Here is a 71,768-nt window from a genome sequence, read left to right as displayed (position 1 = left end):
ATATTTGGATGCTGTCACTTTAAGGTCAGCTGCATGGATCCAGTATACTGTTAACACATGCGTTTTCTTTCTGAACTGTTTACATTCACTTAAGACATAAATGACTGTGTTTACTTGTAAAGATGGTCATTTTGGCACATTAGTGTGTGTATATTCATTCAAGCCCAATTAGGCAGCAAAAAAAATCAGTTCAGTACTCACATGCACTATGAGCAGCTCCTTCATGTGCTTGTGTCTCTCTGATAGCATGCCGGTGTTAATTTTGTTGATGAATAATTTTCATCATTATTTTCATCATCAACATTTTTTCACAAATGAAAAGGAGATGATAACAAAATAAAAAGCAAAGAAAGCTAGCCTAGACAGTGCACGAGTACTGAATTAAGCTCTCTTTTGCGTCTGAATGGACAAATACACACAGCAATGTCAAAATGTCCGTTATGGAGAGAATTCACGGTCGGTTATGTCGTAACCAGTTGTGAGAATATCAGATGTGCGTCAGTGTATTTAGCGTTAATAAGCATTAATTATATATATATAATTTATACAAATATGTCTGCTTGAAAGAATAAGAATAAAGTATTCACATTCATATAAAGAATGCATATATCATTCATTGAGACAATATGTTCTTTAGGAAAGTGGTTTTATTTAATTTCATAAATAATGTTTTATGTCACAGCAGTTAAATCTGTGTTCAAACTTTAATATTATTCATATTATCAGGTTAATATGTTTTCTCCAGGAGTATATATAGAGTTTGGAAATTTTTGAGAAATTCTTAATTAATGCATTACAATTTATCTAAACCCATTTGATTTTAGTCGATTAAAATATGACTAAAACGAAATTTTAGTCTAAAGACAACAACTAAAACTAAATCAAAATTTGCTGTCAAAATTTGCTGTCAAAAAACAGTTATTTTAAAATGTTATAATATTTCACAGTATTACTGTTTTTACTGTATTTTTTATTTAATAAATGCAGACTTGGTGAGCTAAGAGATTTCTTTAAAAATATTTATATACCTTACCAACCCAAACTTTAGAAGAGTAGTATATAGTAGTTCAATAATTGTTGTTAGTAGTTCAATAATTGTTATTCTGTCGTTCAATTTGGTCTAGATTTGCCCGGAGAACAGGTTTATGATTCAGACCATGAGTCCTGTGCTTCTGGACATGAGGATGAGGAAGTGACTGACTCCGGCCAGTGTCACAAAACCTCCCCAACATCCTCCATCTCAGCTGATGATGTCTCTGAAGGAGATGAACATGTTACTGGCCAGGATCACGTCCCCAAGTCTGAGCTCCCAGAGACCTCTTGGGAAAGTCCAGTAACACTTGAGCTGCAGGCTGATGACTTTCTGTTGGACACAGGATGTGAGGTCGTTCCAGAGGAGCAGGGGTCATTGCTGGAGGAAGTGTTGAGCTCCCTAAAGAGCCCTCTTGCGTCAGGACTAGCACTGGAGCATGAGAATATGGTTCTTCAGAGTGAGGTACAGCACATTCAGTAACATTTTCAATATGATTGTAACAATGAAATATCCCATGATAAATCTGCAGCTTAGTTGGCAAAATCTATTTAAATCACGTGCAAAGTTCCTAGAAATGTACTCTTTGTATTCATGTTGAATTTGGTTATGGTTTTGAAAAAAATAAATAAAAAATACTATTTTCAACAAACATTGAAATGTATCGCTGTAAAATTGTAATAAAGTTAAAATTGTAAATTCCCTTTCGAGGGAACTTGCACTGCGTCGTAACGACACCTTGCGTAGTGTGTCTGAAGCATGAATTAAACTATTTCAATCCTGATTGGTGTTGCATCATGATGTAACATGTGATGGCATACACAGAAGCTACAAAGGGACGACAGATCAGATCCGAGGACTGGTTTGTCCAATAGATCTTAAAGACGCATACTTCCATGTTTCCATAATTCCTTCTCACAGGAAGTTCCTGAGGTTCGCTTTTGGGACGAAGCATTCCAGTATAGGGTTCTTCCGTTTGGCCTAGCTCTCTCCACTCGCACTTTCAGCAAGTGCATGGACGAAGCTCTAGCACCACTGAGGCTTCAGGGCATCCCTGTGCTGAATTATATCGACGACTGGCTTATACCCACTCTTGAGAGATGGCAGTTCGGCATCGAGATGTCATCTTTGCCATATTCAAAGCTTGGGGTTGAGACTCAATACGAAAAAGAGTGTGTTGTCTCCTGTCCAGAGAACCACGTTCCTGGGGGTGGTATGGGACTCGACAACGATGCGGGTACAATTGTCTTCCGCTCGTATCGAGTCCATCCTGGCAATGGTTTCCAGGATAAAAGCTAGGACACCCTATCACTGTAAAGCAGTTACAGAGACTGCTGGGGCTCATGGCAGCTGCGTCCAATGTAATACCTTTTGGCCTTCTGTACATGAGACCCCTACAGTGGTGGTTGAAAACCAAGGGGTTTTCCTCGAGAGGGAATCCATTCCGTATGATCAGGGTCATGCACCTATGCCTTCGTGCCCTGTCCATATAGAAGAAACCTTGGTTTTTGTCCCAAGGCCCAGTATTGGAAGCGCAATGTCGCTGAAAAGTCGTTTTGACAGATGTATCCCTTACAGGTTGGGGCGCTTTCATGGACAGCCGCTTTGCGAGAGGTCTGTAGAAGGCTCTGAGGAGCTTTCTCCCGGATCTCAGCAGTCACCATGTCCTAATACGAGCAGACAATATGTCGGTGGTCTCGTATTTAAACCATCTGGGGTGTCTGAGGTCTCGCCCTCTGTGCAGACTGGCGCATCAGATCCTCCTGTGGTCCCAAGGGAAACTGTCGCCTCTCAGAGCAATGTATGTCCCCGGGGACCAGAATCAGGGAGCAAACGTCCTGTCGATGCAGGAGTTGAGGCCTGGGGAATGGAGACTTCACCCCGAGGTGGTGAAGTCGATATGCGAGAGGTTCTTCCCAGTGGAAGTGGATTTGTTTGCATCTTGAGAGACGACCCACTGTCCACTGTGGTTTTCTTCTTATCCAACCCCAGGGGGGCTGGATGCCATGGTACAGACTTGGCCGAGGCTACGCATGTACGCTTTTCCCCTGATCACTCTGCTCCCGGGAGTTCTGGAGAGGGTCCGGAAAGAAGGGGTCAGTCTATTGCTGGTAGCCCCATTCTGGCTGGTCCTAGTATGGTTCTCAGACATCATGTGTCAGGCAGCCGTGGCAAATCCCTCTGAGGAGGGACCTGCTGTCTCAGGCAGGGGGCACGATATTTCACCCTCGGTCAGAACTGTGGAAACTGTGGGTCTGGCCCCTGCAGGGGCTCAGTAACTAGAGGCTGGCTTGTCAGCTGGAGTAGTCAAGACCATACTAAGTTCCAGGGCTCCTTCTACGAAGAGATTGTATGGCCTAAAGTGGAATGCGTTTTCCACTTGGTGTTGAGAGCATGGGTTGGACCCAGTTAACTGCCCGGTGGCTTCAGTGCTGGAGTTCCTCCAAGATCGCTTCTCTGCAGGTCTTACCCCGTCCACACTAAAGGTGTACGTGGCTGCCATTGCGGCTTTCCACACTCCTTTAAATGATGGGCCTCTGGGGAGGCACCAGCTGGTCGGACGTTTCCTCCATGGTACATGGAGGATGAGGCCTGCGACTCTTTCTAGAGTCCTAACTTGGGATCAGGTGGTGGTTCTTGAAGGGCTGTTACTTGCCCCCTTCGAACCTCTTGAGTCGGCTACAGCAAAGAACCTGACCTTTAAGATGGTCTTTCTCCTAGCAATTACTTCCCTCAAGAGAGTGAGGGATCTCCAGGCCTTGGCTATCTCGCCGACTTGCCTGGAGTTTGCCCCTGGGGGAGTTGAAGCCATTTTATGCCCTAGGCCTGGCTATGTGCCCAAGGTGCCATCTAATGTGGCACGTCCGGTGGTTCTCCAGGCCTTCCATCCTCCACCCCATGTGTCAGTGGAAGAAGAGAGGCTTCATCTGTTCTGCTCTGTCAGAGCATTGAACATTTTTATTCAGTACTCTCATTGGAGGTCGGAACAGCTGTTGGTGTGTTTTGGATCACCCAAGAAGGGACTTCTTGCCTACAAGCAGACAATTAGTAATTGGATCATATCATCACTTGTGGCATAGTGGGTATCCGTTCCCCAAGGTTTTGTTACCGACGCAGTGCAAGTTCCCTCGAAAGGGAACGTCTTGGGTTACGACTGTAACCCTTGTTTCCTGAGAAAGGGAACGAGACACTGAGTCTCTTTGCCACACCTCCTCATGCCTGGGAGCGGCTTGCTTTATCGCAAAAGCTAACTGTGTTCTGTGCCGGCTTCCCATTGTAGCTTCTGTGTATGCCGTCACGTTATGTCATGACGCAACACCAATCAGGATTGGAATGGTTTCATTCATGCTTTAGACACGTTACACTCTGAGGGGGATTCCCAAGGTGTCTTTATCGACGCAGTGTCTCGTTCCCTTTCTCAGGGAACAAGGGTTAGAGTCATAACCCGAGATGTTTCCTAACATCCTAAGTACATTTTCAAAAAATATTTTGCAAGGTAAATGTTTTTTTTTTTTTTGTTTTTTTTTGTGCATGTTTTCACGTTCATTGGACCACATCACTTTGATTTGTCTGACAAATGCTTTTCAAATGTTATTTTAACTCACTGTTCTAAGAAGTTTTATTTCTTAATAAAATAATGTTTATTATAAATTTTAATTTAATATTATTAATAATATAGTATAATATATTCTATAAAATAATATTGTATTTTTAATTATAAAGGATTATGCCAGACTGCGCAATAAAAATATCATATTTTTATTCAGGCAGTTGCAGGGTTATCCTTAACTAAATATGTTTTAAAAAAATGTAAAACATTTCTGTTGAATTAAGCTGAAATAAAATAAAATCTAAATATTAGTTAAAAAACTAAACAAAAGTTGGAAATGTTGCCTTGGCAATAAACTGAAGTAAGTTTAAGTTCAAGCATTTAACTGGAAAATAATAAAAACTAAAATAAAATTGAACTAATAAAATGACAAAAGCACAAAATCACTAAAAATGTATATCATATATTAATATATTATACAGTTTATATATATATATATATATATATATATATATATATATATATATATATATATATATATATATATATATATATATATATATATATATATATATTATACTGTGTGTGTGTGTGTGTGTGTGTGTGTGTGTGTGTGTGTGTGTGTGTGTGTGTGTGTGTGTGTGTGTGTGTGAGTATATATGTGTATATATAATAGTATATATAATGTGTGTGTATATATATAAGCTAATTCAAAATATTAATTAAACAATGCTAAACTAAAATAAACACTAAAATATCACTGGGCATTTTCTTTGTTTCACCCCAAAATTTGAAAGTTGAATGAATATTAATTTATAAATCCACTTTATGTATGAATTGTGTTTTTTGTGTATTTTTAAAGCTTAAAAAAAGGTATCTCGTCAATCACCAACACATTAATTTGATTTTAACTCTTGTGCTTGTTTTTTTTTTTTTGCAGGTGAAAGACCTAAACAGTGGGAGCGTGGTTGATCAGCTCGAGGAGGAAGACAACAATGATCTTCTCGATCTCTCAAACCCTATAGTTACCACAGAGGAACAGGCTCCTCTGCCTGATTCGCTTTCAGAATCATCTGTTGATTCAGAAGAGATCTCAGAGGAGACGACAGAAGAAGAGGAGCTGCTAGAGCTGCCAGAATTTGCTGGTGAAGAGACTACTGATGGAAGTCGCCAAGTGCCTGAAACTGATGTTGAGAAACAAGTAGACAAGGCTGAGAGTGCCAAAGATGACAAAGAGCTGTTTGAATTGCCAAAAGCTTTTACAGTAAATGTGAAAGAAAGAGATGAAGATGTTATTGAAGAAGAAGCTAAAATAGAGAGAGAAATCAAAGATGGTGGAGATGATGTTGAGAAAGATGATGAATTGACTGTGGTAGAAGCTGAGAAAACTGAGAACTCTACAAATGATGTTGAACTTCAAGAGGCTGAAGGTCACGCAGGTTCTCTAGAGCCTGAGAAAGATGAGGCTTCAGGTGACGAAAGAGAATCAGTGGAAATCAATGTTGAGAGCATTCCTGAATCTGATCAGACAGTCAGAGATGATGTCTGGAGCTCAACAGAGACTGCAGATGCCTCTGAACCCCTACCGGAGACGCCTGTTGAGGTCCTTCTTTCTACGGTGTCTCCTGGGCTCGAGAGTCCAGTTCTCCATTGTCAATTCTCCAATGCATCAATGTATCCTCTAGAGCAGGAAGAGGAAGCTGAGCCAGATGTGTCTAGTGAGCCTGAGGAAGTGTCTTCAGAAAAGCTTGAGGTTGTTTCTGAGCAGCAAGATCAGCCAGTTGTTGAGTCACCAACAAGAGAATCCACAAGCAATGCTGAGGTTCGACCTCGTTTCACCATCGCTCCTGCGTGGCAAAGGTCATTGGCCTCTGGAGGCACCCAAGAGCAGTCCCAGACCATCTCGCTGCTGCTGCCAGAGGCTGTAGAGACTAATGCTTCATCTCCCCAAACAACTGAACTCTTTACTCCCATAAAAGAAGAACGACCCAAACCAGCTCAAGTTCAGAGTTCCCCAACACTTCCCATGCAGAAAGAGACGATCCATGTTCAAGAAGAGATGACCCCGGAGAACCCGTTTGGCGTGCGCTTGAGAAAGACTCCTGTTCTGCACCGTTATGGTTTAGATGGAGAATCACCTTGGAACCAGACACAAACAGAGTCTTCAGGGGCGCAGGAGACACCAGATCATGACCAGAATGACAGGAAGCCCGTCTTGCCAAAGAAGCCTGATCTGCTAGTTGACACTGTGATGTCTTCCAGGAAAATCCCAGGTACCTCCATTCTTAAAAAACAGTATTTCGCCTTGTTTTCCAGTAAAGATATTTAAATATCCAAAATAAGATCAATTTAGTTGCAAAATTAAATTAAATAATTATTCTCATAATTTATAAGAAAGTTTTGTTAAATCTAAAGTCATTAAAAATCACTTAAAATGTTGTTTTTACTTTTTTTTTAATGTAATTTTTTTTTTAAATCTTTGTTTAATTAATTTAATTTTGTAACTAAAGTAAATTTATCTGGTTTTCCAGTAAAAATAACTAAAATAAATAAGAAAAGTTTACTTTTAGTTTCAAAATTTTTTCATAATTTAGAAGAAATTCTAAATTTTGTTAAATCTAGTCATTAAAAAATCATTTTAAAATGTATTGTTACTTTTTTACTGTAAATTAAAATTATTTAAAAAATGATTTATTTTAATTTAATTTTGCAACTGAAGTAAATATTTAAAATAAAATGTAATAATTTGTTCTCATACTTTAGAAGAAATTATAAATGTTGTTCAATCTAAAGTCTTTTAAAAAATTAAAATCTTATTGTTACTTTTTTTGCTGTAAATTAAATATTTAAAAATATTTAATTTAATTTGCAACTAAAGTCAATTAATTTTGTTTTCCAGTAAAAATATCTAAACATGCATATTTTTTAATATTTTAATAATAAAAAAGTAATTATAAAAATTATTACATTTAATTATTATTTAGTATTTAATAATGATATATTTAAATAATCGGTATTTCATGTATAAAGATGACTTAAAACGGCATTTGCAATACATTTAACTTTCATAACTTGACATAAACAAAGATTATGGATTATAAAGAATATAGAATATTGGAAATAATACAGGGCAGGACTTTATTATATTGATCAGGATTTAATTTGATCTTTAAAAAAATTTGGGGTTTCATATTATTGTTTAGCATGATTTTTCTCTTCCATTTTATGTCAGCAAGAAAGCATCATAAAAATAATGATGATGCACATTTTATATTCTTTTCAGATACTGTGGGAAGAACATCTGTCGGTAGCTCGGAGTCTCCGAGCTGGATCTCTGTGGCCAGACAGAAGCAGAAGAACTTCATAGAACAGTCACCAGAGAGCTCACCAGAGAAACTGCCCTCACAGGTGTGTGCTGAGGCTTCATATAATCAACAAATATGTCATGTACAATCTTGCCCTGGTGTTTGAAAACTGTCTTAGCATCATGAAGCAACAGGACACATTCACATATACATCCTACTTAGTCATTTTTGCATGTTGCAGCTTGGGAAAATACAGTGTTCTGTGACATTTTGATAAAGTGAAACTAATCAAACACTAACTTTTTTTATTTCAGTTAGGATGCTGACTCTTTTTCTGTGGTAATTAATATTTTCAGATACAAATGTAATCGATAGAGCTTGTATTGAACATGCCTTTCACAGTTTCAAAAATTTTCCATCATAGGTGTTTTGTTCATCTCTCAAATACTGTTTATTTTCATTCATATTTAATAAATATCCAATTGTTTTTAGGGGGATGTGAAAAGAGAGGATCCGCTGCCCAGTTTATCAAATCCAGTCACCAAAGAGCAGCTAGCACAGCCATGTTCACCTTTACAAGGTAATAATCTCTTCATTAGTATCAGTCGCTCTTATGGCCTTACATAGCAAAGCTTTTATGGAATTAGGTTTGTTCTGTTGGGCCTGAAAAGTGCAATGACCTGCAAAGTCACAAAATATGGTTTTAATCTCTTAACAGCAATGAGGTTGTGTTTTAAGTTTAGGGTGAAAAGGAAAATTATATTGATAAATGTCTGCCCCCTAGTGGATATATATTGTAACTGTCTAAATTTCCCATATAAATTAACTCCGTAAAAGCCTGACAAATAGTAGTGCTGAATTTTTTTGAAATGTGATTGAACCTTTAGACAAAACATTTTTTATTTAACATTTTTATGAGTATCATAATTTATACATCAGAACTTTTACTCATATGATAGATACAGTGAGAATAAGGAGCTCATATTTGAGGAGAAAACACCTCAGTTTTATTTCCTTATTTATGTATAATTGTATTCTTTTCACATTTATTTATTTATGCATTTATTTATTTTCACTTTTAATTATTTCTACATATAGATATTTGTCTACATTTATTTATTTCTATATATATATATTCTACATTAATTTATTTATATTTATTTATTTCTACATTAAATTTATTTATATTTATTTATTTCTACATTCATTTATTTCCACACTAATTTATTTCTACATTTATTTATTTCCACATTAATTTATTTATATGTATTTATTTCCACATTAATTAATTTATAGTTATTTATTTCCACATTAATTTATGTGTGTGTGTGTGTGTGTGTGTGTGTGTGTGTGTGTGTGTGTGTGTGTGTGTGTGTGTGTGTGTGTGTGTGTGTGTGTGTGTCTATATATATATATATATATATATATATATATATATATATATATATATAAATCTACATTATTTATTTCTACATTTATTTATTTCCACATTGATTTATTTATATTTATTTATTTCTACATTTATTTATTTCCACATTTTATATATATATATATATATATATATATATATATATATATATATATATATATATATATATATATATATATATATATATATATATATATATTTATTTCCTTATTTTTATTTCCTTATTTTTTATTTCCACATTTATTTATTTCTGCATTTCTTTGTCTGTATGCTAATGAGGAGAATAAAAGTGTAAAAATAAATAAGTGGAAATAAATAGATGCATAAATAAATAAATGAAAAAATAAAAAGTAATAAATGTGGGAATAGATACAATTATACACAAGGAAATAAAAGTATAAATACTCATTTATTTTTGTTTTTTACATTTCCTTGTATATTTACGTATGTATGTATGTATTTATTTATTTATTTTACATTTCTTTGTATATTTATTTTTTTGCAGGTTTTGTCCTCCATAGTTTTTCAGCAAAGTTTTGATATCATGTTTATAATTTCAAGGCCTTAGAAATTTGCGTAATAAATATGACACCGTAGGCTTTAGGATTAATATAAATACTGCACACACACACACACATATACAGTACTTATTCTTATGTATCAGAGCTATCTAAATGCATGAATGCATTATTTCAAATCAAGTCATCTTTTTTATATAGTTTATCCAATACAGATTGTTTTAAAGCAGTTTTACAGTGATAAACAGGAAAATAACAATCAGTGATGCAAACAGAGTTCAACTGTGCTTTAATTCAAGTCTAAAAAGACGATAGTAAACAGTCATGATTCAGTTGAAATCAGTTCAGTGTTTGGTTCAATAACTGTAAAGTTCATCAATTATGAAATGAGTTCAATTCATCTATAAAGCAACTTTGGTGAAAACCGTGAGGTATAATAAATGATAAATAAAGTATAAAGGAAGATGCTTAAATGATCTGTTTTCCATTGTTTTTGAATGAACAGTGTTCTGCTCCCTTGAGCTCTCCAACACGTCCATGCTAGAGAAGGAAAGTAAGAGAAGCACGAACCCCTCCGCTGCACCTCTGGCCCAGGATGAGCCTCCCTGGCTGGCTCTCGCCAAGAAGAAGGCCAAAGCCTGGAGTGAAATGCCACAGATTGTTCAGTGAAAGGCCCAGCTGGCATATGGAACTCATAAGGAAACCCTTCGTAAGAACAGGATGTCACTTCTCTGACTTTCTCATCTATGTACATACACATGTGAACAGTAATAGGAAACATATACACCATAAGTTTGATTAATCAGCCCGGTTTTGGTTGTGTTTTTTTGACATCATAAAGGATATGGATGCACAGTAGACTGGGGCTTATGGGTAATACATTGTATTTGTATTATGATTTGGTTTGCAACAAAACGCATCCACATATTATAAACAGACTGTTGCATCACAGGTCTGAGTTAGCAAATCAGATGGAGCGCTTCAAACTAAGGAAATGAGTTTTGTATCCCAAAAAAAAGTTTTTATTTAGGATTTTTTGAATACCTTCACCGCTCTTTACTAAGTAACTTTGCTATGTTATGCTGTACCCTTTAAAGTTAGTAACACAGTTATCATGAATGGAGCTGAAGGTGTCTTTGTATTTATTTATCTCACTCTTGTATGTATGTTTTATGTATTTTTGTATTTACGTGCACAGTTTTGTGACTTGTACATAAAATGTGAACTACAAAAATATCCAGAAAAATAATAAAATGGAGTCATGTTTATTTGATTAATCCAATGACAAAGATGTCAGATTTCCTTTCTCTCAGCTGTACTTTTTTCTCTACAACTTTCTATTCATTTCAGTTTCTTCTGGATTGTTGTATCGATTATTACCAAATATTTTAGATAGATAGATAGATAGATATCTACTTGATAATAATAGTTATCAAGTTAATATTAGTTATTAAGTTACAGTTAGTACTATGTTAGGGGTTACTTTTAATAATAATTTTATAACAATTTATAAAAAATAATTTGTGGGTGTTTTGCCTATGCATATTTATAGATTATCTATCTGTCTGTCTATTTATTTGTAACAATCAGCCAAATTGGTTGAGTCACAAGATTTAAAATTGGGATTTTACTGTGTGAGTTTGTTAGTGGTTAAAAGAAAGACATAAAACAGTGGTAAAGTTAAATAAGAATTGTGTATTTACAACATTCACATGAAACTTTAAAACAACACAATAAAACCAGGAAAACTCAGTCTGTTAAAAGCATACAGTCCAAGAATCCTAGTGTGCTGATAAAGTCTCGATGTGAGTGTCCACCAGTGTATATACAAATGTCCAAGGTAGTGATAATCCAAAGGTTTGTAAGGTTGTGACTGGATAGGTAAGTCCTCAAAATGGAAACTCCACAATCCAGGTAAGTTGACTGTTAATGAGACCTTGTTTGTTTCCATCGCTGCTCTCTTTATACAGATGTATTTCCTGCTTCCTGTCATGTGACTGGTCACATGACAGGCCAACCATTTATTTCTTAAAGACATACTTAAAATGTTGAGAGGAATAAAATGGACTAAAAAACATGTAGACCAATTAAAACTATTATACAAATTGGTAAAACATGTATTTTATGTGACAGTGTCACATAGTCCCCCCCCCTTAGCCTACGTCAACACGGGGAAGAAACTAGTCTCTTAAGAGTACTCTCAACCATTGTCCATAAAATGGGCATCCTCTTTAAAGTGTGACTTAAAATGTCTTTGAAATAAATTAGCTAAAACTAGGCTCTAGGTAAATCACACATGCTTTATTTTTAATCTTGCACCTCTCTCAACATCACAACAGTGTCATGAATGGGCTAATGAAACAGGCTAAAGTGCGATTTGTTTTGCGCCATTCAAGTAGCCTACCATCGGCACCTAAATAGCCTATGGAACCTGATAACTATATGCAAATAGACATATTAATGAAAAAAATGAACAAGAAAAAATACAACATGAGCCTGTCGCTCACAAACAATAGCCTATAGGCTTATGCCTATGCATTTACTTTTCCTTAAGGTTACTGTGCAGGAAAAGGATATTGTCCACAGTCCCAGGTTTAAGTTGCATTCTCTGTTCTTGAATTGCAAATCCAGCTGTGGAAAGGATCCCCCTTGGGTGGCTTGAACTCAATGTATGCAGAGACCTCATCATCGGGCAGCACAGTGTCATCGCTGGAGTCCTCTACGTCTGACTCAACTGTTGAAACCAAACGAACTCTCTTCGTAGCTGGGGCTGCCAACAACAAATGTCATATAGTTGTTGCGTATGTGTAAACCCGCGGGTACCCGACCCGTTGCAGGACTCTACTCACCACTGTGTGTCTGCCCAGTTAGACCACCACAGCGTGCTGCATCAGTCATCTATGATCACTAAAACATCCACAGATTTGTTGTTTCTATCTTCAGCAGACCAGAAGTCAATGCAAACAAGCTCCAGTGGCACTGTGGTTTTAATACTCTCCAAAGTGGCTATTGTTGCAAGCTTTGGAGTTTTGCTGAGGACACACCTGCAACATTTCTTCACATAATCCTGCACATCATGCTCCATATCAAGCCAGAAAAACCTCTGATGGGCCAAAGACAAAGTATGAGGCTGCCCTTGATGACTAGATGACATTTTAAGGATTCAGGTAAAACAAGTTGGAATTTCTTGAATTCCAATCTGTGTGCAGGATATCTGCAAGGTTGGGACAAGGCCATGTTTAACACTGTATGGCATCCCCTCTTCTTTTTATAACAGTCTGCAAACGTCTGGGGACTGAGGAGACAAGTTGCTCAAGTTTAGGAATAGGAATGTTGTCCCATTCTTGTCTATTACAGGCTTCTAGTTCCTCAACTGTTTTAGGTCTTCTTTGTCGCATCTTCCTCTTTATGATGCGGCAAATGTTTTCTATGGGTGAAAGATCTGGACTGCAGGCTGGCCATTTCTGGACTGCAGTATGTGGTCTGGCATTGTCATGTTGGAAAATGCAAGGTCTTCCCTAAAAGAGACAACATCTGGATGGGAGCATATGTTCTAGAACTTGAATATACCTTTCAGCATTGATGGTGCCTTTCCAGATGTGTAAGCTGCCCATGCCACACGCACTCATGCAACCCCATACCATCAGAGATGCAGGCTTCTGAACTGAGTGCTGATAACATCTTGGGTTGTCCTTGTCCTCTTTAGTCCGGATGACATGACGTCCCAGTTTTCCAAAAAGAACTTCAAATTTTGATTCGTCTGACCACAAAACAGTTTTCCACTTTGCCACAGTCCATTTTAAATGAGCCTTGGCCCAGAGAAAACACCTGCGCTTCTGGATCATGTTTAGATATGGCTTCTTTTTTGACTTATAGAGTTTTACCCGGCAACGGTGAATGGCACGGTGGATTGTGTTCACTGACAATGTTTTCTGGAAGTATTCCTGAGCCCATGTTGTGATTTCCATTACAGTAGCATTCCTGTATATGATGCAGTGCCGTCTAAGGCCCGAAGATCACGGGCATCCAGTATGGTTTTCCGGCCTTGACCCTTACGCACAGAGATTGTTCCAGATTCTCTGAATCTTTGGATGATATTATGCACTGTAGATGATGATAATTTAAAACTCTTTGCAATTTCCGCAGCATTGGGGAATTGGTGATCCTCTGCCCATCTTGACTTCTGAGAGACACTGCCACTCTAAGAGGCTCTTTTTATATCCAATCATGTTGCCAATTGACCTAATAAGTTGCAAATTGGTCCTCCAGCTGTTCCTTATATGTACATTTAACTTTTCCGGCCTCTTATTGCCACCTGTCCCATCTTTTTTGGAATGTGTAGCTCTCATGAAATCCAAAATGAGCCAATATTTGGCATGACTTTCAAAATGTCTTACTTTCAACATTTGATATGTTATCTATATTCTATTGTGAATAAAATATAAGTTTATGAGATTTGTAAATTATTGCATTCCTTTTTTATTCACAATTTGTACAGTGTCCCAACTTTTTTGGAATCAGATTTGTAGTTTGGCTGTGGTTCTAAGCCTTGCTAGCAAACACTTTTGGTCTTGTCTTGTCTTCCCCTGCAGGGATCTGAGAGAGTACTGCACCTAAGCCGTCTAATGAAGCATTAGAACAGAGCAGGAAAGGCAGCACCACACTGTAAACTGTCAACTTTTTAACTCTTTAAAGGCCACATCACAGTCTGGGGTCCAATCCTGGGGCGTCAACTCCCGAAAAGTGCCCACTCTCTTGTGACCACCAGCAGCTTTCAAAGAGCGTTTCTAGCCAGCTGTTAAGTTGAATAAGGGCCTGGCAATATGTGAACAGCTTGGAATAAAGGCTTGGTAGTACAGGACCATTCCAAGAAATGATCAGATTTTTTTATGAAGGTGTGGTTCCATTTTCCTACATTAAGTCCTCCTTCTGAAAAGCAGAGACGACTTTCAATTTCTCCTTATCAACTGAAACACCAGTACTATCTGTCGCTGGCCCAGGTTGCTTGTTCTTAGTCGAGAAAACACAGTCTCCAAATGCTTCAATGCCTCCTCTTCAGAAGGTGCAAAGTCCAAAATGTCATCAAGATAGCAGAGAAGAGTGGAAAAGTTAAGATCACTGAAAAGGCTGAGCATCATGTGCATGAAAGACGTGGGACTAATGCAAAGACCTTGAGGAAGACAATTATGCTCATACAAGCCCATTGTTGTTGTGAAGGCAGTGTATTGTTGGTCAGACACATGGAGCAGAATGTTGTAAAATCCCTAAGTTAAGTCCAAGGTGCTGAAAAGGGCATTACCTCCCAAGGCTGTGAGACAGTCAGCTTGAGGGATGCGTCGATAGGGCAGACAGAATGGCCTCCATCATAAAGATGGATCCTGTGCACAAAATCCTTTGCCTCTCCACAATCCAGCTTATACTTGGAGAAAACATGATGGTAGGAAACAAGAAGAGCTGCCACTTTCCTCTTCCATGCCGCAGAAACTTCACATCCATCAATGTTATTTGAATCAGGAACGTGACAATGGGTTCTACTTAAACCCTGCATGACAGTAAGATCTTCCACAGCTAGTCAAGAAGAAAAATCAGCCAGTTTAGTGTTACTACAGTTTAGTGATATTGGATTAGGGTTAAGTATCTTCATTGGTACCCATCGATTGCCCCACATTGGTGTAACTACTCATCCAACAAGGATGTTTCTAAGGGCTGAACATGATAGTGTTACGCTGAACATTGGCTCAACAATTATAGTGCTTCCTGGAGAAACAGACACATTAGCTGTCAATTTGCCCCGAACCAGATACTCACATTTGGGAAGCAGAGAGATTGCCAGTACTACCAAAATCCAGTAACCCCTTGAATGTGTTACGGTTACAAACTGTCACAGGAGCATAAAACAACTCATTTGCCCCATCATATAACACATATAACACAGTTTTGTTTTCTGGCAAAATGTTTACAAAAACATTTTGCACACCTGAGGCAGAAGGAGGAAGCTTAACTCAAAGGCTGTGCGCATTAACCTCTCACTAATAGATTGGACGGACAGATGCCAGAAAGCATGTGACACTTTGAAGGAGGACCTTCTCACAAGCATAACGCTAGTACACCCAGACTTCGAGCATGACTTCATACTGTGGATGCCTCATTTGGATTGGGTGCTGTTCTTTCCCATGTTCTCAGGTGAATTACCTGGCTCACAGGCTAGAATTCCTTGCACTGAAGTGGACGATATGCAACAAGTTGGACTGCTTGGACAGATAATGATCCCCTCACCTACATACTCACTAAGCCAAGACTCAATGCTTGTGAGCAATGCTAGGTTGCTATTCTAGCTGAAAAGCTTTGATCTAAATATGTTTCTGGTTACAAAAACACACCACTTCACTTCAGAAGGCCCCTGGAGCTGTATGGATTACTTTTATGATGGATGGATGCACCAGTTTTTTGGGCTTCAAAATCTCAGGTACCAATCACCCCCATTATATAGCTTGGAAGAGCCAGGACATTTTTTTTATAACTATGATTGTGTTTGGCTGAAATAAGAAAGTCATATACACCTAAGATAGCTTGAGGGTGAGTATTATGGGATAATTTTAATTTTTAAATAATATTCACATCTGAGGGTTTGTGGGAGTGACTGTTTAAATGGAACAGGAACAAATGTGTTGGAATGCAGTCAGTCAGGCAAGTTAGCTTCAAATCGAAACTTCACATTTTCCTTCCTTTCATCGACTCTGTACTTCTTTTTTGTGTGGAGTCGCCGTGAGTTGAACCATGAAATCAGCTTTTATTGATTCATTCACAGATAAAGCTAGCAGGATAGCATGATATGTGAATGCAGATGCAGGACATAAAGTGCGTAATTGTCGGGGATGGGGCTGTGGGAAAAACATGCCTTCTGGTCAGCTATACCACCAGTGCTTTTCCAGCGGAGTGTGTCCCCACTGTATTTGACAATTATTCTGCCACTGTGACTGTCGATGGGAATCCAGTGAAACTGGCACTGTGGGATACATCAGGATTGGAGGGATATGACAGGTTTCGCCCACTTTCCTACCCTCAGACGGATGTGGTTTTGATCTGTTTCTCTCTTGTGAAACCAGCCTCGTTTGAGAACATCCGTCAAAAATGGTTTCCAGAGGTCAGGCATTTTTGCCCCAACACTCTGATAATACTCGTTGGGACTATGCTTGATCTGAGAGATGACAAGGACATCATTGAAGAGCTGAAAAAGATAAACCTGACCCCCATCACTTACGCTGAAGGCCTGGCTATGACCAAAGAAATAGGGGCTGTGAAGTACCTGGAGTGCTCAGCCTTAACACAGAATGGCCTTAAGACAGTGTTTGATGAAGTCTTTCATGCGGTTCTACACCAGCCCCCAGTGAAGAAAAGAAAGTGTTCAATCCTCTGAACTGACTGAACACATGCCAGCTATAATCTGAGCTCACCTGAGAAGCAGAGATGATAGGAAGAAGAAACTATGAGAGGCTGTTCAGGAAACAAAACATGTATGTACTGTGTGAATATGGTTGAATGTGTGCTTTAATAACAAATCTTCTGGTTTCATTGGTTTGATCAAATACACATTGGATTGTTCATTTATATATTGGTTGCACGTTGTTTGTTTAAATATGTAATGGTAAGGATACATTCGTTTGCCTAAGAGTTAATGCTTTTTAGTCTTTTAAAAATTCTTTTACATGAAAATAAGGGGTTGAACTTAAAGACATGCAAGATATGCAAAATAAATGAATTAAATATACACTCTTTAATCTTAAAGACTGGGTTCATTGCTAAGAAATGAACTACACAAACACACACACGCACACAGAAGAAGAAATAGGGGTTAGTTTTTTTAATTGCTTTGGTGCAATTTTCACATGAAAAACTCTAATACTAATATCACAACATATCATCAAAAGTGCACTTTTTTTCAAACATGTCTGCATATTTTCAATTGTGTTTGTACAATACTCAAAAGTATCCTTTTCACTACGTGAAATGTTTCATCTATGTAAATGTTTCATTCACAGTAACTGCCTTTCATAATGCTATTACTATCAAACTTTTGATTTGCACCATAAATATATATATATATATATATATATATATATATATATATATATATATATATATATATATATATATATATATTTAAGTAATGACTAAAGGTCCCCTGAATTAGTTTTTAGAGTGTTCGTTCATTTGAATACATTTGTCTGTTATTCAATCTAACTGAACTTAATGGTTAATCAATGGATCATTTGGTACACCTATAGATTTCTATATATATTGATTCTATAGGCATAGTTTTGATAATTTCAATACAGATAACCAAATGTAATTAATTCCTTTTACATTATTAGCAGTTATCTTAGATAATGGCCACAATTTTTAAAGTGTGTGTGTGGTGTGTTGTGAAACAAATGTCCCATGAAGGACGGTAATACCAGTAATTTTAGACCTTGTTTTTGGGCATTTGTTTTTGTTTTTTTTTTTGGTCTCCATGAGGAAAACAGCTTAAAATTAACAGAAAACTTCATGCATTTTTACATTTTATAAAAATATAATTTCATATAATTTATATATTTGAAATTTATAAACAGAGCAGGACAGAGTACAAGGTAAAACAAACAGTCAGTGACTGTATAACGTCTGATTGATCAAAGATGCATCAGAAGAAAGGAGACAGATCATCATTTTACATTATAGTTTGCCATGTGATACTGTAAACAGAGGTATTACCATGGTAGAGACTGCCACATTACTGTAACTCACCCTTATAATGTTCAACTACAGTACAGATTCAGCCATATGGTACAGTCAGAACATTTACTGTATTGGCAGCAAACTCTGTTCTACAAAAACCTCATGACTGTGTCATACTTTACACCTTTTGATAACACACTGAATAAATACTATTACAAACATTATGGATTTTATGTCAGTTATGTTATTTAGGTAATGTAAGTGTTTTTTCTAATTGTGGCATCTATAGCCAGTGTAATTATTTCAGCAACAAGGGTGATTTGAAACATATCTTGAATTGTTTGTTAAAAGTACTAAACTGAAAGAAGAACATACTGTTTCAGTGATTAAACCAAATGTTCTCATTACATATCACAATGATCTTGTGTTCACTCACACTCCTACAACCAATTTGGTACATTCAATCCACCTAACCTGCATGACTGGAGTAGACCCTGTTTGCTTTAATTGGGCAGTTGGCTCTTACTATTTTAACATAAGTTTTTCTCTGGCTGTTATAACTGTTTGTTATGGGACAGGCCACCAATCCATGCATCGTTTCTCAGACTTAAGTGTCACAAATCTATGGAGGGACAGAAAGCTCTCAGATTTGATCAAAAGGATCTTCATTTGTGTTCCGAAGATGAACAAAGGTCACGGATTTGGAAGGACATGAGAGAGAGTAATTGATAACATTTTTGGGTGAACTATCCCTTTAATACAGTTTTTGATGATTAATAAGAAAGTTGAAAGGTTTGTTCTAATAAACATTCCACACTTGATCCTGCACAAACTGTTCCGCCTGCTGACAATGAGAATAAATACAGCCTGCATATATTACGCCTATTTAAAACATCTGAAATTTGACAAAATTGTGAATTAGGAAAAATATACTCCTGGAATACTTGAAAAACATCATATCAAATGAATCTTTGTTTTTCTTCAGAAAACTAATACTTTACAATTATCTGTCAAGACTCAGAAAGAAAGAGATGCTTTCCGATATTCATCATGGTCACTTCTATGGAAAGATCCGCTTCGTTAAAGGTGCTCTATGTACGTTTTTGACTGTACTTAAGCATAAAAATGCCATAATATGGTTGCAGATATTTATTAAACATGCTGAGTTCATATACTCGTTTCTCAGAAAACCATTGCTAAAGCTAGTTATTTTACTTTGAAATTTGTGTTCCGTGTCGGAATATCTGTTTTTGTTTTGGTCTGATGGCAATTTATCCAATAGTATTTCACCACCCCGGGGTGCCAGTTGGCGGAAAAATCATGCAGCGAATTGCAGCCATGGAAACCAGTGAACAAAATGGGCCAGAGATAGCAGATTCTACCCCACACAGCAAAAGGACTCGGCAGCGGATTGGCCGCGGAGCTTCCGGAACGTATTCACGAACGGACCCGTATCGGCGTCCACTTGTGCACAGTGACGGATCCGCAATGAAAGCGGATCGCGGACCCGCTGTGGCTTCGCACTGCATCCGCGATTAAAACCTTACCTCCGTGGCGGGTCCGTTTGGGACCTGCAAATTGATTACAACCGTTACAGTAAAGGTGCGTGAGTGTCCATGGATCCGACATCGGTCCGCTCAGGATCTGCTGATTGACAGTAGAACTTATAGCGCATCCCGGCGGAGCTGATCCTCTGGGCGGCGCCAAATTGAATGTGACAGTCACGCGGGTTTGGCGACTTGAATGCGGATCTGCCTAGGAAGTCTCCTGCTGTGTGGGACCCGACCTAAAAAGCCTCAGCATCTATCTAAAAATCTCTATGAAAGGAACATATTATAACGCTATATCAACTTATTATAAATCAATTAATCAACTAATTATCTTACAGTGTGTAAGTCTCCTCGTCTTCCGATATCAATTGAGCTTGCTCCTGTTGCGTGTCTTCAAACTGGCAACCTGCAAGAGAGTTGAGTCTGAGGAGGAGGGGGCGGGGCAAACAATATTTTGAATTTGGACTGTAGCAGAGTCCTGCACGGGTCCATTTTTGGATACCCGCCCCCGCCCGTACCCGCAAAGTTCAGCACCAGATCCGACCCGTCACCCGTGATAATATCAAAATTAAATCCGCACCCGCCCACACCCGTTAGTATTTGGCCCGTTACCCGACCCGTGCCCGCGATAAATCACACATGCTAAAATCATTCCAATTTAAAGTGCTTTATTCTTAACTTTTAAAAAATTCTTAAAAGTTAATTTCGTTTTGTATTAATTGTATCTTAATTTTAATCAATATTTCATCAACCAATTGCCTGTATTTAATAAATAGGAAGTAAATATAGCAGACAACAGATGATCACGACACGGATGCGCCGGGGAGAACTGGAGCTCGTATCATAAATGAAGTAAAACTCGTAGCGTATAAGTTAGCGTATAAGGTAGCCTACTTGCCTCACAGACCTGAGGAATATATCTTTATTGGAATGTCTACTTTTAAACAGCAATTCAAAATGAAAGAAAACAGACTGCTCCGCTTATGTAATTCGAATGAAATGTGCATTTCACTACTGCGAAGATCGCGAGTCAGCATCTTCAACTTCATCTTTGCAGCCACTGACACAGAAATGTTTATTAATAAACAATTAAAATGTCTCCTTGCTATATACATAATCATAATCATTAATTTTTTGCCGGTTCTTTGTGACAGCTTTTAGGTGCTTTATTGGCAGCGCAACCCTTACATGTTAGCCGGTACATAAACTCATCATGACCGCATCAGCACAGAAAACATAGAGATGCAACGCTTGCTCCAACTAGGCTATGAGAAGCATCAACAGTCGCACTGTCGCAGTGGTGGTGACGTGATGGGTCAAATGTCATATCGTTGTTGCCTATAATGGTAATTTAGACATACAAATATTGCGCATATTTTTCATCCGCGCTACTACCCGCCAGCAAGGAGTTAATTATCCGCCCGCATCCCCGCCCGTGAATTTTAGGAATGTCACAATCCACCCGTTTTACCCACTTTTATGCGGGTACCCGCGGATACCCGACCCGTTGCAGGACTCTGGACTGTAGTACCCATTTCAACCACTAGCTGTCATTCTTACATAGAGCACCTTTAATTGTCAATGCAGTAAATGCAATAAAATATAACATATTTCTCATATTAGGTTACATTGCATGTCAGTATTATTGATCAAGTGAAACTTAATCAAGTGTAATCAAATCATCAAGTGCAGAATTTAAGTTGGATTTAAATAAAGATTTTAATGTAAGGAATTTCTCATTCCAGATCCGGCCCACATCTGGCACATGTGAAATGATGATCTGGACCACATGCTGCATGGAATGATGGCCCTTGGGTGGCCCACTCCTGTTTGCCAGATCTGGGCCACAAACAGGCCATAGCAATGCGTATCATGTTGAAAGTTAATGTGATCTTTTACACCTGTGTGAACTGACTTATTACATCTGATCAAACTCACCTTGGCACCAGATGGTTAAAATAATGACAAAATGGCTAAGAAAGGTTAGTTTCAAGATAATGTCTAGTAACATGTATTTATTTAATAAAATTAATACATTTTGAGCGTGGTGTATTCAAATACTATTTGAAGCTGCTGTATAGACTTTGCGTATAGTGGGAAAAAAGTCTACCATAACCAACCCATAGCCTTAGGCAAATTAGCACGATTTATTCAGGCATGATGTGTAGTTATAATATACATCTAATACAGTTTATCCATATTGTGAAAAATAAGGCCAAAGTACATTCAAATGTCTAGTCCAGTCAGACAGTGTCTAAATATTGCTATACTCGCATATCTGTTTCCTTGATCAGTGTCTTCATTGTGTTGATTTTGTATTGTTACTGATGTGCAGTTGAACTGAACTGAACAGGAATGTGTTCATGCAATGACAGTCATAAAGCAACAGGCGACATTCAAGGATAGCTTTAATTGTACCACATAAAATTCACAGAGCTGTCTGATGGAGTTGTCTTCTTGCTTTACAGAGTATGGGAGTAGCCTCACTAGTCCAGTGAATTATGAATTATATTCAAAGCAGGAGAGAACTGGCAAGATCAGACATAAAATACTCCTAAGGCTGCTTTGAGTTACATAAAACACTCAAAATGTCATCCCTGAGTCCTCATCCTTCTGTTATCATGAGTCCGTATCTGAATGTTTGAGCTGCTCTTCACTCTGTTTTCTTCTTCTTTTCCATTCCTTTGACTTGACCCTCAAGTTTGCTGATTCGGCTTTCCAGACCGCCCCCACCGTAGCTCGTAGCGACTCCAAACACAGCGCAGATGAGCACTAGAAGGATCAGTCTCATTGTGGTGATCTCAGTGGAGGCCACAGGGTCACTGACGATCCGCACAAACAGCCACAGCATTACAACTGCTTTAAGCAGCCAAAACACCCGCCTCACAAGCCCCACAGTGACCCGAAGCAGGAAGAACAGCAGCCAGTAGCTGATCAGAGCCAGCAAAGCCCACTTGGTCACAGCAGACACGCCCTCGGCGGTGAAATGAGGGATAGATATTGTCTCTTTGAATAATACACAGAGAGAGAAAGAAAAAAAGACCAGATGTTAATTAGATGTTGCATTTTCTGAAGAAAATGTGAGTGTGATTTCCTGCGCAAACTCAGCACCGGGTTGTCAGAATTAGCTTTTTTTCCCAGTTTCCCATTAGATACAGAAGGGTTTTCCAGACTTGTATACATTTACACAGGGCCGTACCACATAGGCATTGAGGGGCACAAGTCCACCACGATAATTGGAAATAGCTAAATATTTGATATTTCTTAATGCTACTTTCCATTACGCACCACTCTGTTTGTTGTTTGTTGTCAATGTCAAAGTGATTACTATTCACTGAAGACAAGTGTGAATTCCAATGTGACACTTAGTTTTTACAGTGAAAGAGGGTGTGTGTGGTAAGATATAGGTAGCTAAATGTTTAATATTTGGCAACTGTTTTATGATGGATATGTTTAACGACCCACAGTAACAAAAAGTGATGCAAAAATACTTAACCTTTTTATGGAATTTCTCCATTTTAAATTGAAAATATGCTATCAAAATGATGTCATTTTTGTCTTGTACTAGACATACAAATAAGTGAATGTGTGCATATTTTTAACTAAAGAGTTTAAATGGATTTCACATCTAGAGGCTATAATTAGACCTAGAACTTCTTTCACCATTCTTCACCATTTTTTTTTTTTTTTTTTTTACATTGTAAAAACAAGGCATTCATGTTTGAGACACTGAAAAAGCAGCAAGAACAACATCCATCTTGGGTATGTGTACATAAAAAAAACACTGGGAAAGCAGTGCTATAAAACACATTCTGTGTGAACAGCCCCTTACATGCCAAAGTTGAACTATAAAGATAACTATAACAATAACTATATTAGCATCCACACCAATGCACAATATAACTGCAGTGTGGGCTAATAAAACAGCACTCATCTGCCACTTTTCTTCCCTATTGTGACATAAATCTGAGTGAAATGTTCTCTCGAACAAGAAAAATGTAGGACGGGACTTAATTTTGTCTACTGGAATTGATTGGATGGTTGTGTTTTGCTGTTGGTGGATTTGATTTGAGTGACAGCTTGTCCCGCTCTCGCACCAGTAATAAACAAGACATCAGATAAAAGATATGTCGCTGCAAGAGGGAGGGGAAGTTATTTTGTTGAAAGATTATGAGGGCACTTAAATTATGTGCATGAACATTTAAAATAAATACTGAAATATTCCAATTAAGAACAAGCCAATTTAGATTTCATGGTGACTTTAAGGGTTTAGGCACCACTAATAAACTGATGAGCTGGACAACTATATACAGGCCCATATGTTTCTGAGATTAAATACTGCCTTCTTTCTTCCTACTTTCAGGAACACTTTACTTTCAGGTGACGTAGTTACACATTACTACATGTACTTACTATAGTAATAAAAATAAATTATGCATCATTACCCTAAACAAAACCCTAACCATAACTCTATAGTAAGAACTTATAGTTAATTAATATTACTCAGTACCTACTAAAGTACAATGTAACTACATCACCTTAAAATAAAGTGTAACCCTACTTTCTCCTAATATCTGTCATTCCACACTAAGTGACACATACAAAGTATATCAGCATTACGACAGCCTCAGGCGAAGCAGTAACATACCTTCTCTGTTAGTACTCAACAGAGCAACAGATCAAGCTTGCTACACTTCATGTGGCTTAGATTTTCATGACCATTACACTGAATTACATTTATCTTTAAGAATGTTATGCATATTCAAGTTACATGTATACCCTGAGAGATGACCTTTACTCACCATTTACTCCTGTAGCTCTGAGTATCTCAGACACATACACAGCAATGACATTCAGCCCACTGGCAGCTCCTTCGGCAACAAACTTCAGCAACATTTCGACAAACTGAATAAAACATTGAGGAAAAGAAAAGCGGTTAGATTCCAGGACGTGCCTAGGTAGTGCGCATTGTTTTCTTACAGAGGGCGGCCTATATCTGAACTCAACTCATTGATCACTGTCCATGGCTGATCATTAACTAACACTCTGACACAATGCACATGTGATTTAATTACAGGCATGTTTTGGGTTCAATACAAATTCTATAGATAGAATGTGTGACATTCTGTGATTTTATTCCCCTGAGAAATAACAAAATATTATGCCAAACTAATGAGGTTTTCTTTTCTTTAAAGTTCAAGATAACTAAATTAAATTTGCAAGAAAATTAATTATTTCATAAAAGATAAGTGGGCCCCACTTTATATTAAGTGTCTTTAACTACTATGTACTAACATTTAAATCATTTGGTACAATGCAGTTATTGTGTACATATTTTTACATTGACATTTTAAAAGAAAAGTTGCATGTAATTACAGCTGTAATTAATTTCATAATTTATAATTAAATATAACAATACATTTATAAAATGTTGCATAAAAACCGTTTTAGAATCTTTTTTTTTAAATGTGCTCGTAGGGCTGTCAAACGATTAATCGTGATACAAAATAAAAGTTTGAGTTTGTATAATACATGTGTGAGTACTGTGTGTAATTAATATGTATATATAAATACACACAAATTAATATTTAAAGCTGCTATCCGCGATTTTTGGCCCTCTAGCAGTTAACAAACAGAACTGCACGCATCTTGCGGAGGAACATTCTAACCGGAGCTACTTTTCTCCGTGTCTAAGGCGAGTCACGCAGTTACTGTGATACTCTGCGGCGGGTCCTACCAATCCGGTCTGAAATAGTTCGAATATAAACACTTATTATAAGTGTACCATAATGATTCAGGATAAGACAAAAACGCGGTTTGGAAAATGGATTCATGTTGTATATTCTCATTATATAATTTTTGTAAATTTTTAACACAAAAAAAGTTGCGGACTGAAGCTTTAAGAGAAATACGTTATTTATGTACAAAATATTTTTATTTATTTATATATATATATATATATATATATATATATATATATATATATATATATATATATATATATATATATACACATATTTCTCAAATACATACATGAATGTGTTTGTATTTATATATACATAATTACACACAGTACACCCACATATATTAGGCAAACTCAAACTTTTATTTTGTATGTGATTAATCGCGATTAATCATTTGCCCTATGTGCGTGTGTGATTCAGATTATGAACGCATGCATAAAAAAAAAAGTACACCTCTCTTCCAGAATCGCAAATTGTGCACAGCCAAATGGTCTCATATCTCTGCCTTGTAAACGCTGCCTAATTAATGCCATTAACATAAAAGATTACCAGTCAATGTCCAAATGCTTTACTTGAGAACGGCGAGTGGAAAGAATTGCTTAAATTTTCAAATACTTGCAGTACTCTGACTCTCTGGCACAAGTCAAAGATCCTTTTTATAAATTTGAAAGCTGGCATGGATTTTAGTGTACGCAGTACACACACTCTAAGATCAAATCTGTGAGTATGCACGTTTTATAAATGAGGCCCAGGGTCTGTGGTAAAGTTCAGAGAACATGTAAAAAAAAATTAATCTGAACAGATTTAGAAACAATAGGCATCATACACTTGCTGACTTCAAAAATGGTTTTATAACCGGTCATCAACCTGTACACTAAATGACTGAGGATCACACACTACCAGATTTTGAAGCCCTTCCGAACATGCAAATTCATGCAGAAATATAAATATACATTTTTTTACAGGTGTTTTACCTGTATTTAGAATTTTGCACTTCAAAAAAAAGTTGTGTTTTAGGGTTAACGGAAATGTAAAATGGCTGGATAATGTCCGGGTAATGAGCTGCCAGTACTTTTTCGGTTATTTTACAGATTTATTTTTTACAGTGTACCTCGTTGCTTGGAGATGCGTGACAAATGAAAAAGTGTTAAAATCAGCTCAAAATATCAAACCATTCTTTTGAATGGCGATAAGACATCAGCTGACTGCAATAAAAATAAGTAAAAATAAAACTAGCAAGTTTGGTATCTACACTAGCTTGAAAGGCTAAGAAGGTAAGTGTGTGTGTGTGTGTGGGGGGGGGGGGGGGTGTCTTGGTAAACCCTACATTGTGGGGACATTGGAGCTTATAAAACATACAGAATTATGATTTTTTTCTGTCTGGAGCCGCAAAAAATTTAAAAGCCTTATATAAGCTTTATATGAAGGCAACACATAGCTGATATACACTTACAGCCTATTAGCCTACTATCAAAATGACTAAGTAGGCTACAAATACATAATGAGGTATTCCCGAGGTATATATTTAAAAACTGCTGAAAGCTACAGAAAAAAATAAGCAAATGGATCGGTGCAATTCACAGAAACAGCTGGACTCCAGCAGAGAAACATGGATTTGCAGTTATCATTTTGTGTCAAATTGTTGGATTTTGATGTATAATCATTCCACATATATTGTATTGTTATATATTATGTTGACAAATCATTAATTAAATATTTTCCATCTTATATTCTGCATAATTGTGTGTTTTAAAATAAACACTGACAAAAACTACACTATAAAACTTTATGTTTTAGGGCTGGACAATATGACGATATATATAACATTGATATAAGTGACCTATATTGTAGTTATATAAAATATTCACCGGCAGATTTGCTTTATGTTATTTCCCCGGCGTCAAATCAGGCACATATAAATGTCAGGAAACACGACTTCTGGCTGCATGTCAATATCCATGGATTAGGTTTATTTGACAAGTTGTAAGAAACACTTTCGAGTCCAACCTTTAGTGTAATTCGTTAGTTTTACTCGCGTTTTCTCAGTTTCCCCTATTAAATCCAGTCATCCAGCAGGTTCTTTTGCCACTCAGTCCAGCTGAGGGAGCGCACTTTCGGCGGGAAAGTGACGTCGATGCATACCCTCGCGCAGCGCTGAAACGTGTGTCGCAAGCTATGACGCAAATCTTCGTTGACAGAAATGTTGAAATTTAATATTTATTATACACATTTTTACAGCATTGGAAAACGTTAAGAATGTTTGTGTCATGTTTGTCCTCCTACAGAAACCATATAAAAATATATTTTTCCATTTTCATACATTTTTGAAAAAGCTCCAGGGAGCCACTAGGGGTGCGCTAAAGAGCCGCCGGTTGCCGACCTCCGGGTTAGGGGATAGACTATACAGTCAGTCAGTATTGTATAACATCATTATATCTATGGAAAGTCCCCATAAAACATGGAAACCTAACGCGCGTGCGTGCGTGTGTGCGTGTAAAGCTGCCAGTGACAGCTGGGCACCCTTCTTATCCATCACTCACACACATGCACAGCTATCACACATACATTACTTGTGATCAAATACACTGCTCTCTGGCACAAGGTCACCTCATTTGCTGAAGGACGAGCAAACAAACATACACAGAGAGAGTGTGCATGACTTCATTAAGGGAGTCACTGGGAAAATAATCACTGAACAAAGTAGCATTGTTTGGCATTCTGGGCATGAGCCACCAAGCACTTGCACACCTGTTCTGGCATTTTTTCTCAGTAGCAGTTGTCGCTTTCACACAGACAGTAACACAAGGATGAGCAGTGCGAGTGTCAAAGCGAGAGCACAAATCAATCCTCTGACATGAGCTCCGACACTTTTACTTGTTCTTACCATAGCGACAGAATAGATGTTCTCTGGGCCAAACACTGAGTCAAGGTACAACACAGCATTCTGGGTCAAAGAGAGGTGGGTGAGGGGACATAAGCAGAGGAAATTATGGCAAAGGATGAGTGGAGGAGAGAAGGGGGTTAAAGAAGGATTAACAAATAGAGGGAACAACATAAGAGATGGTTAAAAGTGGGAAGAGAACCGTGAATCCCACACACCAAAAGTTTAAGCATTCATTAGGAAACAAGAGAAGTGAAGGTCCAGTTAAAAGGTAATCAGAATTCAGTAACTCAACAAACAAAAATATGTTCTAAGAAAACTTTGCTAATGTTTATAATGATAATGTTATTTCTGACTGTTCTCTAAATGTTTGCATTACAGAATACTTTTGAATGTTCTTTGAACATTCTGAAACAAAAAGTAACATTTGAAAAACAGTCAAACAGGGGGGAAAACTTCCATGAACGAAACCTTTTAGTGCTAACGTTTTGAGAACATTATAACCAGAACATTATAGACCAGATAACTTTGAACAAACGTTCTGTTAATGTTACTGGAAGAATGTTTGCTATAACTTTTAGAGAACGTTAGCCAAAGTTCTGAGAACATTCCCTGTTAGATGAGACGACATAATTCTTGAAAATGTTTAATAACCATGTATTTGTTTAAAAATTTTTACAAAAGAGATCTCTTCAGTATCTCAATTGTTTCACCAAGATGACTGGAGAGTAAAAGGATCATGTCATACTTCTCAGATGTTTCTCCTGAGGCAAACACCTTCGTAATATCATGTCTTCTCTAAATTTATTTAAAGTGTACTCAGATTTTCCAAGACACCAAATTTTGCAATCAATTATGAACTCAAATATTTCTCATCAAATTTTCTCTATATCCAGCAAACGTCACATTTGTGTCTAATTTCAGGAGAAACATTTGAGACAACGTTCAATAAGTATTCTAGTTGAGCTAATAATGAACTATATGGAAGAGCCACCACTGTATTTTGAACGGTCAAAAAATGAGCATTTTTTTTTTACTGTGGAAAGTGTAGAATAAGTAATTAGATCATTTCACAAATAACAAACGAACAATTTTACCTCAACACAAATCTCAATCACATGGGTGCCGACAATGGACTCCGCGTATCTTCTCAACCCGTCCAGAGGCTCCAGAATAACAGACCCAAAATCATAAGAGCCTGGATTGAACTCTTCAGCAAACCCATGACAAAAGACTGAACGAACCAGAACCAAAAACCCAAAGTAGAGCAGCTTTGCCGAACTCCTCGAGGCAACGTTGTGAACAGACATCCTTAAAAAGCCGGATCAACACGCGACTTCTGAGACACTAAATAATTGATGTGCACCAACAATAGCTCGTCAGTTGTGTTCAGTGGTCGTCTTTTTGACCTTGGAAAATATAGCCTAAATAAAAAAAAGAACTTCTGGTAGTTCAGAACTAAACCTATTTCATGGATGAGCAGATTTATAGTTCAGGCGTGTCAAAAAACAAATGTGCAAACGAAAACCCAACCGAACAAACACAATTGGTTGACAGACACTCTTAGTAGGCTAAGTAATACTAAAATTAAGAGAGTCGCTTCAAGAAGTTGGCACGCGCTTGCCAAGGGCACTTAAAAATAGCGTCTCGATGACTGTATATGGTATCGTACAACAAAGCGTTAAGACAAAGATAAAATAAGATGAAACTGAATTTTGAAACCGTCTAATACAAAAAACGAGTATTTTAAAAAGTGCAAAAGTCTATTTTCTGTCGAGAACGATGCGTTTTATTTAGCGAATATCCGAAATAGATCCTGTTTGATTGTTAAAGGTGTTTGAAAAGCTCGTCGTGCACGGTGGAGTAAAGTTGGAATACTATTGTTGGACTACAGACATGTTAATACGGTTAAGCCTCCGCCTCCAGCATTCCTGTGCCATGCACGAGAAAACTCTTCACACAGTTTAAGTGAACGACGCGACAGTACCGCTTGCTCTAGGCTACTCTAGTAGGCGAGGTGTATGAGATTTAGAGTAGCGCGAAGATCTGCACGCTGGGGCGTGTGCTTTTCCCACAAAGGCTCGTTCAATAGGGTTATGGAGGACCAAATATGAAAAGAGAAAAATTAGAATATAAATGTGCATAAGTTTACAAACTATGTAAAAAGAAGAGTGCCAACGGTATACATTCCTGTTGTAGCCTATGGTTCATGTCCTATCACATATTATAAATATATTAAAAGGCATATAATTACACATTAACAATTACTAAAGGGTTATTTCAGCCAAAAATGAAAATAATGTCATTTTTTACTCACCCTCATGTCGTTCTACATCCGTAAGACCTTTGTTCATCTTCTGAACACAAATTAAGATCTTTTTGATGAAATCCGATGGCTCAGTGAGGCCTCTATTGAGAGCAAAAGCCACTGAACCTCTCAAGATCCATAAAGGTACTAAAAACATATTTAAAACAGTTCACGTGATTTCAGTGGTTCTAATATTATAAAGCGATTATAAAAAAAAAAAAAAAAAAAAAAAAGACTTTTCAACAATATCTCGTGATGGCCTATTTCAAAACTGCTTCTGAGCTTTACGAATTTTTTTGTTTCGAATTAGTGATTCAGATCTCAAATGGCTAAACTGCTGAAATCACGTGACTTTCGCACTCCGAACCACTGATTTGATTCGTAAAGCTCCGAAGAAGTGATGGGCCGATTTCAAAACACTGCTGCAGAGCTTTACGAATCAAAAATATCTTAATTTGTGTTCAGAAGATGAACAAAGGTCTTACGGGTGTAGAACGACATGAGGGTGAGTAATAAATGACATTATTTAATTTCTGGGTGAACTAACCCTTTAAGCCTTTTGTATGTAGCCCATTTTCTTTACCTTTAAAAAAAAAAAAAAAAAAAAAAAAAAAAAAAACTTTTTGTAAATTATGCATAATTGCAAGCAACTAAACCTAAATCTAACTCAAATTCAAACCCCATAGTAATTACGCTGCAAGAAGGGCACCTTAAAATAAAGTGCAACCAAAAATGTATTAATATACTAAAATCATTCTTAGTTTAAAAATAATGTGGAAAGAAACTTTCCAAAGTTTATTCAAACTATTACCATTGCACAAAGTACTTAATCTATAGAAATATACTATAAAAGTTGTTTTTTTTTTTTAGTATCAGCAAAATTACATATTAGTGACAACTTTAAGAAGGAAGCATAAAGTCATTGTCAATACATTTCAATATTTTAATGGATTTCAATGAAGCAGTTGCGCAACCATCACTGTAGGCAGTCGAAACAGACAATACAAAAATTACAATAACCACCGTTAAAGCAAACTGAACGCAAATAAACTAATGCCCAGTCAACTTAGGCAGCTTGTTTTCAATGACAGGTCTGTAGACTCACTAATGTTGGTGGGTTCACATTGGCTCTGGATAGTAAATGTAAAGTTGAGGTGGAATGAGAGATCTGGTTGAGGCAGTATTAACTCAAAAGAAGTCAACAAACATTCAGGACACTCCTGAAAGCAAGCAGCAGCTTTTATGGGTGAAAAATGCTTGCTAAGGCAAACCTTTGGAATGTGACCAGGTTAGTTCTGCTAAACTGATGCTAGAACATCTACTGAACATGTTGGTTGTTTTCAGTAAAGTAATTTCAAATGGAATGTAAAACTGTTGATGTTCACCCAACATTACAGGACAAGCTCCACCCGCAGAACAATGTTGAGGAACTGGACCAAACAGATGCAGATACCGTGAATTTCAAGTCTCATCCAATGTAGATGCGATGGAAATCATTGGCACCAAATGCAGCATTGCACTTCGGGCACTTTCTCTGACGGGTGTCGTAGCGCGTCTTCACGCACTCAAAACAGAAAACGTGGAAGCATTTTGTCAAAACAGCGTCCTTTACACGTGAATTGCAGCATGGACACGTCAACCGGGCCTGCAAAACAGGAAAAAAAAGATCCTTAAAGGCCATGAACACAAAACTATTTCTGGTCCTCCATACAAATGGACAACATAAAATGACCTTGTATTCGTTTATTTCTTCATTCAGGATCTCATCTCCATTTCGAATGTTCTCTGCAGGTTTCTTGGCCTTCTCTATCTTCCTGCGCAGTTTGGAAATATCCTCCTAATGAGATAAAAGAAACATCATGGTAAAAAATTCACAAAATGGACACTTCTATCCAACAGTATGTAGATCAACACCATTAAATCTTTGATTATGCACAGATGGCATTGAGCTAAAGAAGGGTTCAAACATCATGGTGTACGCACCTGTGCACGTCGGGCATTGAAAGACTCTTTCTCTCGAGAAATGCTGTTCTCAATCACCTCCTCTCTGACAGCACTCAACCTCTGCTGCACCCCCTCCAGCTGAGTGCGCACCTCCTCTGATAGCAGCACTGACTCCTGCGCCTAAGACAGAGAAAATTCATGTTAAATTAAACAAACAATTCAGTTAAACAAAATTTCTCATTTTAGACTTCTAATTTGTGACTGGTGTTTTGCTCTATCCTCTGTGCTTCCACGTTCGTTATCGCATCATGCGTCGGGTCAGGGGTTACACCTCCGCCGCAAATCAATACATATGGTCGTCTGCTGGAAGCTAGTTATTTTAGTTTATAAAGTTTTAAATATGGATATTTTTCTCACAAAAACCCATCGCTTCACTTCAGAAGGCCTTTATGAACCCCCTGGAGCCGTATGGATTATTTTTGTGATGGATGAATACATTTTTTTGGGCTTCAAAATCTCGCCCCCGCTTCTCTACCATTATAAAGCTTGGAAGAACCAGGATATTTTTAAATATATCTCCAAATGTGTTCATCTGGAAAAAAAAAAAAAAAAATCATATACACCTAGGATGTCCATAATAGTAAATTATGGGATAATTTTAATTGTTGGGTGAACTATCCCTTTGATGTTGACAGATTTTCCCGGTTAAATAAATTAACATTACTTACACAGTCACGAAAACAACAACAATAACCAATACAATTCAAAGTTTTATCAAAGAGGGCCAAGCAATAATAAAAAAATAAAACCATCTCGAGATTAAAGTTGTTAAATTTCGAGAAAAAAGTCGAGATAAAATGTTGAGAATAAACTTGTTAAATTACGAGAAAAAAGTCATTAAATTACGAGAACAAATTCGTTAAATTATGAGAAAAATTTCATTAAATTTCGAGAAAAAAGCCGAGATAAAATGTTGAGAATAAACTCGTTAAATTATGACTTAATTCTCAACATTTTATCTCAACTTTTTTCTCGAAATTTAACAAGTTTTTTCCTCGTAACTTAATGAGTTTTTTCCTCGTAATTTAATGAGTTTGTTCTCAACATTTTATTTCGACTTTTTTCTCGAAATTTAACGAGTTTTTTCTTGAAATTTAACAACTTTAATCTCGAGATGGTTTTAATTTTTTATTATTGCTTGGCCCTAATCCTATATTACAATAATTACAATGTAATTAATGCTCTTTTTAATAAAACTATTATTTCTCAACAAGCTAATGCTTTTTTTGAGCATTTCTTGCATTCCAAAATAAATAACTATAAGAACACAGTAACAAATGTCATATTTCAGGTACATTTAACAAATGTTCAGCTGTCCTTTTTAATAGTCCACATATAGTCAGATGATTTGTGAATGCGGAATGCATACAAAAACAAAAAGCAGGATTTATCATATGAACAGTGCAATAGACCAATCATAGTGCAATGAAGGCATTGCCTTCCCTCTTGTGATTTTCCCCATTCATTCTCAATTACCCCCCACCAAACCCACGGCAGGGGAAGAAAGGACACACCAAGCAGACGTCAAAGAACTAGCAGCGATGAAAGCTGACTGTGTTGTCGCTTCTCGTTGACTGTGTCTCGGCCACAAAGCTGTGCTTGAACAAACCAAAAGGACTAAAGAATGACTGTCAACTAGCATGTGCATTCTGCCCGACATGACAGTAAATATCTGTCTATACAAACCGTAAACAAATCAGCGCTTGCTTTCAATTTGTTTATTAATCACACTGATCACTTTCTTGATTCCAGTCGGCTAATGTTATGAAAATATTAATGTACTGAATGCTCATCTAAGATCTAAATTTATAACAGCCTTCTGTCTGTACTAAGCCAAGCTGATGGATGCTCAAAAACAGCCCAATATTGCCAGGTGGCCGATCATCGGCTTGGTGTGTCCCAGCCTTTATGGTGTCCGTTAAAACTCAATGGGCTCAGGGGAGGCATGAAAGATGCTGCTTCTCGCCATAACTTTAACCACTGATGTTGGTACAATTAACAACAGTGTCACTTTAGAAAAAGGAGTGATTTATCCACTTTTGAATGTCACATATCATCATACTTGCATAGTTTATTTTTTAACCCTTATTTTATCTTCTCAGTTTTTTTGAGGAGGCACATGTATGTGCAATTTTACTTGCTGCATTTCCTCACATAGTATTTATGATGTTGCAAGTACACAAACTGCATGTGTGAGGTAATCCGCAACAGTATGTTTTATTTGTACCTTGCGTTTGTTCATTTCTAATGCCTGTGTGCGAAGACCCAGCTCCCTCTCTGCAGCGCTGATGGTGCCCTGCAGCAGACGCTCTTTCTCCTCTAGCTTCCGAACCACTTGCAGCTGAGCATCCACCTAAGAGAAAGACAGAAAAATAATTTTATGTTCTGTTCATTTGCATATCATTTAGATCCTGTCAGTTTAAACCTTCAAGCAAGTTTAAAGCATATTCAAGTGCAAGAAGCAAAAGAGAGCACATGTGAACACCGAAATCAGTTCTCTTTCTCGACTTTTTGTGCTTGAAGGGACACATACATGCAAAATTATGTCAAAATACCCATCTCTGCGGGTATCCTCATAAAAAGTTGTAAATGATAAACTTCTATGAATCACATGCGTTCTGAAACATGAGGCCCGGTCCATACAGATAGCAGATCAACTACGATCGCTACCTTATTAACATGACACATCCTTTGGTGACTATCACGAATGCACAAATTGCAATGTCAATGCTGAAAAAATATTGCACGATTAATAGTTAAGATTGCAATCCCGATTCAAAACCCCACATGATCTTATTCGTAAATAACAACAATTCCTCTATTAAACCTTTGAAAAGTAATAAGATCACAGAGGAATATTAAAATCTGCATTTACACTGCCGTTGAGCCAGAGAGAGCAGTTCTCATGTGTAGGTATAATACAGCTCACAAAAAGTATTTTCAACTACACAGTATCATTATTTCTGAGTTACAATAATTTAAATTATCGCAGAAGTATTTGGATAAAAGTTTATAGTTTCAGATATAAACACCTAGCCTGACTACGTCAGACTTCTTACTTCCGCTCAATTTCATTTTGCTTCTGTACTCAGTCTGATACAGCGTCAGAGCTTTCTGTTTGCCACCGGTCTGGAAACAGCCGGGCCAATCAACGAACAGAGGGCGGGCTGAGAGCCGTGACGTAGATGCTAAGCGCCGAGTTTTACATTGTAGGTTAGAGAAATCGAAAACCGAAACGACCGCGGAAATGGGAAACGAGACACGGGATGCAATTCGCTCTGTTATGGAGAACATTCAACTCTTTTCCAAACTGAAGCCAGAACAAGACGAGTGTTTGATAAACATTTGTTTTATCATGTGTTTACAACAGGTTTACAGTGGAAGTTCAATCATAGATTTGAGTTCGATGCATGATGTCTGTGCTTCGATGCGGCTGTACAGGCGCATAACAAACGTCATAACTAAATGTATCTGATTGGCTAACGGGTAACCAATGATTTTAAACTTCCCTAGCGAGAGAGAAAACACTTCTCTATTATGCCATTCCAGACTCTGTCTACGAAGCAAAGTGAAGTAGCAGAGTCTGGTATTACCAGGCTAATAAACACCATGTCTATGGTAGCAAATCACTTTTATTATATCAATTACATTGTTACGCCAGTAGGTGGTGACAAGTGAAATATTTGTCATTTAATTGTTCATTTGAGAGATTCATTCAAAAATGTGAAACAAGTAATGAATCAATTTCATTGAAGTATTATTGCTTATTGCGCTTGAACAGTCAAATATACACATTTATGTGTCAAAATTCACGTATTGGAGAGTATTCAAGTAAACACAGTTGGTTATGTCTTAAGTGGACCTAAACATTTAAGAAAGAAAACTGATGTGTAAATTGGATCTGTGCATTTGTCTTAAATTGACAGCAACCTTATAAAACTAGTACTTCTTACTTGAATAGACAATCATGTATGTTTTGTCAGAAGGGAGGCCCACTGTTTTTGACTTTGATAATCCCTGCTATAACACTTTTTTCACTCAAGAATTCATTCATCATCATAGCAATCCATCTCAAAAAATGACAGCACCACAAAACTGCAAGCCCACCCACCTGTGTTTTAAGTGTGAGCAGCTGGTCAGCTAGCTCCTCTTTCTCCTCTTTGAGGAGTTTATGGATCTGGTTGGATTTGATGCGTTCGCTCATGAGTTTGAAGTTGGCATCATCTTTCTCTCTGAGCTGCTGCATCAGACGGATGTTCTGCTCCTGCATGTCTTCAAAAGCCTGACCAGTAACATCCATTTCACTCAGCAAAGCATCTTCCTCCTGAGAGAGAGTGAGAAAGAGAGATTGATTCAGACTTTTCCAGAAGAAAGTCTATCATTCATTATCATGTCAGTCTCATACTGAGCTTTACCTGCTTAGCAAGAGAGAGTTTCTTATTGAGTATATCGATCTGCTCCTCCACTGAGCGGATTTTTCTCAGGGCCTCTTCATCGGCCATCTTCTTTCCTTCCCTCCTCTCTCTCTCCTCCAGCTCTCGCAATCGCTGCCGGAGCTCCTCAGCCTGCAAAAAAATGCATAGAAACTTTTTAGCACTGAAGTATTCGGAACTATTAAATCTCTTTGCTTCAAACAATTTGTAAATTGAGCTCTATATAGTGTGTGCATATAGATTTGGTTATATACCTCAGACTTTGCCTTCTTCTCCGCTGCCATCAGCTGTACTTTATCTCTCTGTTCTTTCGGTGCCGAGCGGTACATGTCCAACAACAACTTCATCTCCCTCTGGGACTCTTGGGCTTTCCTGTTTCATAATCACATCATTACTATCAGGTTCCCTATCATTTCCCTTCCCTATCCCCTAGCACTTCCCAAAGTCATTTTCATTATTATATTATTCATTATTTTCTTTATTACAATCATCATTACTGACTTGAGCTCCACCCGCACTATTTTCAGCTGCTCCACTTCCTTGCGTTTTGGTCCTCCAATCATAGCGCAGCGTTCAACTGCTAGGTCTTCTGATTGGCTGTTGCTGGTGCTGGCTTTGTCCCTTTCTTCTTTCACCACTACGCCTCCAGTACTCCCACGAGTCACCCTCTCTCTTTCTCTCTGTTCCTTCTCTTTTTCCTTGTCTTTTTCTTTCTCCTTTTCTTTTTCCTTTTCTTTTTCTTCCTCTTTCACCGCAGCCTCTGTGTCCGTACCCGGTTCAGTCTTAACAGTTGCACCTGAAGGGAAAAAAATATCATATTTAAGTTAGTAAAATAGAAGCAAAAGATAAATTCAACTATGACAATGCTATAACGCATGGTTCCTCAAATCCGGTCCTTGAGGGCCACTACCCTACAGAGTTTAGTTCCAACACTAACCAAACACCTGAACAAGCTAGTCAAGGTCTTCAGAGTTACCAGAAAATTGCAGGCGAGTTCGATCATGGTTTGAGCTAAACTCTGCAGGACAGATGGAGTCTCCAGGGCTGGATTTGAGGAACTCTGCTAAAATGTAAAACAATACAGTGCATTTTATTATGACTGCACAATATAGAGAAAAACTGACATTACATTATTTTGTTTTTCTGTTTTTCTTTTGTTGCAATATTTTTGGACACTGAACGGCTTTTCTGAGGTAAATGTAACGTTACGTGACATTGTTTACAAGCCGTTTTATTAATGTCTTTCCACGGTTGAAACACTGATTGCGCTATTACATGAGACATGATGCGGATTTTGGTAACTGTACCTTTTAACATACTTTCTGATGTTCATTCATGTTTATTTTGTGCTGTAACTAGTAGTAAAGGCAAGGCAAGGCAATTTTATTTGTATAGCACATTTCATACACAATGGTAATTCAAAGTGCTTTACATAAAGAAAAACCAAATACATAATAACGAAACACATAAGAAATAGATATAACAGTAAAAACAGGGAATTTCGCTATCTAGATGGAAGAGTTAGGAAATTTCAGGGAGTTGTCCGTCAGAGCGGATATAAACAGATCTATCCATCAGAGCGGATCTAAATGAATCCTTCTCACGCAGAGGGATAACTGTTTTTATTTGTCAGGTAGCTGTGCATTTAAAAAAGTACCCTTACAGACAAATCTTCCTCGACTAACTCTAAACAGTGCTGCGTCCAGGGATAACTAAAAATATTTGTCAGGTAGCGGTTCGTTTAAACATTACCCTTACAGACAAATCTTGCTGGACTAACTCTGCAGACAAATCTTCCTGGACTGACTCTATACAGAGCTGCATCCAGGGATAACCAAAAATAAATAAATAAATAAATATTTGTCACAGAGCTGCATCCAGAAAAAAAAAGAAGAAAAAACTTACTTCCTAATTCTCCCAGCTCTTTCAATCAGACAGCAAGATATAAAATGAATTAAATGTCAGAAAATAAGAGAGATACATAAAATATATAAAACGCATTAAAAATGAAATAAATAAAAAAAAAAAAAAAAAAAGAGTTGAAAGAATATCTCGTAAAGTGGAAGAGATGATCGATTCACGTGCCCCTTGAACTGTAAAAACGATATTATTGTTTGAATTTTAAAATAAAATTGACAGAATTTGAAATCTGAGACTTTCTTTCATATCAAAAGTTATAAAGCACAAAGCTTATTCTGATTTATTGGGTAGGAGACGTGATACAAAGCTTTGTTCATTCATCAACAGAAAACAGCATAGACTGATTCTTGGGATTTAAGAATAATATTGGTTCTTCAAAATGAGAATCAATTACAATTACGAAATCAATATTTTTTACTCAGCCCTATTTTTTATCAATATTTTGAATTAGCTTTTATCTTTATATTTTCTGTTAACTAAAGTATTAATAATTTTATTGTTTGTCTTTTTTTATATATAGTTTACTACTTCTTATTTCAGTTTTAGTTATTTTATTACATCAAATTAAACTAAATGGAAATTAGAAATGTTGCCTTAGAAACCCTTCTGCTTGCGTTACTGAGACACCATTTTTTAATATATCGTGCAGTCCTGGATAAAATTATAGTATTTATATTGTCAGCCATGTGAAAATCTTATTCCGATCATTTAGAAAAGTAATAACACACCTCACCCGAACAAGCCACACAAATTGAGGTATTATTCATATTCATCACACAAATGGTGCAGGATGAAATACAAAAAATTGAATACATAGTTTAATACCTTAGCAAACACCACAAGTTAAAGATAAAAACGCAGTGTGTACCAGTTGTGCTGGGTGTAGCGGAGCCGCTATCTGGTTCTGTCTTCACAGTAACATCACCCGTCAGGGCAGGTGTAAGCGGGGAGGCGGTCTCTTCCTTCACATCCATCTCTGTGCTAGACTGTGATTGGACAGCAGCATTACCTTTGGCAGCACGGAGCTATAAGAGATGACAGAAAATTCAGCAACCACTTATTTTCTTTTAGAGGAAATATTTATTTAAAGGCAATAAGTTTGTGTTCTTGCCTGGTTGAGCTCTTGCTGAGCCTCTCTCAGTCTGAGTTTATATTTAACCACCTCTCCCTTCATCTGCTGGTTATGAGTCTGCAGCGTACTGATCAAATGTCTCATCTCACGGTTTATAGGACCTGAGAAAGAACGAGAGGAGACTATAGAGTCAATTCAAATGCTGATCTTAGCAAAAATAGACAAAAACGAGAAAATCATTATAAAGAGAGCAAAGGAATGTTACCTGCTTGTTCATTTGCAGCTAATGTCTGCTCAAATTCGATCCTGAGCATCTCATACTCCTTGCGCACCTGTGCTAACGTGTCTTCCAACTGAATCACTTCAGTACGGACCTTACGCTGCAAGGATACCTCGTCATTCTGAAATAACACACATAAATCATCAATTGACTCATGCTTTAAAGGGTTAGTTCATCCAAAAATGAAAATTCTCATTCTTCTACACTGTTGACGCAGTGCAGTGCTTCCGTGTTTTCTGAACGGCTCATTATTGGGCAGCTTGTGATTTAACATCACAAGCACACATCGTAGTGCTCACATGAACAGCGTTGGCCAATACTGAGTCGGCGTTCTGACGTAGAACCTGGAAGCCTGCACTGTGCTTACTACGTAAACAGCATAGGAAACTGACAAAGAAGAGAAGAAAAGGTTCAATAAAGTCATTATTTTTGTTTTGTTTTTGCGCACCAAATGTATTCTCGTCACTTCATAAAATTAAGGTTGAACCACTGTAGTCAGTCACATGGACTATTTTAACAATGTCTTTACTACCTTTCTGGGCCTTAAAAGTGGTAATTAAATTGCTGTCTATGGAGGAGTCAGGGAGCTCTCGGATTTCATCAAAATTATCTTAATTTGTGTTCTTTAGACGAACAAAGGTCTTATGGGTTTGGAACGACATGAGCTTGAGTAATTAATGACAGAATTTTCATTTTTGGGTGAACTAAACCTTTAAAAGTGGCAATTAAATTGCTGTCTATGGAGGGGGCAGAGAGCTTTCGGATTTCATCAAAAATATCTTAATTTCTGTTCCGACGACCAACAAAGGACTTAGGGGTTTGGAACAACATAAGTGTGAGTAATTCAGTAATCAGATTCCAGTAATCAATCTGGACTTGAGCTTGCATCACCATCTAGCATCATTTAAAGGTGCAATGTGTAAAATTTGGGAGGAGCTACAGACAGAAATGCAATATAATATACATAACTATGTTTTCAGAGGTACATAAAGACATTACATAATGAACAGTTATGTTTTTATTATCTTAGAATGAGCCATTTCTATCTCATACACCGCGAGTCCCTCCTCCATGTCAAGTCGCCATTATGCGGCAGTATGTTTCTACAGTAGCCCTAAACGGACAAACACTCTACAGAGTGTGTTTCGTCACTATGTTGTTCTTCTAAATCGTTTGTGTTTTTAGAGGCAGCTTGCATCTTCACTACGCTGAATACGTACACAGTAGTAGTAGTAGTACTAGTCATCTGGTTTATTAGAAGCAGAGACGTTCTTTGTTAGAATTAAGAAGAAACCTCATTGCTTCAGACAAGCTACTCTCTGCTCTCTCAGACGGCGAAATGTCGGCCAGACGGTCACCGTAGCTCCTCCAAAAGGGAGGGGTGAGAGGGGTGTGCGCCGTTAGTTGCAGTTCGCAACCTCACCGCTAGATGCCAATAAAATTTGCACACTGCACCTTTAATTTACTGTTCATTCACATCATCACCCAGCATACCTCCATGTGGTCCAGCTGCCGCAGGCGGGCGGTCCTGGTCGTGTTGAGCCGTGCTTTGGTCTCATCCAGCTGAGATTTCAGCACCAGAGATTCATTATAGAGCACTGAGAACTGAGACTGCAGACAGCGATACTCAGCACTCTCCCTGGCCACCTCCTCAGCCCTGGACAACAACTCAACCTGACAGAGAGAGAGAGAATAATGCACATGCTGTTAGTGAATCTGAGTGATTCTAACAGCATTATTCGGTAGTGCACTTCTGTTCAAAAATTTAAGTTTGGTTATTTTTTGGTCCCACTTTCTATTAGGTGGCCTTGACTACTATTTACTTAACATAAAAAATTAGTACAATGTACTTATTGTGTTCATATTGTATTGCAAAACACTGCTGCTGCTCTTGATTTGGGATATGGAGGTTAGGGATAGGTTTAGTGGTATGGGTAGGTTTAAGGGTGGGTTAAGGTGTAAGGGATGGGTAAACAGTGTAATTATAAATGTAATTACAGAAATTAATTACAGATGTAATTACATGCAGGTATTTTTAAAATATAAGTACAAGGTAAAAACATGTATGTACACAATAAGTGCATTGTATCAAATGATTAATTTAAATGTAAGTATACAGCAGTTAAGGCCACCTAATATAAAGTGGGACAGAATCTTTTTGTTTTTGTTTTTTAAAGAAGTCTCTTATGCTCAGCAAAACTGCATTTATTTGATCACAAACAGTGCTGGGCAGATTACTTACAAATAGTAGTTGGTTACTGATTAATTCAGGTAATAAAATCTGACTACTTTTTGATTACTTTTAGATTACCCATACTTTAGGTCAAAGAGGTTCAGCTGACAAAAGATATGTATTTAAGTAATAAGTATTTCAAATAATTCCAGTTCCCATTCAATTTCAATCAGGTTTTGTTATTAATATTCTATTATTATTCTCCGTTCAGGGATAATGTGCAAGCTTTACTAAATTCCACCACTACTAAAGGACTAAAGTTAAACTAAAGTTTTTCTCTGTTCCAGAGTATCTGTGTCTTCAAGTGATACACGATAAGAAGCTTTCTTTCAAGGACAAGATATAAAAGTGTGGGGTTGTACTTTTCCACTCCAAAGAGCTGAACAGTTGACTGCCTCTGAATATCAGATTTAGTCAGGTATTGCCTGAACAGGATGTCTCACAATAAACATAAGTTTAAGCTAACAAGTTAATGGTGTATGTGGTTTCGAGGGCTTTACCTTCATGTTGTTGTTCTCCTGGTAAACTGTCTGCAGGTCCTGCTGGAGTTTCTGGAGCTCACTGAGTCGATTCTCCGCCAGCTCCCTGTTCTCCTCCAACTCACTGTCCATCTCCTCAAACTAACAAGAGATGAAACAAAAAGATTTAATGGATTCAACCTTTATTATGACGATAGCATTCAGGAACCTTAACATAAACAACATTTATATAACAACATATTCTATAACACAATCTTTTTGCCAAAGACCTGCCAATGTCATCAATATGTGGTTGAGCAAGTCAGCAAAAATTAAAGGTACACAACTGTTCAAAAGTTTGGGGTGAAGTTGCTTTTATTTTGAACTTCCTATTTATCAAAGAATCCTGAAAAAATGCAGCATTGGTGAGTATAAGTTTTCAATGGTAGTGTAAACTTACTAGACATTACAAAAACAAACCAAACCAAACCAACCCAATGCTCATTTGATGTATTCAACAGTGCGCAAATACCTGCTTAGTCCATGTTTACAGTGAGATTCATTCATGCTAAGTGCAAACATTGACACCAAATGTTCACAGGATATGACTAGTCATTTACCTTTCTTTTGTTGATCGTGATGGTTCCACATACACTGCTTGCTTCGCCACACACCTTATAACCTTTACTGTTCACCTGGTTACGACAGAAGAGCACAATATCAGGTCTGCCACATTGTAAAACAATAAAAATACTATATCTCAGGTTTACTATCACAAATGTCTGTCAGAGTCTACATAAAACAATGTTTGAAATATCCCAGTGCCTTTTTTAAAATCCACTTTTGTTATTAATAGTTATTTGCTGTTATTGCAGTAACCCTTACTACATTACCACTAACTGACATATAATTGCTGGTAAATAGTGAAAGGCTGTATTATATACAAAGGTAGCCTTAATTTTGGCCCAGGTTATGTCAGCAGAAAAGGAAACCCTTTTTAAACTTTTATTTCTTTAGAATAACATGCAATAATCAATCATGCTCAAAAAGACCAAGAATGCGTTTGAAATGAAAGTAGCAACAGATCTTTTCTTCTGTATTGTGACATACATACAGGTGTAATGGATAATCGAAAAATATATAATTGTAGTGTGGGACTTGGTTTTATGCATCGATTGTTGATTGGATGGAGACAGATCTGAATGTCAGCTTGAAGTTGACTGTAAGAAAGGGCGTGGCTTAAGCAAACTAAATGATTGGAGAAGTCCTGCATACATCACCAGATACAAATCTGACGATTCACCTAAAGATATGACATTTTAATAAAAAATTACGAAGTCAATTTTCATTTAAGGCTGACTTTAAAGGCCCGATATACTCATGTTGAAATTCTTTGCTTAAGGGTAAAAGAACTTCGAAATACCTCTATAGAAGTCTCTATAAAGGCCGATCAGAAGAGCTGATCACATGACGCAAAACTCGCAAGACAATTTTTCTATGCGCAGCTAAAATTTCTTCAATACATTAGTCTCGTCTGAAAAGGACAATAAATTTGTGGAGAGCGGAGACACTGCAACAACAGCAAGAAACTAGGGCTGTGATATTTTAGTGCATTTCTTACCTTCATAGCAGTAGCTCAATTTGGCAAGCTGTTTTAAACTTCAGAATCTCCAAATGAACTATGTTTTGGCCTGATTTTGCTTGAAGGATATTGTGGCCATAAGATGGCAAATAGTGACCATTTTAATTTTATGTTGAGTAGCACTTACCCTTTCCAGCACCTCTGCGAGGTGTGCATTGAGACGATTCTCCCTCCGTCTAATTTTCTCCATGTCCCACTGCAGCTCCTCAATAAGTCCCTGCAGCTCACTGATCCTGTTATCAGCGCGATTCGCCGCACGGCCCAAAGAACGAGACTAAACATACATACATTGTGAGCAATACAGCAAGGTTAACAGATAAACGTGCCAACAAATCAACCACCAACCTCACTGGTCATGTGACTATGCTTCTGCTGGAGGCTGTTGGTCAGTTGGCGGAGACGTTCATTCTCATTGGTCAGAAGGGTGTTGAGGCGGACAGCGGCATCCCAGAGACTGCCATCTGAAGGAAGTCACATGAATACGCACATTAAATGAACAGACAGCAGATATAAACATCATTAGCTTTTTAGTTAATTTGATGGGTTGATCAACAAGAGATGTTCACCTGTTCCAGACTCCACATCCTTCTTTAGCTGATCAACCGTGTTCTTCAGGTTCTCATAGATTTCTACCACACGACTGGCCTGTTTGCAGCTGGACTCCACTCGCTCCTGCAGCTCTGTGTCTATCTCCTCACTGCTGCTGCTGGCCAGCGTGGCCAGAAAAGAGCTCGCTGCCTCGCCCTGTTGACCTGTATTACAAGAGAAACAAATTTCCTTCAGGGTTAGAGGCAATACTAGTAGACCCTTAGAAAAGACAGAGATCTGGCCTTAAAAGAACGAGGCTGTCCTTTTTAAAGAACTGGAATAGAGAGAATGGAGAATTAATTGCAATATTAAATTCAAACACCACGACACTAAGTAGCTGTTATAAGTGCAATTATCACCTTTAAAGTCACCATGAAATTCTAGTTTTTATGGAATATTGCAGTACTTATTATAAATGATTTATCTGTACACATTTTTTTTTTTTTAAATTCAAGTGTCCTCGTAATCTTTAACAGACACTGACACCGTCACAACATGCCATTGGAGAAGTGCTACATTTCAGTGCATCAATACATAGAAGCATAAAATAGTAAGAAGCATCTGACAGATTTGTGTTAATCATTGATTTCAATCTACAACAGTTTTTTGTACCTCTGTCTTTTGCTCGCTCCTGGTTTGAGTCTCCATCTGGTTCTGGTGTTCCAGGTTTTAAGCTCCGCCCTTCAGGCGGTTGGTTTTCCACGGGCTCACTCCCTGATTGGTCATAGCGATGCACAATTAATCGCACATTTTCATCAAACTGGAAGAGGAGGGTGGAACAAAAATCGAAATTAAAAATGTTAGAATTTGAGAGAAATATAATTTCAATTTATGTATAATCTAAATACAACTAAAAAATGTTTTACCTGGTTCCAGTATCTGTTTAGAATCAACAAACTTGCATCATCTGTCGCCTGACGAGTCTCCAACCTCTCAACTCTCTCCCTCAGTTCATCCTCAATCACCTACATCAACACAACGGGAAGAGTCCATGTTTGCATGTATACATGTGTCTGTATCAGTGTTTCCTGCACCACTTTTCAGTAGGTAATAGAATATATTGAAATGACAACAGAATACTTAAACATATAATCCGTTCAAAAGTTTTGATTCAAAACATTTACATTTTTTTTTTGTCTCATGCTAACCAAGGCCGCATTTATTTGATCAAAAATACAGTAAAAACAGTATAATTGTGAAATTATACCATATATAACCATATATACCGTATATATACCATACATATACCATATATATACCATACATATATTACCATATACAACCATTTTCTATTTGAATATATTTTAAAATGTAATTTATTCCTGTGATCATCAGCATCATTACTGCAATCTTCAGTGCCACATGATCTTTCAGAAATCATTCTAAAATGTGCTGCTCAGGAAACATTTCTTCTTATTATTATTATTATCAATATTGAAAACAGTTGTGCTACTTAATATTTTAGTGAAAACTGTGATACATTTTTATGACTCTTTGATAATATAGTTCAAAAGAACAGCATTTATTTGAAAAAAACAAATATCTTTACAAACACATACACATATATACACACACACATATATATATATATATATATATATATATATATATATGCAGAGTTCAGATGCAAAAGTCCACTAAGTCCATCTGACATTGATTCTTTTAAATTAGCTTTTTTTTTTTTTTTTTTTTTTTTTTACCAGGCTCCTATATTTAGGTTCAGTAATTTCACTTTAATGGCAATGAAAAGGTTTTTAGTCAGTTATTGAAATACCTTATTTTTCAAAAATGTCACTTTAGTCAATTCATTGGTATTTTTAACAAATTTGACTGTCTTTTGTCTCCATGTGTGCTTTTTTCACAAAAACCTCTAAGTCCAACTCTTTGGACAACAAGACATAGTAAAACATCCGTTTCTTTCAGTTTTACAGGAGCACAAGGAACACTGTTGTGTTTACTTGCTACTCACAAAATCCTGTCATTTCCACTGTAATGATGGACTTAACATGATAAAAACTTGCAGCTCGGCAATTGAAAGCCAGTTCATATGCATCTTGAAATCATAAGATTCAATTCGCATCTTCCGATTGGTTCTTCTGTGGACTAAGAGGATTTTACTGACAAAGGGAAGCAGCATTTAGTGGTTTCTGACAAGGAACTGGTATGGCCTGACGCTGGAATTTAGCAGATTTGAAGCGAACGTATTTGATGAATGTATACTTTGTGCAGAGAGCATTCGCTCAATGTCATTATCTCATTTTTGATTCATATATATATATATATATATTTTTAGATATATATATATATATATATATATATATATATATATATATATATATATATATATATAAAATATTATATTATATACACAGAGGTCTGTATCTACCTGTCTTTGGTCTAGTGCCTCTCCCAACTTCCTGTTTTTGATCTGCAGAGCTTTGATATCTTGTTCTTCCTGCAATAACGAAAAACAGTGTGAGTGAGAACCAATTGACAAGGGAATCAGGAGTCAGAAGTAAACAGATTCAGAATTCATTTTCAGATGACACTGTCACACATTCAAACAGGTTCAAGATAAACTATAAAATCAGGAGTGCAACCAACATATCTAAATATTAAATACAAGACAATTACATAAAAAAGCATAGAAAAAGGCAATATAAACAACAGAATGCTCAAATCACACAAAAGAGCATCTCACCAGGTTGGCTCCTCCTCCCAGCTTGATGACGGTTTCTACAGCAGTGCTTCCTCCAGATCCAGTGCTCATACCCTCTCCATCCTCACCTCCCTTCTTCTTCTCTGGAGGAGCGCCGAGGGTGGCAGAGCTGCTGGGATCACTGGGGCGCTTCTGACCTGACATCACGTACCTCACTATGGAAAAGGGTGAGAGACACAGACACATTCAGAGTCGATACACAGTCACAAATCACAAAAGTACTTAGGGATTAAATTAATGTTAAACAATCTATGAAGAGAATTAAGAAAAATTCCAAGAAGAAATATTTAAATACTTAAGTTATGCTTCAAAACAACAGGCTAATAAAATACCAATAATAATAGTTTATATTATTATTATTGTTGTTGTTTATATCATTGTTATTGTTATTATACCATATGTTGTATAACAATTGTAATAGTTTTGTTTATTATTGTCATCATCACATATTATTAGGAGTATTTTAAACCCTTTAGTTATTGAATTGAAATATACCTCACATAGAGGTATCTGCACATTTAATATTTACGTTGGAGTTTTTTTTAAACAGTATATAATAATAATAATATTTTAATTATTCTCAGCAATAGTAGTATTAAACTAGCACTGAACATTACACCAAACTGTACAAATCTTAACATAACTGAGTATTAGTAAAAAGTATTAAAAAAATTTTTAGTAGCACTATTAGTAGCGTGGTACACTGCTACTAATGGTATCATATGATAACATCATGGTATTTTAAAAAATACCATGGTACTTAATGAGTACTATGTATACTGACATGGTGGTACTCCAAGGTATTTCAAATGGTACTTTATTATTGTTAGTGGACACATTAACACACACTCGTCGCCGTCATTAATACATTATAGTTACACGATGTAAAACATATATATATTTATATATATCATTGTTAAAATATATATTATTGTTAAACTGCGGCGAGTCAATGTATTCCCGAGCACAACACTGATCTATGAAAGCACTGAGGGAGCAGAGGCCTCTCGCGCTGAAAACGCACTTTGCAAATATTTAATAACGCTCTAACTAGGTATATTTTTGTTCATTTCTTACCTAATTTTGATTTCTATTGATTGTGAAATGGTTTTGTGGATGTAGCAGTTGCGCTTCATCCAGCGGCCGAACCACCTCCCGGAAACAAGAGCTTCTCTTCTACTGCGGCCTGAGCTGATGGTGTGATCAGAACTGCAGCGCCACCTCATGGTGGTAGGACCGATTACAGGCCTATCCATTGTAGAAAAAAAACCTGTGCGATTATCACTACGAAGCCTTCAACACAACCGTACTATTTGTTCGATGCATTCATTTTGGGCACACAAAATGAATACGATGAAAGAATGTTTAGCATTAATATTATAAGATATTCAAGCAAAGTAAATATTTTTGTGAATTCCACAAGCATTATGCAGCAAAACACGTTCAACACTGATAATAATAGAGTAATGATAACTGAGAAAGAACACATATTATTGAAAATAAAGGACTGGGGCATAGAATAAGTCCTTGTAATGGGGTACCATTATTTGTGTGCGTGTTTGTCACTACAAGTGTCACACTCTGTCCACGAACTATGACTATATGGACTCTGTCCCCGAGTGTGCATTTCAGACTCTTGCCTTTAAATACAGAGTTCATGTTGTGAAATCTCTTGATTTGTTCTCTTGGTTTAACGTTTCTGTGCTTCAGTGCACGTCTTCATCATGCCGCAAGTTTATCACGGGCCTCCTCAAAACCCTTTCATCAGACCACATCTTGTTAGTCTGCCAAAATGATTTCATCTTCTGCTGTTGATGTAATTCTCCCCCCACCAGCACAGTTTCTGTTTGCGACTGACGTCTTTACAGCAATCAGACAAGTTTGTTAACCACACACACACACACACACACACACACACACACACACACACACACACACACACACACACGGGTAGAGAGTGAGTTGAGTAAGGCATTTGGAGTATTTTATTTTTAATGTGGCTATAATTTACATAAAGTACCAACTGAGGCACTTTACAAGAAATGTTTGTGAAGTAGGTCTATGCTTTATAAACACAGCATGCTTTATAGTTTAAAAGCATCAAAATGATTAATGCACTATTTCACCTAGAGTCCCCACTGCAGGCTCCTTTGCACGTTTACTAAATTATTGCCAACGTGTTTTCTTTCATATGCACTATTTGATGTAATAGCACATAACCAGACAAAACAAAGAGTGTGTTGCAAAGTGAACATGCCTGAGAAGGACCATGCTGAAACTGAAGAACCTGAAAATCAACTTTAGGCTATCTGAGATCTCAGGTTTCCCGACCCTGTGCTTCACAGTTCCTTCTGTGTTTTCCAGAGATTTTTCGAGATAATTTTAAATATGTGTTACACTAAGTTTAAGGATGGCTGTATTATGGAAATTTTTATTCCAAAGTCCACATAGGCAGATATTTTCACACACCCGTCCAATATCCCAGCCAATGGCGTTACCGGAGGCTGAGCACGCCCGTTCGCATCACCTTTGTCCAGCCTCTGCGCTCGGCTCAAATAAATACCGACTTGTTCGAATCGCTCGGTCCCGAATCATTAAAATCCATCTGCGTCAGTGAGGAGAGGCCAGACCACTACATATTCTTCATTCATAGTGCCACCAACCTGCAGACCAATCAAGTAAGAATGACGGTTCAACTTTTAAACTCTTTTAGTTTTTAGTATTGTCGTCGCATCATGCGAAGTCAGTGTAGTGGTTTGGAAGGGTATGTATCTGTTCTGCCTGTAAATACAGTATTTTAGCTAATATTTTTTACTTCTGCTCCTTTTTACCAGCATGACACATCAGTTTCCAGCCCTCTCTACGGAGCAGAAAAAGGAGCTTTCCACAATTGCCCAGCGTATTGTGGCAACTGGAAAAGGCATCTTGGCTGCAGATGAGTCCACAGGTAGGAATGGGATAGAGTATCACCTTTATGTCTTAACTGATCAATAACAACAAGTTATGAATTTGTTTCAGCCATCACTATAAATGTTTAACAGTATTGTTATTGTGTTTCCTCTATCAAATGTATTTTTGAATATGTCATGGTAAGTTTGCTTTCCATATGTTCGATTCATATTCTAGGCACCATGGGAAATCGCTTTCAGAAGATAAATGTGGAGAACACCGAAGAGAACCGTCGTAGCTTTCGTGACCTCCTTTTCTCTGTAGACAATTCTATCTCTGAAAGTATTGGTGGTGTCATCTTTTTCCACGAAACACTGTATCAGAAATCAGACAAAGGAGTTCTGTTTCCAAAAGTCGTCAAGGACAAGGGCATCGTAGTTGGTATCAAGGTGAGGTTTCGGTGCATTTTTGAAGATATTTTCCAAAACATAGTTTGAAGATGTTTTTATGCATTTATATGCTTTCTGTAGCTCTATCCACCTTATTCCTGATGAGCCTACTGCGGTTTGAATTATGGGTGGCACTTTTGGTTTGGGGAACCTGAAACGAATCATTTCAAATCATAAGGTTGCCCTCAAATAAAGCTTATCTGTCAGTTTGACTGAATGAACTGTTAATTTTCCTTCATGTTTTATTTTCAGACATCATGAGAATAACATAATGCGTGACTTGTTATAAACAAGAATATCTATGGCAAGAGCTCTTTTCAGTCGCTGCTGTCTTTTCCTTATGATTATTTTCTTTTGTCCCTTTGCATTCCGCTATAATAGTATGAAAAAGGACAACATATACTACACATTTGTGGTCTGTTCTCCCAATTTAATTTACCATATATCCCATTAATAATTCACTGGAATGCACAAAGAATCTCTCATTCTCTCTTTCCAGGTTTGTTTTCACAGGTAAATACAATTTATTATCTGAAAAAATGACGGAAATCACTATGAAATAGTATCACGCGATTCTGAAGTTAATGAACATTTTTGATTCAGGCAACATAATACAGTGATATGTAACCCGTTCGTTATTGCTGTGGAAAGAATCACACTTTTGGGGTTATTTATGGTCTGTTGAAAGTACACTTTACACTTTTAAATGTCCTTTTAATGTTCGATGGTTAAAGGTTGAGTATAATAATGTCATCTCATTGTACCCAGTTAAAAAAAAAAAACGTATTATTGCATTCACAGAGTGAGCCTTTCACTGATTGTTAACAGCTTAACGGAAGTTGCACCCATAATTCACGCAAAGTGTCATAGGGCTTAGGAATAAGGTGGATACATGATGTAGTAACTGAAAGAAAGGTCGTCTCACTAATTTAGGCAGTAATGTTACAAATGAAAGTATTGTGTTTTTGTGCATAAAGGTGGACAAAGGCACAGCGGGTCTGGGCGGTACAAATGGAGAGACAACCACACAAGGTTACTTTCTTTCTCAAATACTTCTTAACATGACAGTAATCCATCTGACTTCTCCATTTTAAAGGGAAGCTATTTTTGCCTGATCTGTTTCACTCAGGATTGGATGGTCTTTCTGAACGCTGTGCCCAGTACAAGAAGGATGGTTGTGACTTTGCCAAGTGGCGTTGTGTACTTAAGATCAATGACAGCTGCCCCTCTGCTCTTGCAATTGCTGAAAACGCTAACGTTCTTGCCAGATATGCCAGCATTTGCCAACAGGTATGTCTAACAGAATGTGGCTGACTTATGGGATCCTATCTATTGTCCATAAACAGCCTTTACATGACGTGACAGTAATTTGTTTATTTTGCTTTACAAAGTGTCTAGAAGTTATTTTCTTCTGATTATTTCTTCCTCAATTCCTTTTAGAATGGCTTGGTTCCCATTGTAGAGCCTGAGATCCTCCCGGACGGAGATCATGACCTGCAACGGTGCCAGTACGCCACTGAGAAGGTAAGCTTCCTCCCAGAATAAACAGTTAAAGCAAAGCCAAATTATCCATCAAAAATAACTCCCAAAATTTACAACCAAGGTCCTGGCGGCTGTGTACAAAGCTCTCTCTGACCACCATGTGTATCTGGAGGGAACTCTGCTCAAACCAAACATGGTCACTGCTGGACACTCCTGCACCAAGAAGTACACGCCTCAGGAGGTCGCCATGGCAACAGTTACTGCTCTCAGACGCACTGTGCCAGCTGCTGTACCTGGTACGTCATTAGATGATGGCTTCCATTTAAGCGCTTTACAAATGTTCAACTTCTCTCTTCTGGTTCTCAGGCATCTGCTTCCTCTCTGGTGGTCAAAGTGAGGAGGAGGCCTCTCTGAATCTGAATGCCATGAACCAGCTTCCCCTGCACAGACCCTGGAAGCTGAGCTTCTCTTATGGCCGTGCTCTCCAGGCCACGGCTCTTGCTGCATGGAAAGGACAAGCAGCGAACAAGAAGGCTGCACAGGATGCCTTTTTCACACGTGCCAAGGTAAGCAATGTCAAACTTAAAATACTGCATGTGGGCAATATTGCGCTTCATTGTGTTGTCAGTTTATAAGCCTACTATATTAAATGCAGAACCATATGTTGATGATTTTTTTTGTTTCCTTTTCAGATCAATAGTCTTGCATCAAAAGGCGAATACAAACCCTCAGGCCAGGCTGACCAAGCATCTAAACAGTCCCTCTTTACCGCCAGCTATGTCTACTAAATCCAACAACAAACAACAGCAACTTATTCTGGACAATACAAAATTTACATGCAAACGTACCAAAAGATATTGAAGAAGATTTGACAAATAGGGGTTGCACAGACTAGTCCACTTTAATGCTCTCCCATGACGCTTTAAGCTTGACGTCGACTTGTCGCTGATCATGGGGCACAACAGGTCAGGATCTTTGAAGTCCACTTTTACGCTCTGTTTCAAACAGTTAAAATGACGAATAAATGCATACAACATGTTTGATTATACCATCTGGAGCTTACTGTACATGTAAGTTAATCACCGTTCTAAATGCACTGCTGCACTGTAATGCACGCAGACAGACAGCTCGCACATCACGTGCAGATCGTACACACAGAAAGTAGCGCAGATATGTATTGTCAACACTGTTCTGTGATTTAGCAATAAAATAGCTTAGAAACTGAAATGTTCTAGCATATATTTCTTAGTAACTAAAACATACATTCATATAAATGTAATTTTTAATGTGCTACTTTATTTGTATATGATTTAGAATGAGCAGAAATCTGTGAGAAATATAACAACCCAAAGACAAAAGAACGGATAAAAATGATTATGTAGGTGCAATAACCTTGTAGGCAGTATTGTGTCATATGTCATAACTGTACACAAGGCAACCCACGTTCGAGTCAGATCCATCCATCTACTCGAGGTTCAGGCTTATTTGTTAATTAATGACATCATCAGCTACTAGTTGACGTCGACTTAAAAACATCTGAAGTTGTTTAACCCCTACTGACAACACATTAATGTGTACACTTGTTAATTGTACTAAAAAGAATGTTCTACTAAGATGACTCAAACAGACCCTGGATTAGTTTCATTTTTAATTCATGGAACTAACTAATGCTTTTCATTTTGAATAAATCATACATTTTATTTGAGTTGATTTCTTGTGTAAACATTAAGGTGGGAGTTGTTTAGTCAACCATTCTGTAGTGCTCTACTTTACTAAGAACCAACATGTAAGAATTGACATGTTTAAAACCTAAAAAGTAATGTGCCTTTGCATCTGATGTCAACTGGTCTCTCTGACTTCCACAGCAGACTGAAAAGAGATGCTGCAGGGTCAGTTTTCAATAAGTTTGAAAAGCTTCAAAATGTCATTAAGGTTTTTCTCTCTTGCTTCATCTGCTGCTGTCCTTTCCCAAACATCAGCAATCTGATAGGGCAGAGACAAATTATACATGTTACGGGTTCATTTCGACCCGAAATTCATTTTCATTTTTAAAAATTTGTTTTTAAAAATTTTTGAGTTTTCATCGGGGTAGTCCAAGACCTTAGGGCAATTGTCACATTTGAACTTGAAATACACACACACACACACACACACACACACACACAAAAACTGACAGGATTTGAGGATTTAATGTTGTAGTAATAAAAATAGTAGCACTCCCTACCCTCCCGGGTCAATTTGACCCACATAGGAATTAATTGGAAATGGGGATTTTTTTGTTTTAATTTGTCAAACAAATATAAAAAATCTGGCAAATTCCAACAAACACACCCACAAATGAGGGCATGAGACTATAGAACATCCCCAGTGCAGAACATACTCACATGTGTACACACACACACCAGGAAATTCATTTAGTACTGCCCTTTCGGAAGCAACAGAAGATACCTGCATGGTTCCCGGAAGACAAATTAAATACAATTTACCTTGATCTTCAAATTTCAAATGTTTTCACCCCCCATCTATTAATGCATCATGTTTTTTGTTTGAACCTTTTTTAATAGTTGTGTTTGAGTCCCTCATCCTCAGTGTCAAAAAAGACAGATCTCAAAATCATTCTGTCACTGCTGGAAAGGGTTCAAATATGCAAAAAATGCTGGAAAACTTTTTTCTGAAGAACAGAGCACAGTTTAACTGCTCAGGACAAACAAGGGACTCATGAACAACCATCACAAAACAAAAAAACAGTCATAGATCATCCAGGTAATGACACACAGTATTAAGAACCAATGATTCATATACATATGAATGGAGTTATTTTAATAAATTCAGCTATTTTTTGTTTGTTTGTTTGTTTGTCTTGTTTGTTTGTCATCTTTTATGTAAAATATCTTACTCAGGACAGTACTAAATAATAAATAACATGCATTTTGTATTATCTCCCTTATTTTGTCAAAAGTATTAACATTTTCACAGATTCTGCAAGTGGTTCACATACTTTTTCTTGCAACTGTATTCTCCATCTGTAAACGTACGAAATTAAAATACTTCCATTTTGCTGTCAGAAGTTGACCATCCTTCTGTGAGAGAATCTCATGCCAAACAGACAGAGCACAACAAAACCGGAGTGCTGTAATTCTTGCTAAAATATACAATATTATTGCTAAAATATTTGTTGTTGGACAATTAATGTGCCAAATGTAGATTTAAACCAATAAGTGCACTGCAAAAATTGCTTTTCTTACTTAGATTTTTTAACTTGACGTTTCATATCTAAAAATTCTTAAATCAGGAAGCATTTTCTAGACAAGTAAAAATTATTGTCTTGTTTTCAGAAAAAATAAAATAAAAATTAAGTGAGTTTTTCCTTAAAACAAGCAAAATAATATGCCAGTGGGGTAAGCAAAATAATTATGTTTTCGGTTTGAAATAAGATTATTTTGCTTAAGGAAAAACAAATTAATTAAAATTACAATGAACAAATTAATTTTGTTTTTTTCTGAAAACAAGTCAATAATTTTTGCTTGTCTAGAAAATACTTCTTGATTTAATAATTTTTAAATATTTGGACTAGAAACAAGACAAAAACTAAGAAGTAAGAAGTAAAGTAACATACAAAAAAAAATGCAGTGTGTATTTTTTATGATAGCAGTAATTCTTAAGCGACTATTGTAAGGGGGTAAGCAAATATAGTCTGTGCTTTTGGTTTTATTTATTTATTTATTTTAATTTAGTGAATTTAAAAATAAAATCATTACTTTTGTTTTTAGATTGTAATGTTACCATGTTGGAATTTAATGTGATTTTAACCCCTTTTTTGCACATAATATATAAAATTGCCTGCATTCCATTCACTATATTTTTTCATAGCCTTCAATTTGAACATTGTTTGTAGGACATCATTGGCCAGGATGTGAAATAACAAAAAAAATGATCCAAATAGAAAAATGTAGAAAATACAGAGATATATACTGTATATTGCCATTCATCTAAATTTTATAATGTTTAAATATACACCTGAATGCATACCCAGGTGAACAGTGAATTTGCTCCATATAAAGCTATAAGGCCATCTAGTGGCAAGTCATGAAATAAAATAATATATAGTCATGAAAACAATAATATAATATATCATGTTATATTATTTCTTTTTTTTTCACAGGATGTTGGCAGAGACACCTAATGTTAGACTTTTTAAGCTGTTTTAACAAGTTTTTGCATGTAATGGAGTATTATTTTGTATTTAAGTTGAAAGAATGTGAAGAATGTGCTTAAATTGTATTATTAAATTAAATTATTGATAAAATCTAATAATTTAGAGGTAAATAAAATAAAAAATACACCTCCAAAAAAACTGCATTAAAAACAGAAAAAATATTATCAAAATGAAATGACATAAGCTTTCTGGACAAAAAAATAAATAAAATAATAAGTATAATTTTAAGGCCATGGTTCATTTTGACCCGTGAGGGAAGGGAGTGCTACAGCTACATGAGGAGAGCATCAGGGGTTAAATATTTGACTTGTTAGTGCAACCAATCAGAATAGTAAAAAACAGAATATGTGTACATTAAATTACTTTTATTATACCTCTGGGGTAGCGCCATATTGAAGAAGTTTGGACACCATGAGCTTGTCCCTCTTCTCCACTGCTGCATGTAAAGCAGTCTGTCCGTTGTAATCACGCTCGTTCATTTTTGTACCAGCTAAGTGCCATGCATGCACCAGCCTATAGTCCTTGGCCCGAACTGCCCTAAATTAGAGAGGACAGTTGAATGCAAATGTCCACAACAGACAGACAAGTTAATTTGTTGTTTGAAAGACTTACTTGATAAGTTCCATGCCAATTCGCACGGGGTGTAGAGTTACTGTGGCTCCCTGCGGCATCAAAATCTTGATCACGTCATTGTGTCTGGCATATGTAAGGCAATGGTGTAAAAAATGAAATACATAACTTGAAGCGCTAGTTGACCCAAAAATGAAAATTTTATGTTTATTTGCTTACCCCCAGGGCATCCAAGATGTAGGTGACTGTTTCTTCAGTAGAACACAAATGATGATTTTTAACTCCAACCGTTGCCGTCTGTCAGCTGTATAATGTGGGTCAATGAGAACTTCTTTTATAAGAGTATAAAACTTTAAAACTGCGTACAGCATTCGTTTAGTGAGGTTTGATCACGCTCTGACAACGGAAGTGATGTCTTGCGCTTATACTTCAATGAGTACTACATCACTTCCGTTGTCAGAGTGCCATCAGACCTCACTAAGCGAATGCTGATAGCAGTTGGACATAGTGATGTTTTAGAGGTAAAAAATGATATAAATTCTGTTTAGGTTTCTCACACAAACCGATCGTTTCATCTTAGGACATCAATGTGTCATCACAAGCCACAGGGTTTAATTTGGATTTGTCTAAGCAAGTTTTATTTACTCTTATAAAAGAAGTTCCCATTCACTAGCATTATTTGACTGACAGACGGCAACAGTTGAAGTTAAAAATCATCATTTGTGTTCTACTGAAGAAACAAAGACACCTACATCTTGGATGCCCTAGGGGTAAGCAGATAAACATCAAATTTAAATTTTTGGGTGAACTATCCCTTTAAAATAAGTAATTAAAACTGCTGACAACCACTTACTTGTTTTTTATGGCAAGATGCAGAGGTGTGAAACCAAAGCGGTTTGTCATTTGGCATGAGGCTCCAAGAGCCAGTAACTGCAATACCATGTCATTGTTTCCTTTTTCACAAGCTCTGTGCAAGACAGTGTTGCCATCATAATCTGCTGCATCTATATCCATCTAAAGAAAGCATGAGATAAAGCATGGATTAAGAATTATACATTATAACCGGTCATATGAAAGAGAAACAAAATAATCCAATGCATTCTACAGCTTACATGATTGAGAATCTCCTGTAAAGACAGGAAGTCGTTGTTATCTATGCATCTCCTGGCAAAAGAGGGCATCAGACGTTGGATAGTCGATTGACGTTCCTGAGTAAAAACACGTAATCGGATTTTACGTCACTTCATTCATCCAAGGGACTTTGATCATCTCAATAAAAGAATAGAAAACAGAAAACATGGCAAAAGTGTAAGCTCACTTCAAGCGTCTTGTGTTTAAGCCAGCTGAGTCTTAGCACCTTTCCCACTATGCGGAGGAACTGCCGGTCTCGCCGTTTAGATTCCAATTCCGATAACGGAAGAAACAACGGATCATAATGCTCCTCTTCTAGTTCCTCAACTAGTCAAAGTAAGTTTTAGATCAAATAAAAAGATTTTAATAGATAACAACATGACTTTTAAATGGTTTCTATTTTTTAGATTCAAAATTGTGATAAATACATGTATAAATCTTTACTTACAGAACATTTTTTGAAGACTTATCTTGCTGAGCAGTGTTGAAGTTAATGACCGTTTAATTCGAATCATGCTCTTACCGCGCGCGGGTTTACTCGCTCATAAGTCATAAGACACGCGCTCAGGATTGCACATGCGCATTTGCCTGACCAAATTAATATAAGTTTTAAACCCTATTTGAGCGTAGCAATCGACATTTATGGACGTACAGTTTATGTCAGATTTTATTCCTGGTTTGAAAAAATGGTCTGGAGACTGCAGCATCGGAAATGCCACCAAAATTAAATAAATACACAATAAAAATCTTCAAAATTTAAGATATGACCTTCCCCATAAGTTTTTTTTTTATTTTTTTTTTTTATTTATAACATAATAGTAAAACGTTATATAACCAGGGAACCAGGGTTTTGTCATTATATTGTTTGGAGCATAACATCCAAATGGGGCCGGACTTTTTGGGAAAAAAAAAAAAAATATTTATATTTTATTCATATGTTATTCTATCAGTGGACATCAGGACTCAGTTATTCAAAAAATAACAAGGCACGAAAAGACTTTTTTTTCATTCACTAATCAATTTTCAGGTTTCAGAATTTTCTTTAACCAAACATTGTATAAAGATGTTATAAAAGATAGAATGATTTGATATACTATTTTAATTTTTACTTTATGTAATATATGTGTAAAATGGCCATAAATACCATGCATCTATGTACCTAATTTGCATAAGGGTTCTTGGGGCAACATGTAGGCCTAATGAAAAACTTAATAATGCGAGTAATAATTGTCAACATTTTTATAAGAATATCTAATATTTTATAGGAATATTGATATATAATTTCTTTCCCATTTACTTGTTGTGTCTCCCTACATGCCTGATGCTTGAAGTCCTGGTGTCCACTACAATGGACGTATGAAATCCTGTCCTGTTTTATAACAGAAAGTCATATTCTGATTTGAAACCACATAAAAATTGATTTATGCCAGTGTGAAAATTAGTCAGATTTAAATGATAATTACAAAATATGTTTCCATAAGAGTGCTAAATGTGATAATTCAATCAATGTCAGTCATATTTCAAGACCAAGCAGAGGGAGTTGTCATGGTGAAAACATTTGGTACCTTTGAAAAGCCCTGAATCTGCTCTTTACAGGACATCCAGATTGTGACAAACTGTGACAGAGTGACAAGTCTATGCTTGGGTGTAAGGAGGATGCATCATTCTACAGCAATGGTAATGATTTTTCATTTTTCACAACAGTAAAAGTGTAACTGTGAATCCTGTCCAGTCTCTTGCACTCAGTATCCCACAGAGTAAGTAATGTGTGAATTCAGACTGTTGAAATTTCTTTAGGCATATGCCATAAAGCAGATAAAGAAAAAGCAGTCTTGTGAATTTTCAGTCATTGTCATCGAAATCTAGGTAGTTTACATCTGTATTGCCAATGACTAAGCATTTTTGTTTGTGAACAATGACACAAGAACTTGTCATTCTGATGCCACTGATCTGTCCATTGATGTTATATTAAACTACGGATTTTGAGTAAGTTTCTCATTATGAGTGTACATCATACTTTCCCATTATGACTTGCTCATAATTATGATATTTTTTGTATTAGCCTAATGAAACTTTCTTAGAACAATATAATGCAAGCACTGTAAAATGTGTAGCAACAAACTCAGCTCTGTTACGCTGAGATCACAAGACTGCTGTTCACCATGACGAGAAATATCAGTACGTTTTAAATATTCAGAGATCTTGTCACATGCCTATTAGTTTATTATTGTGCTGATAAACATTTTAAATATTTTTGGTTCAAATGTTTGAGGTAAGGTAGATTTGTACTTTCATTAAGCAAGGATGTATTTAACCAAAAATGACATTTTTAATAATATGACAAAAGATTTAGATTTACATTATATAGCTATATATGTATGTATGTATAAATAGCCTATATTAAAATAGAAAACCATTATTTTAAACAGTAATATTTGAATTTTTGATCACATTATTACCGCCTTGGTTACTATAAAAGAGACATTTTTTTAAAAAAGCACTAAAAGCTTTATATTCCAAATTCGGGCCACAATAATGTTATATTTTTAAACACGTCTGCGTGGCGGTGAGGTTCAAGTATACAGACAAAGCCGTAATGATTGTGCAATATTTTTTTTTTATCAAACAATGTACTCATTCACTGTAACTAATTACACTGTGTAAAACTATATAAAAAAAAACAACAACAATAATGTACATACTTTGACTGGTTAACAAAAGCACAGAATAACTGCAAAAAAGTCAAACAATCATAAACATTTTCATTATTTAAAACTGTTTAATTATTCTTCTGTTTTAAAGCTGACCACTCTGTTGTTAATAAAACTTTCAATGGCAGCTCTTTGATGATCTCTTTAATGTTTCCAGAGTACAGATAGATAGATAGATAGATAGATAGATAGATAGATAGATAGATAGATAGATAGATAGATAGATAGATAGATAGATAGATAGATAGATAGATAGATAGATAGATAGATAGATAGATAGATAGATAGTCACGGTTGCACATAGAAACAAGATGGTAAGATCCAAGTGCAGCAGTTTAATAAAAGGGAAATCCAAAATCATACATCCAGAACAGGCATGGGTCAAAATCCAGAGTTACAGTCCACAGGAAACAAAAGCCAGCGGTACAAAATGTGCACATAACAGGATATAACGAACCACAACAAAGGCAAAAAACACAGAGACTAAATAGAACGGAACTGATAAGCAAACACAAACACCTGACGAAGTGATACAGGACAGCTGGTGCAAGACATGTGGTAATGAGTCCAGAGTGCATTATGGGTAGTGTAGTCAATGGGTGAAAGTCCAGGATGGAGTGCCCTCAAGTGGCAGATAGGGCACTCACACTATAGATCGTGACAGATAGATAGATAGATAGATAGATAGATAGATAGATAGATAGATAGATAGATAGATAGATAGATAGATGATCATATAGGCTAAGACTTTCCCTTTCCATTGGGAAGCACAGTGGCACCTTGCCTTGGAGACTCAGATAACCACTCCTCGAAAATAGATCCTCCTCCTCGCAAGTGGCAAAATGTGATGGTGGACAGAGGACATCTAGAGTAGCTCTCTCTGCCTCTTCCAACACGCCGAGCTGGATGTTCGGCCGACAAGCACAAAAAGCTGCCCATGTCTAATTGACAAAATGCAGTTTTTTAGATGATGTCAGGAGTAGGGAGTAAATTACGAGAAAAAATCGTTAAATTGCGAGAACAAAAATCTTTTTTTCTCAAAATTTAAGACTTTTTTTCTCATAATTTAACGAATTTGTTCTCATAATTTAACGACTTCTTTCTCGTAATTTAATGACTTTATTCTCAACATTTTATCTAGACTTTTTCTCAAAATGTAACGACTTTTTTTCTCATAATTTAACAAATTTGTTCTCATAATCTAACAACTTTTTTTCTTGTAATTTAATGACTTTATTCTCAACATTTTATCTCGACTTTTTTCTCAAAATTTTACCAATTTTTTTCTCGTAATTGAATGAGTTTATTCTCAACATTTTATTTTGACTTTTTTTCTCGAAGTTTAACGAGTTTTTTCTCTTTTTGTTTTTTTATTATTGCTTGGTCCTAATCCTCTTCCGTAGCTTTTTGGTTTAGGCGTGTCTGCCAATTTTTGAGGGGTGGTGTCCATTCTGAGGGTAAGAAAAAAAACATCTTACATAAAACAACAACTATTATTATTATTATTCACTTTTCCCATTTGTTTTATTATGCACTATAGTAACCTATACATATTTTAAATTAATATTATTTGTTTGTACTTCGTATATAATCAACTGATTTTGAGACAAAACAATGGCGCTGACATATTTTAAGTAGTTTATGTGTGGTTTGTTTCATCACTGCTGCTCTTTCTCATCGGAGGTGCTGAGCTTTTCACTCATCTGCTGAGAAATATTCTTTTTCATCATCATCAGCAGCAGAAGCAGAAGTCCCAGATGGCCCACATCAATATCTTCAAATTCACCGCATACATCCTCTGCAAACCTCACAGCCCTTTCCTTTGCAGTTTCAAGGTTCCTGGTCGAAAGGTCCTTGGGCTCCTCTGGTAACAGACTTCTTACTGGCCACCTCTTTGCTATATCCGAAATGTAAAAGTATAATCACCAATATTGTTTTGTAGGTTTTTTTGTCAGGAATCTGGTCCCACCACTTCTTCCTCTTTTCAAACAAGTCCCTTTTCAAGTTCTTACAATGAATTAGCCTATATACCTATACAAATGGGGGATGGAGTCTAAAAATCGTAATCAAAATTGTCCATTCAGTCCCAAAAAGATGGTCTTGGTCTTTTCTGTCTGTCCATCCTTCCTCTTTTCTTTTCGCAAACTCTTGGAGAAGCCTGGGCTAGATTTCCCAAAACCTTCTTAACTCTGCGTCATTCTTAAATTATACCTTAAGCTGTACTTTAACGTTAATACGTGTTTCCCGAAACGTTCTTAGTTAAGTGTACCTTCTGTAAGTCATACTTTCGTTTTAACCTCAGTGAGTGCGTATGTCTCCAGACACAATTATTCTGTGTTTTTAACCTCATCAGGTTTAATTTAGGTTTCAGGCATACACATACTGAAACGAGGCGGGACTCAGGCAGAGATCCATTTGCAAACTTTATTAAAAGTAGGCGTGGTTGTACAGGCAGGGTCTAAGCAGGGGCAAACAGGAACAGCAAGGGCTAGGCAGAATCGTGGTCAGGATACAGGCGATGGTCAGGACAGGCAGATATCATTCACAGGTCAGGAAACAATGCAAAGTCCAAAGGCTGGCAGCAGGGGATCATAAACGGTGCACAGACAGATTCGAAGACAGGCAGACAATAAACGCAGGAAAACGCTCGGAATTGAACACAAGATTGAATGAAGACTTCGCAAAGAGGTGGTGTGTGAGTGAGTCTTAAATAGTCCAGATAATGTGCTAAGCTGTATGTGTGGCAATGGGTGATTGGTGTGGAGTGTGCATGTGACTGGCAGGGAGGATTATGGAAAGTGTAGTCTGGAACTGACAGGATTCGTGACACATACACATTTGAATTAATTAAGTAGGCTACTGCATAAAAAAGACATTTATAGTTTGTTAAATTCCATACACTGATGTTTACGGAAGCTGCAATAATAACCCTTTCAATTATATAATTTGACGAAGTGTTTTATTCATATCAGATACACATTGTACATGAAACAATAAAGTTTACTCTATTCTTCTACCAGTTCACCGGCCACATACTTTTATGTAAGCTATTTTGGGGAAGATTTCGTAAATCCGACAGCTCTGATTTGCCGTGCAAATTCATCGCGCGACAAAACATATTCACTTCCACATATTTTACAATCGGAATATATCATAAAATTCATGAAGGGCTATAGTTAACAGTTTTGTGAATATTTTGAATAAAAAAAATGAAAAAACTATATAAATGCAACATGTCTGCCAGCTGCATGACGGGTCTCCAAGGAATTAAAACTTTGTTCTAAAATAACGGTCGCCTTAAACTCAAGCTGATGGGGGCTCCGCGCCCCCAGAATATAGATAAATTACAATATAGATTTAGTGTGCAATTTGGATTACTTTTATATAATCCCATGAGTCCTGATAAATGCAATTTCTACTTCTGAAGTGCTTCTTATTATAAAGAACATTTCTCACATAATGCAGTGAAGCAGCCCCTGTATAGAGTGAATTATCGATTCTCGAGCCATCAATATCAAACAATTCAGCACCGCCGCCATGGACAGCACCTGGTTACGTTGCACTTAGGAGGATATACCTTGAGATAGTTCGGGGAACACGCCTAGAAACAGTATCTTCAGTTAAGGTCTACCTTTAGAGTTCATAGCGTGCTAAGAGACAACGTTATCAGGAAATCCAGTCCTGAGCTTCAGAGATGGCAAAAGTACACACATGGTTCACTCAAGAAGAAGTACAGATACTTGTGTTTAAAAAGACTTGGTAAAAGTTGAAATACTGACTGCCAGTGTTGGGCACGTTACTTTAAAAAAGTAATTATAGTTACTAGTTACTTCTCACAAATAGTAACTGAGTTAGTAACTCAGTTACATCATTATAAAAGTAACTACTAGGGAAAGTAACTATTGCGTTACTTAAATGTCAATTAACTTGGATGCCCCCAATATTAAATATAAGTCTAAAAAAATAAATTATTTAAGTAGTCCTATGTTATGTTTTAAATTCATCTATTTGATTATGAAAAGTGAACAACATGAGTAAGATAGGATACATCATAAGATGCACAATATATCGGGAGACATGGAGTGGATCGTACATGATTTTGACCACTTCATTAAGTTTTGTTTTGTAGAAAGCCTTTCTTTAATATTCATTGTCATTACTATGAGCGCTGGTGTTTTCAATTCATACTTGAAGTCGGAGGGCGCTCTCTGTGCAATTTTAGTCCACAAATTCATCTAAAGAAGAAGAGGCTATTCCATGAATAGAGTTTCCAATTCATACTGCAGCCGGAGGGCGCTAAAGAAACAAAAACTCATCTAAAATTCATCTATAGAAGAAAAGAAAACAGGAACTAACTGCATGTCTTCTAGAGCTCCCTAACCATGACTTTTACATCCAGATAAACACTTTTCAAGACAATAAATACACGATTGAGACGATGAATGCATGTATTGACTGAATTTGCGTCTGAATAGCGCTGGCTCCGTGGGCGTGGCCGCATTAGCGGATAATGAGCTGAATCACAGACTTCTGACATGGCTCTTGTAGGAACTGTGGACGAACCAGACAAATGAATCATTCAGATGATTCTTTCAAAACATAATTCTAATTCAGAATTGAGGTTCCGGCTCCGGTCCGTCTGCAGATAAAGCCAGGCTGATTACTTTTACGACACATGCTTGCTGATAGCAGAAGCGACATACCAAAGGGTCACCCAAGAAGACAGAGAGACAATCCAGACCCTTTAGTTTCCTTACTTCACAGGAAAGCCAAGGAGACTGTTGAACAAATAAATCTGCTTCAAAATTGTTCCAACAATTTTAACGGACTTATCAAACATCTTTTAACTACATGCATTTTGCATTATGTGTCCACAAGTACTACCTGTAAACAGTTAGGCTTTAGAAACACTCACAATTCATGTAAATGTGTTAACTCTTGACTGAATGACTGAAAGTATGCCTTATTTGGACTTAATTTGATTCTTTCCCCCTTTCCTATATCCTGACTTGAATGAAATCTGTTTAAAATGTATTGTATCCCATTTAACAGCAATTATGTTAAAATGGCACTCTGCTAAAGCAGAGACAGACCGGGATGTGACACTTATGTTTTATTGGGGGCAGAGGAAGGCCCTCTTGAAACAGGACAATGTCTGATTGGCCAAGACTCCTCAGAGGTGTGACAAACAACTAAGTTTAAATGATCATATTGCAAGATAGTGAAGGGAAGAAGTTGGTTAGTAAAGGGAAAAGGAGTTGGTCTGTTCTGGGAAAAGAAGCCAAGACAAGTAGCTACCAAGAACAATGGAGTGACAAGAAGAACAGACCAGCCGCTCATTCAACCCATCCAACCTTCACTCACTTTTCTTTTCTTTACTTAATTTTCCTTTACCGCTGAAAGTCTTGTGTCCTAAGTTTCGCCGCAAAGTTCAACCAACGACTATTGCCGCTTCAACTCCAGCGACAAAGAGACTTGCTTCATTGTTCCACACGGACCTGATCTGGACCAATCATCGACTTGGGAAACCCCTCTCTGCACGACGAGGGAAATTCACCTTACTCAACGCAAGCAAGTACCTCCAGATGAAAACTGAACTGGTGCATTTAAATGAATGATTCATGGTTCGTTCTGGTCTTTGAAATGCATTGATAGGAATTCGGTTAATCAGATCTCCCCCTCTCTCTCTCTCTCTCTCTCTCTCTCTCTTTCAAAGCTCTTTCTCTCTCATTTCCTTCTTACTGCAACGCGTATGAATGTGTGTGTGTGTGTGTATGTGCGTGCCTTTGTGTTAGATTCGTTTGTGTTAGAATAAATAAAATCTCTTGTAGATTTTAAAAGGAAAGTGTCTTGTATTATGTGCTTTATGATTTAATGTCTTAAACTGTGATCAAGTTACCGTGCTCTAATCAGTGTTTTCACGATTGTTGGATATTTATATCCGTTACAAGAGCTTATTACGGCTCGAGCAAATGAACGCTGGACGAATCAGTTGCTCGGTCGTGATCTAAACAACTCTTTATAATTCCCTAAATATTTCATTTGAGCTAATTTTACTTCCTAGGGTGTTTTCCCTACACTCTCTTTTCATACAGATTACATAAACACAGAAGGTTTGTTTTTGATTTGACTTACATGATTTAAAACCTGACATCTTAACGTTTTTTTAGACTTAAGTGTAATTTTTCTGTGATTAGTATTCACTAAGTTACAGTTCATTTTCTGAGAACTATCAGATTGGACTTCATTCAGAGGGAGAGGAGAAATCACGCATCATGTTAGTTTTCTTTATTTTACAAAAAGCACAACATTTTGTTTTTACTCTGAATGTATACACATAAAAGAAGATATTCTATAGTTTCAATTGATATATTACTTATGTCTCTATGACAAAAAAGGATGGAGTATTTTAAGTCTGTTTTGCTGCAATGTGAAAAAAAACCCTGCATAACGCGCCGGTGCGTTTTCAGACCTCAGAGAGTTAAACTGAATTTAGTTTTGTATAAATTGTATCTTAATTTAAATCAATGTTTCATCAACCGATTGCCTGGATTTAATGAATAAGAAGCAAATATAGCAGAAAATATAATCATGACATGGAGGTGCCGGCGCGATCACTTGCACGTGAACTGGAGCGCATCTTATAGGCTAAATGAACTGAAACTCAGCGTATAGGCTACCTGCCTCACAGACATGAGAAAGCTTGAAATGTCTACTTTTAAACTAAATAATTCAAAACGAAAAGAAATAGGCTACTCTCCGATTATATAATCTGAATGAAATTTGCATTTTCTCTCTAAGCACGTCCACGGAGGAACTGAATTTGACACCCCTGCTGTAACAGCCCAGTCAAAATGGAGAGGAGACTTGGACCTGCAACTGTGTTAAATACGAGTAGCTTTTAGTTTTATATTTGTCCTCATTTTAAATTCAATTATGCTGTTCGCAGTGCCTCAGTGGGACCAGTCAGGGGGCCTATATGTGAAATCGAATTCTATCAGAAATAAATGCTGGCTTCTGCCTTTAAATTGTGGAAAAATCTTCATCAGTATTACCATCTAACCACTAGACTGGGGTGTGTTTCCCGAAAGCATCGTTATCCAACTATGGTCGTAAGTCCCATTAAACTCTATTGGTAACAAAGGAAATTGCAACCATAGTTTGCTTTGTTCTAAACTTGCTTTGTTCATTTTTATTGGTTCAACAACATTAGCCACAAGATGCAAGTTCTGCAAAATGCCAACTAAAAGTTTTATACATATGTTAAAACGTACGTGAAAATTTTCAGCAGCGGTGGTGCCATTACATCACTCACTCTGTTCTTTTTTTAAGCAAAAAAGGTGATTCAAGAAGACATTCAAATAATTCTCCCAAAATTGGCCTTTGTTTTGTGGTGGGTGTTGAGCATAGACTGTAAAAAAAAAAAAAAAAAAATATATATATATATATATATATATATATATATATATATATATATATATATATATATATATATATATATATATATAATAAAAACCTTTCTGTAGAAGAGGTGACAGATCTACAGGACTTTTTTTTTCCAGAATGTGAAAACTAATGATGGAATTTAAACAAAGAGGTAAGACCAAATGTTATAACCTAAACTACATTTTTTGCTCATTATTTTCTCCATCATATTGTTTCAAATTTTTGTTTTTAATTGAATATTTTTAAAGTATATTTACCATAAAAGTTATTATGAAAGTGCCAAAAATCTTTAGAAACAATGTAGAGTTTATTTAGAGTGTAAAATGTATGCTTTTCACTTTGTTATATATCATTATATAAAACCATTAAAACAAATTTTAAGGAGACCGGAGATTACTCCATTGCATGAGTTATCGCTGAGTAAACCTTTTCAAAGCAAAATAGGATTGGATCGCCCTGATCCAGATATTCACTTTTTCAGATTACCAAATCTGGATTACCAGTGCTCCAAATGTGAAAAAAATATGAAATTTGAGAAAAATTATATGGATATTGTAATGTTTTTGAGCAAAAGTTTTAAACAAGATAAATTCCTGTACATCATACCAGCAAATTAAAGACTTTTCATATATTTACTCTGAAAGCAAAGAATTTGCAAGCAAATTTGTGTGGTGTTTTATTAGATTTATTTCACATTTAATTTTTGTAAATTAATAATTTTTTAATATGAATATTTTATAAAATTGGGATACAAGTAAGGGATAGGGATTGGTTGGTGGTATGGGTAGGATTAAGAGTGGGTTAAGGGGTAAGCAGTGTTGCCAAGCCCCCACCCCCCCACAGGTTAAAAGTTGCTGATAGCATGTGAGTAGTAGTACCTGGGGGTAAGGACAGACAAGGTGAGAGAAAAGGAGACGGAAGCCTGAGGAGGTACAGAGAGGAGAGAGGAAAACATTCTTGGTCCAGTTCCCGGACACACTGGCTCTCAGCCCTCAACCAGCCAAGAGGCTCTCACTCGCGGTGCCATGCGATAGAGTTCGGCCTGACACTCCTCCACCTCCATGGGGCCGGCAATGCTGCCCAACCTCCTCGGCACTGCATTCCCTCTCAGAAGCGAGGACTCTCCGACAGTGTGTCCCTTCTTCCTCCTGGGTTTCGGCACCAATGTAGCAAGGTTAGGGAAGAAGGAGTCGGGAACTGGTCCTCTCTCGTCCTTAACTGTCGGCGTTCCCCCTTTATGCTTCCGAGCTCCTCCGTGAGATACGAGACCGGTGCGGCGCGCAGGTGATGCTCATTAGCAATCATGCCACCGGCCTCTTTCTCACGGCCCTCAGCCTCGTCCTCTTTCCCACACTGCTCTTGGGTTCTTTTACACATGAGATGTTCCAGATGCGAGTTCACATTGGCGGATGCAACCGATCTTCAAGAAACTGCCTGATATATTCCTGGTTGTATTCGTGCTGTAAAGAAGTCTCAGGTTGTTTCGAGGAAGACGAGTCGGACTGGCTCTGCTGGGAGCAGTTTGTGGGCGCTGAGGAGGAGACGGGCATAGATGTGTGCTGAACCTCACAGGTGTCACAGTCAGCAGAGGCACTGGTACGTGCCTCTGGACACATGATATGCCTGTCAGATGTAGGCCATGGATCGAATTCATCTGTTGGTAAGATAAAAATAGAAAATTATTAAATTATTGATATGTTTTTCTTCATCACTGTTTTTTACATCACTACCAAAAAACAAGACTAGAATTATATTATTAGATTTTGTCTAATTCTTACTGACCTGCTGGTATAAATGGGCCGTCCGTGCGATGCACCATTTGCGTGTCTCGTCTGTGGAAGCTTGCTTGGCATCCCAGACTTTTCTCACACTCTGTTGGAAATGGTCGAATTTACAGAGCTGAGAATGAACTTTTTTGAATGCCAGTCCATCCTTTAAATTTCTGGTCAGCTTGAAATTTTCATCAAGGCTCTTCCTGAATAACAGAAAACATTCAGAAATGCATTTTTTTTTTTTTTTTTAATGGCACATTGTAAAGATGATTTATCAAAACATTACAAAAAAATACAATCAAACAAATTGTCTGCCATTGATCGTCCTTTTTCTTACCTTAATTGCTTCAATTGGACGTGTCTGATGTATCTCCGTAAAAGACATCCAAGTCGCAGATCAACACTTTGAAGCGTTTGACTGATGTTTCCTCTGCACAGGTTGTACATTTCAGAGGAGATGTTGTTGTTTTGAAAAGCTTGATCCAGACGTTTGAGGTTGCTTTCTTGAGCTTCGATGTCAATTACAAATGTTTGACCTTTCATCCTTCCAGGAAGCAGTTTGTCATCATCCTCTTCATTGTTACCTGAGACTGCTGAAACATATTTGTTTGTCTCTGGCTTGTCAGGTTTCTGAAGTGATGGCTTTACTTCAGTCTGAATTTGAGGCCGTTTCATGATTGAGGAAGGATGGGTGTGGACAGGAGACGGACTCTGGAGATCTTC

General features: G+C 37.0%; 5 protein-coding genes and 1 pseudogene across 14 annotated transcripts in view; 3 read left to right on the top strand and 3 right to left on the bottom strand.

Annotated features, from left to right (window-relative positions):
• The window catches only part of zgc:66433 (uncharacterized protein LOC321250 homolog), a 48,834-nt gene extending 37,721 nt beyond the window's left edge, over positions 1 to 11,113 (top strand). For 7 of the 8 annotated variants that reach the window (XM_067381233.1, XM_067381155.1, XM_067380843.1 and 4 more), the window contains 5 exons: positions 1,125 to 1,495; positions 5,521 to 6,853; positions 7,864 to 7,988; positions 8,378 to 8,465; positions 10,338 to 11,113. In XM_067381233.1, coding sequence (XP_067237334.1) covers positions 1,125 to 1,495; positions 5,521 to 6,853; positions 7,864 to 7,988; positions 8,378 to 8,465; positions 10,338 to 10,501 — 2,081 coding nt within the window. In that variant the 3' untranslated portion in view covers positions 10,502 to 11,113. The other variant, XM_067381399.1, reaches the window with a different exon arrangement.
• Positions 11,114 to 16,676: 5,563 nt separating this feature from the next.
• On the top strand, positions 16,677 to 17,249 carry LOC137018278 (ras-related C3 botulinum toxin substrate 1 pseudogene; annotated as a pseudogene).
• Positions 17,250 to 22,149: 4,900 nt separating this feature from the next.
• On the bottom strand, positions 22,150 to 30,679 carry si:dkey-74k8.3 (uncharacterized). 2 transcript variants are annotated; one of them, XM_067382882.1, is made up of 4 exons: positions 29,820 to 30,679; positions 28,726 to 28,785; positions 24,900 to 25,002; positions 22,150 to 23,103 (listed from the first exon to the last, which is right to left on the bottom strand). In XM_067382882.1, the coding sequence occupies exons 1-4, from the start codon at positions 30,030 to 30,032 to the stop codon at positions 22,751 to 22,753; spliced, it is 729 nt and encodes a 242-aa protein (XP_067238983.1). In that variant the 5' UTR covers positions 30,033 to 30,679; the 3' UTR covers positions 22,150 to 22,750. The 2 variants fall into 2 exon arrangements, with proteins under 2 accessions (XP_067238983.1, XP_067238984.1); XM_067382883.1 differs by lacking the exon at positions 28,726 to 28,785 and having other exon boundaries at positions 29,820 to 30,676.
• Positions 30,680 to 31,963: 1,284 nt separating this feature from the next.
• On the bottom strand, positions 31,964 to 49,587 carry rnf20 (ring finger protein 20, E3 ubiquitin protein ligase). Of its 2 annotated transcripts, none has more exons than XM_067382881.1 (22): positions 49,457 to 49,587; positions 48,362 to 48,534; positions 48,047 to 48,115; positions 46,527 to 46,625; positions 46,273 to 46,420; positions 45,639 to 45,824; positions 45,418 to 45,533; positions 45,200 to 45,346; positions 44,051 to 44,125; positions 43,473 to 43,592; positions 42,234 to 42,413; positions 40,725 to 40,860; positions 40,499 to 40,641; positions 40,256 to 40,412; positions 37,969 to 38,263; positions 37,722 to 37,839; positions 37,450 to 37,599; positions 37,146 to 37,358; positions 35,262 to 35,387; positions 33,014 to 33,154; positions 32,763 to 32,867; positions 31,964 to 32,675 (listed from the first exon to the last, which is right to left on the bottom strand). In XM_067382881.1, the coding sequence occupies exons 2-22, from the start codon at positions 48,521 to 48,523 to the stop codon at positions 32,499 to 32,501; spliced, it is 3,063 nt and encodes a 1,020-aa protein (XP_067238982.1). In that variant the 5' UTR covers positions 48,524 to 48,534; positions 49,457 to 49,587; the 3' UTR covers positions 31,964 to 32,498. The 2 variants fall into 2 exon arrangements, with proteins under 2 accessions (XP_067238982.1, XP_067238981.1); XM_067382880.1 differs by having other exon boundaries at positions 40,499 to 40,620.
• Positions 49,588 to 50,901: 1,314 nt separating this feature from the next.
• aldob (aldolase b, fructose-bisphosphate) lies at positions 50,902 to 54,662 on the top strand. The gene is made up of 9 exons (XM_067380742.1): positions 50,902 to 51,057; positions 51,214 to 51,326; positions 51,506 to 51,717; positions 52,695 to 52,749; positions 52,847 to 53,007; positions 53,158 to 53,241; positions 53,321 to 53,495; positions 53,566 to 53,765; positions 53,892 to 54,662. Exons 2-9 carry the CDS (start codon positions 51,215 to 51,217, stop codon positions 53,985 to 53,987), a joined length of 1,095 nt encoding a protein of 364 aa, XP_067236843.1. The 5' UTR covers positions 50,902 to 51,057; position 51,214; the 3' UTR covers positions 53,988 to 54,662.
• Positions 54,663 to 57,680: 3,018 nt separating this feature from the next.
• Positions 57,681 to 62,766, bottom strand: si:dkey-74k8.4 (L-asparaginase). The gene is made up of 7 exons (XM_067404031.1): positions 62,607 to 62,766; positions 59,304 to 59,443; positions 59,098 to 59,193; positions 58,839 to 58,999; positions 58,028 to 58,111; positions 57,790 to 57,952; positions 57,681 to 57,686 (listed from the first exon to the last, which is right to left on the bottom strand). The coding sequence occupies exons 1-7, from the start codon at positions 62,764 to 62,766 to the stop codon at positions 57,681 to 57,683; spliced, it is 810 nt and encodes a 269-aa protein (XP_067260132.1).
• Between the last annotated feature and the right edge of the window lie 9,002 nt (positions 62,767 to 71,768).

This window comes from Chanodichthys erythropterus, chromosome 1 (genome assembly GCF_024489055.1).
Source record: "Chanodichthys erythropterus isolate Z2021 chromosome 1, ASM2448905v1, whole genome shotgun sequence".
NCBI lineage: Eukaryota > Metazoa > Chordata > Actinopteri > Cypriniformes > Xenocyprididae > Chanodichthys > Chanodichthys erythropterus.
Note: the sequence above shows the minus strand (reverse complement) of the source record. Positions and strands in the feature narration are given on the sequence as shown.

Coding starts and splice junctions, on each gene's coding strand:
- si:dkey-74k8.3 (XM_067382882.1), bottom strand. CDS start 30,032: ATGTCTGTTCACAACGTTGCCTCGAGGAGTTCGGCAAAGCTGCTCTAC. Junction 25,003..28,725: donor ACATCTATTCTGTCGCTATG/GTAAGAACAAGT, acceptor TGTTTTATTCAG/TTTGTCGAAATGTTGCTGAA. Junction 23,104..24,899: donor CAGAGCTACAGGAGTAAATG/GTGAGTAAAGGT, acceptor TATTATTCAAAG/AGACAATATCTATCCCTCAT.
- rnf20 (XM_067382881.1), bottom strand. CDS start 48,523: ATGTCAGGTCAGAAGCGCCCCAGTGATCCCAGCAGCTCTGCCACCCTC. Junction 33,155..35,261: donor TAGAAATGAACAAACGCAAG/GTACAAATAAAA, acceptor TCTCTGTCTTAG/GCGCAGGAGTCAGTGCTGCT. Junction 32,868..33,013: donor TCAATGCCCGACGTGCACAG/GTGCGTACACCA, acceptor TTATCTCATTAG/GAGGATATTTCCAAACTGCG.
- aldob (XM_067380742.1), top strand. CDS start 51,215: ATGACACATCAGTTTCCAGCCCTCTCTACGGAGCAGAAAAAGGAGCTT. Junction 52,750..52,846: donor TGGAGAGACAACCACACAAG/GTTACTTTCTTT, acceptor TGTTTCACTCAG/GATTGGATGGTCTTTCTGAA. Junction 53,242..53,320: donor GCCAGTACGCCACTGAGAAG/GTAAGCTTCCTC, acceptor TTTACAACCAAG/GTCCTGGCGGCTGTGTACAA.
- si:dkey-74k8.4 (XM_067404031.1), bottom strand. CDS start 62,766: ATGGGCAGCTTTTTGTGCTTGTCGGCCGAACATCCAGCTCGGCGTGTT. Junction 59,194..59,303: donor TTAAACACAAGACGCTTGAA/GTGAGCTTACAC, acceptor GTTTTTACTCAG/GAACGTCAATCGACTATCCA. Junction 58,112..58,838: donor CATCTTGCCATAAAAAACAA/GTAAGTGGTTGT, acceptor TACATATGCCAG/ACACAATGACGTGATCAAGA.